The following is a 63,357-nucleotide window of genomic DNA, read 5'->3' as shown; positions in this document are numbered from 1 at the left end:
CCCACAGGGATTGGGTTGGGTTACACCCTGGGATCCATCCAGAGACCCACAGGGATTGGGTTGGGTTACACCCCTGGGATCCATCCAGAGACCCACAAGGATCCCTGGGATTGAGTTGGGTTACACCCCTGGGATCCATCCAGAGACCCACAGGGATTGAGTTGGGTTACACCCCTGGGATCCATCCAGAGACCCACAGGGATCCCTGGGAGGAGTGGTGGCTCGGCAGGGACACCTTGGGGACAGGATAACAGGGCACCAGGGTCAGCAGGATGGCACAATGGGGCAGGACCCCTCTCCCATGGACAAGGAGCTCACTGCTTTGTCCTTGTGAGAAAGGACATGGCCTTCCAAAAGGGCTCCCCGCAAACACGAGCACTTCAGTCTTGCAATGGGAAGACCCCTGACACAGCCACAAGCATTGAGAGACAATACTGCACATCCACCAGGCCTGGGAATGATGGAAACAAGAAGGGGGAGCCCCCCCAGCCCCCCAAGGCCCTGCAGAGGCTCCAGGCTCGGTGAGGCTGCTGGGGCTCAGCTCCCCACCCTTGGCTCTGTGCCCCAGCCAAGCCCCCTCCTGCAGACTGGGAATGCTGGGGGGGAGCCGTGGGACAGCCCTGCTCCCGGGCTGGCCTTTCTCATTGAAATGAGGAGGATTCAGCGGCGGGGGAAGGAGGGAAGCATTGACAATCGCTCCCCAGCTCCCAGGCAGCCGCGCTGGGCGCTGAGCGTGTGAGCGCGCCGTTCCCCCCTCGCCCCTTTCTTCTCTTTGAATCAAACCAGATGTCTCCCATGAAATGAGATTGCCGGAGCTCACACTGGAGAGGGACAATGCAGGAAGGGATGCGAGGCTCCCGCCGAGCCGCACCGCGCCGCGCAGCGCTGGCAACGAACGCGGGGTGGTGGTGGCACCGCTGCCTTGTCACCAGGGCTGGACCTTCCACCCCCTCCACACTGCATCCCGGGCAGATTTGCTCTCTCTGGCTCTGGGATCCTTACGGGAAGGTTTTTTCTTTCCCCCCCCCCCACCTCTCCTTTCTGGGTCTACCAGCAGATCTCAGCTGCGGCTAAACTCGGCAGATGGGGCAGCCAGCGCAAGGAGATGGCTCATCCACTGACTCAGCCGGTAAGGTGCTGCCGGAGCTCTCCCTGTGAGTTTGCCCAGGCACTTTGGGAAGGGGGAATTTTTTGCTTTCAGTTTGTTTTTGGCCATCCAGGTTTGCCTGATGTGCGGTACAAACTCAGGGAGATGCTGGGAGGGGCAGGGCCCCTCTGCGCAGGGGCCGGGCTGTGGGTTGGAGCTTGTGCATAAAAAAAGAGGGAAAAAAGTAAAGTTAAGGGCAGGAGAATCCCTCTACTGATGTGTTTCATGCAGCTCATTTTCGTCAGTGTCCTGAATTGGGGTTTATTTCTTTTTTCACTGTTGTGTGGTGATGGGAGTCCTGAGAGCGGCAGTTTGGGATGTTTTCCTTTGTGGCAATTTGGGATATTCCTTCTTCTAAGAGTTTGTCTGTCTGTACTGGGATGTGTTGGATGGTGGTTCCACAGGGCACACACACATCCCATGGCAAGTTTTAACACAGGCACTTGGCTGGGTGTGCCCCATTAAATGGCCAAAAATGTGCATTTAATGCACATGGACGTTCACACACACACTGCTGGTTCCCTTCACACACCTGCTGGCTGTGGTTCACACTTACAACCAGGTGAAACCCTTGTGTGTGTGTGTCTGTGTAAGCACGTGCCACAGGTGTAACACACAGAATTATGTACACTGAAATATCCCATGAACCACACGTGTTCATGTATGAGGTATTTGTGTGCACACAAGTCTCCATGCAGGGAGGTCCCAGTGTGGGTGAAGATTGTGTGCCTGCCCATGTGCTGCTGGTGGGAATTTAAAGGTGTTCTGCCCTGTAAATTCTGGACTTTTCACTTGTCCAGGTTGGATTTTGTGCATGAGGCTGGTAGCAATGCTTGCTCTGGAGGCAGCACCTCATTTTAGGGACATGGTTTTGCTTCCACCTCCATTTTAAGTTCTGGCATGGAGGTCCTGGGAAAAGAAAGTGCTCCTGGAAATCAGAAAGTGAAAGGAAAAAAGGGAAAAACTGTGGACCTCCAGCTCTGAGCATTCCAGCAGCATGAGCCAGGCCCAGATATGACCAAACTGACTAAAAAGTTTGTGTGACTTAAAAAAAAAAAATTGAAAATTGAGTTTCTTCTCATTTGCCTTCTCCTGGGGCTGTCGGATTTCACTCTGGTTACATCACCTTGCTTTTCTGCACAGCCACAAGGTCTAGAAACTTACTTTAAAAACCAAAAATTCATACTCAGGCAGATTCACATGACTCACAGAGCTGGGAATTTAAGGCAACCAGAAACGCTCCTAGGAAAAAAAAAAAAAATCACAGGAATTGGCAACATGGGCAGTGACTAATCCTGATGGGTCCCTGATAGCAGCATCTCTCAGTTCATACAATATTTTGGGGGCGTAGCTGGGCTACAACCAAGACTTTGATCCTCTTCCCAGTGACAGCAGCTGCTTGGGAATGATCTTAGCTCCCGTCTGGCATCGCTGCCTCTGGGGAAGCTGGATTTCAGGAGTAATTCAGGTTAAAGTTAGCTCTGCCAGGTGGCTTGGAGCTGGAGTAGGTCATAGGGGCTCAGAGGGGGCTGGATCATTCCCAGCTCCATGGATGGAGAGGTAAAATGTTCTTTTTGGGGGGCAGGCAGTGCTGGGTTGCGAGTGAGGATTTCACCGTGGGTGTAGTCTCTGCACAGCTCTATCCACTCAGCGAACACCCTGCCAAGGGTTTGGCAGAAACTCAGTGTTTCTAGTTAAAAAGCGGGTATTTCCAAATGTTTTAAAATCCACATCCCCGAATTGCTGTCAGATGGGGGGAAAAAAAAGTATTAATTGAAGCCAGGGACGGCGGCTCGGAGCGCAGAGGTTGGGATCAGGCAGAGGCATCACGTGCCCCTTGCCGAGGCAGGAGGCTGCAGAACGATCAAAGAAAAGGGAGAAACTGCAAACTGCAGCTGCTGCCCGTGCCAGAGCCATCGGGGAGGGGTGCCCGGGCACCAGGGCTGGTGACAGAAAGTTCTGTGGGAGGCAGGAATAAAGCTGACACTGACTGAGGAGGTGCCAGCAGCCTGTCCTCAGGCAGAACTGAGAGTCACCACCGAGAGCCAACGCAGGGAGAAACTTTCTGGATGAATTTGTGTCCTCGATGTGAAGGCGAATTTGGCGCTTCCCAGCGCTGCATCCCCCTGCCCGCCGACAGGACACAAGCCTGGGGAAAAGGTGGCAGCTCCTAGGAAAGGTTTGATGCTGTGGAGGCATCCCAGGTCCCATGGTCTGAGGTGATGGGGAGGACAGGGGGACCAAACACCTGCTTGGAACCAGGACAGTTTTTTTAGGCTTTTCTTCATTTTCATCTTGCATAGAATCATAGAATATCCCGAGGTAGAAAGCTCAAGCTGGGATACCATCACCACGAGTGCTTTGAGACCTCATCTCCTTGTCCCTGGACAGGTCATTTCAAGAACCGCTCAGGTGCACGTGAAACTGAAGTACCCCAAATGCTGGGAGGCTCTAAGGGCTCCCTCCCACTCTGAGCCCACGTGCTGGCCATTCCCTGTAGGACACAGATCAGGGGGGACTCCATGGTGGCCAATCCACCTGGGATGTCCCTCCATCCCTGTCTGTGTCCATACAACTCATCTGCTGCCCGTTGACATTAAACCTCTCTGCTTTGTCGATGGGACTGGCAGCAAGAGGAGTCTCACTGTCCGTGCAAGGATCCTGAAGTGCTTTGCAAACATTTGTTAATTAAGCTGTTCTATGAGATAAGTAAATTAGCGCAAAGCCTGATCCAAAGCTCCTTGAAGTCCATTGGTTTTGGTGAGCCCAGGTCCGTGGGATCAGGCCCAGGAGAGCAGCTTTTAAAACCCCTCAATTTTGTTAAGAGCTCAGCATATTGGCTGCAGATGGGTGCTAAGCTACAGGGACAATCTGGCGCTGGGATGGCGGTGCCGCACCCTTGGCAGGCTTGGTGTGTTCATAACGTGGAGGGTTTGGATCTCTAGTCACCAGGGGTTGGTTTGTAAAACCTGCACTAAGGTTGCTGAAGAAACTTCTGCTGAAATCTGGGTAATTTTTGGTCTGGGGTCAAAAGGGGGTGCTCAATTTCAAGGTCACACTCTCCCCTTATTCCTGCTGTGTATACATGTAGTTCATTTTCCAAGGAACATGCTTTCCTCCTGTTGGAATCCCATCTCCTGCAAGCAGATAATTCCCAGTTTCAATTTCTAGACCATCAGAATCACCATGAGTTTCCTTGAGTACATCCCTTTTTGAATTTTGTCCAGGGGCAAGTTGGGGTTTTGGCACTCACCTGTGTCTCCAGAACCTCCAGAAATCAGCCCAGGAATGCCACGGATCAGCCCTGTGAGCATCACACCCACCGTGGTGCCAGTGGGGCTGGGTTCCTGCACGTGCTTCCTCTGCCTCTCCCTGCCTGCTGCATCCACCATCACTCAGATGCTTCCTGGACATGTCAAGCCCGAGGCCCATGTGTTGGCCAGATGGTCCATGTGTGCCCAGCAGATCCAACACGTCCAGGATGTGTTCATTGTCAAGCTGTGCAGCGCATGTGCACGTATTTCTGTCCAGGAGATCTTGGAGGGGAACACTTCTCCATCCCAGGGACTTGCCTGTCTCCTGTTATCCTGACAAATGAACCCTCTCTGTAAGGAGCCACATGAGAGAGAGGGATGGGCCGTGTTCTGAGGACAAAGAGAAGTGGTTTCAAACCAAAAAGAGGGGAGATTTATATAAGGCATTAGGAGGAAATTCTTCCCTGTGAGGGAGGTGAAGCCCCATGCCTGGAAGTGTTCAAGGTTGGATAGGGCTTGGGATAGTGGGAGGTGTCCCCACCCATGGCAGGGGGGTGGAACTTGACGAGCTTTAAGGTTGTGTCCAGCACTACTCATCCCAAGATTCTGTGATTCCGTGAATTCCAGTTTCAAGACAGGAATGTGAGTCATGGAGTCAAACCAACTTGCACTAGGTGCAGCAAGACTGGCACTGGCATTTCCGTGAGCTGCACAAGAGCTCCCTCAGCACAGTCACATCTTCCCACTTGGAGGCTCAGTGCACCCACTTTTAATGCTCTTTCTAGTTAGGAGTTATTTTAAATGAAAACAGGGCAAGTTTATAGGAGGGGTGATGCCCAATGACATCCCATTCTTTCAGGAACATGGATGTGGGTGGTGTTGGCTATTTTTAGCCAAAGAAGGCCAACAAAGAGTTTTGAAGCATGGATTTGGTGCTGGAGAAGAGTGACACTGATTATTCACACTCACAACATATACAGTTAAATACATGTAAAAGAGATTTTTTTTTTTTTTACCTTTTATCTGGGTGGTTTTTTGCTGTTTATAAATCTCAGGTGGAGTTGGCATGCACGATCCTCAAGTCTTTTGTGTCTTTCTAAGCAATTTGATTGAAGTCATGCAGCAGGTCCAGGGCACAGCCTTTCAGGTATGATTGTCACACAGGGTGTGGTGTAGCCCAGAGATCCAGCATCCTGTTTTTCCTCCTCTGGACAAGTGCTATCACTCCAATTTTGTGCAGAAGCACTTCCCCTGTCTCACTGCCTCACTTTTCCCCATCATATTCCGCACCGGTCGTTGCACATTTTGACAGAGATGAGGAAAGTCATTACGTTGCAGGTGATGCCTCCTTTCCAGGGAGGCTCTAATCATCCTGTCGTGCTCCAGAGCTCTTCCTGTCGCTGCTAATTTTAGTCTCCTGGTGGAAGTTGCTGCCGGGTGCTCGGGCTGGGATGGAGCCTGAGCCACGCAGGTGTGTTGCAATCCTAATTCTGCTCTGGCATCCTGCACAGCCTGGCAGTCTGGCTGTCAGACCTGGCTGGGAAAAGTCTAAGGAACACATCTCAGCACTTTTTTAGCTGTTTTGCACTTGCTTATGCCAGTCTAAGGATGGTTGATGCCTCTCCAGAAGCACAGCAGAAACAGTGGGGACCTGGTTTTCCAAACAGCTCGGTCTCATGCAGGCACCTAAACTCAGAGCCAGGTTTTCCCAGGTGTTCACATCCTGGCTCTGCCTGTCTGGGCAGGCTCCTGTGGGAATGCTGAGCGATTCTGAGAGAGCAGGTCCCTGCTCTGCCGTGCAGAGGAGACCTTGTCAGCACAGGGGCTTTGGGCACAAACAAGCGGGTGACGCTGTCAGGTCTTTGCATTGATTTTCTCTCTGCAGCTCCAGATCCTTCTGGGAGCATCTCACAGCTTGAGAAGAGGGTGTTTTATCGTGGCTCTGGGCTCAGCCTTGCACTGCTCTGCTCTGGACACTGCTTTTGGAGGTGTAGGTTGATGAGTGGGACACAATGAGAGAGAACAGAGCAGAGGGACGCAGGGAAGCTGTGGCTGCCCCATCCCCTTGGCTGCAATCAAGTTCTAAGGGGACTTAAATCTCATTTTGTCCCAGCCCCTCCCATGGGCAGGGACACCTTCCACTATCCCAGGTTGCTCCAAGTCCTGTCCAACCTGGCCTTGGACGCCTCCAGGGATGGGGCAGCCACAGCTTCTCTGTGCCAGGGCCTCACCTCCCTCACAGGGAACAATTTCCTCCCAATATCCCATCTAACTCTGCCCTCTGGAAATGGGAAGGCATTCCCCCCTGTCCTGTCCCTTCAGGCCCTTGTCCAAAGTCCCTCTCCAGCTCTCTTGGAACCCCTTCAGGCACTGAAAGCAGCTCTAAGGTGTCCCTGGAGCCTTCCCTTCTCCAGGCTGAATTGGAGCACATTAAAAGTTTCTCAGAGTTCTCTTCACCTCTGCCTCCCAGGGGTTAACAGTCCTGGAATTACTCCGATTTCTAGGTTAAAAACTGGGAGGAACCAGGTCTTTGCCTAGCCTGGCACAGACTCCTGCTCTCAACCCACCTCAGTTTTGCCCGGGCATCACCACCACCACCACCACGTGCTGCTGCACCGAGCACACAGCGAGGCAGAATCAGGCCCTGAGCCAATTTACCCCTTCTTCTTATCAGTCTAGACATCCTCATTATCCAGATAAAAGTCTGATCCCTCCCTGAATCCCACTAAGCCCCTGCCTGTGCAGCACTGAAGGCAGAGGGCACTCGCCCTCAGCCAGGACTCCCCTGTGGGTGGGAGATGCCACCCCCAGCCCCAGCTCTGAGCTGGGAGCAGGGCACGGGGTGAGCGTGCATTATTCCCAGTGCTTTCCCAATTACAAGTCATTACTAATGCTTTTATTACCATTATTTAATAGATGGTGTTAATTATTATTATTAATTTGCTTTAAAAGCAGCGTTTCCATAGCGACAGGGAGATGTGTGTGCTGCTTTTCAGGCACATCAAGTGGACACTTTCCCATCTCTTCCCCAACGGGCTGGCAGCCTGCTGCAGGGCTGGGTGATGGAGGGGGCTGTGCTTTGGGCCATCCAGGGGAGATGAGAGCACCATCTCTGTGGCTGGAGAGTCCCTGGTGCCATCACAGAGCTCCTGTGGGACGCAGACTTTGTGCCTAAACGCTGCAGGTGCCCCAAGAGAGCAGAGCAGGTGTGGTGATGTTTGTGCCTCGGTGGGACCCAGGAGTGAAGGTGTCAATTCCCACATTGCTGGTTCCCTGGGCTCCCTCAGAAAGTGCTTTGTCTCCTTTTATGCTTTCCAGTCAGCTGCAGAAGGAGCAGGGCTTGGAAGCCAGGCTGGAGTGCAGCAGATCTGGCTGCAGGAGGGCTGCAGTGACCTGGGGGCTGCTGCTGCTGTGCAGGGAAGCTCTGAGCCTCAGCAGGTGCTGCTGTGGTTCCAGGGGTGATGCAAGAACTATCCAGGATGCCCAGGTGCCCCTTCCCATCCAGGTATCCCTGTGGTCAGAGGGAAACACAGAGGTTGGTGCTGGTTCTCCTGGGGTGTGGTGAAAGCTTTGCCAAGGCTGGGAAGTGCTCTCTGCTTTGAAAATTTACACACTAAAGGGGTTTAAACACTGAACTCATGTTTAAATTTGGCCTCTGACCCTGTGCCTTCACCCCACACTGCCACATCCACTCCTCCCAGGAGGAATGTGCCTCATGCACAGCCTCTGGGGTGTCATTTGATGGGGACGGTGTCCTTGTGAAAGAAGTTTACAGCAGAGGAGCTGCAAGTGCCCAAGGTCAAGCTCAGCCAGGAGAGGTCTGTCAGGGCGTGTTCTGAGCCCCAGCACTGCTCAGGGAGAGCCCAAGCCCAGCGATCCCTCCAAAACAAGCTGGAACACTTAATTGCTGCCAGCCAGAACACAAGGCCCAGCACTGCAGAGCCCACGGGGGGACCACGGCTCCATCTGCCCAACCTAAAGAGTCCCTGGAGGGCTGCAGCCAGACGTGCTGTCACCTTATCCTGGTCCAGGTGGCCCCGAGGGCTGCTCCGGGAGCAGACAAACATCCCCACCCCGGCTGGGTGCCCTGCCTCTGCCTCCTGCTGGCAGCTCGTCTCCATCTAACTCACCCACTGCTTTCTGCCTTGCCAACTCCATCGCGCTCGTGGAGGCTCCAAAAGCCAAATCCTCCACCCAGCAGCTCCTCGGTGCTGTTTGGAAGCTGCAGCCTTGGGGAGGTGACAGTGACGCCAGGACAAGCAGCAGCACTCAGGGCACTTGCATCCTACCCCATTCCAGTTCACCCCGCTCTCCTGGCTCCTGTGGGGCTGGGAGAGGGCATTACCCAGCTCAACCCTGCAGAGCAGCTTTTTTGGGGTCAGAAATGTGGGTGGCAGGTGGCTGGCACAAAGCCTGGTGTCACTGTCGCCCCCCCATGCCAGCCCGCAGGGTTGGGGGGCTCTGGCTGCCCTGATGCGGGTCGGGGGGTGCAGGAATGTGCAGATGGGACTGGTGGCACTGCGGGGACGTCCTGCAGCCAGCTCGGGCTGCACAAAAGCTGCCGAGCGAGCCCGCGCCTCCCCCTGCTCCTGGAGAAGTGAAGAAACACAAAAGAGAGAAGGCAGGAGGGCTGGGAGCGGTGGGAGAGAGGGAGGGAGGGAGAATTCCCCGTGCCCGGAGCTAATCCCGGCTCCTCTAGGAGAGGGATCTCGAATAACAAGCGGCCGTGGTCGAGGCCAGATGGATTTGATTTAATAACAAAGCAGGGGGGCTTGGGATGGTTTCGGAGCCTGGGCAAGCAGCACAGAGCCGGCCCGGCGGTGCAAACCCGAGCGGGGGCTGCTTCCCAAAATGCCGGGATTGCCTCGGCTGTGGGGACAGCCCGGAGCTCCCCCAGTGCTGGCCGTGTGTGGGGCACGGGGGCTCTGGGTTTGGCACATGCACACATCCAGCGGGGAGAGGGGAAGGGGATTGGGAGGCGATTCCCGAGGTTTCCACAGCCCCAGCCTGGGGGGGTGGGTCTCACCACCCAGTGCTGCCCTGGGCTCAGACCCCTCTATGGAGCACAGGTCCTGCTTTGGCAAATCCAGGAGACCCCCAAGTGGCTGAAGCCTCCCACTCTTTAGTTTCAGCATCTTAGAGGCAGGGAGGTGTCTCAGGACAGTGTCACCCTGCTGCCCTGGGCTCAGACCCCTCTGTGGAGCACAGGGCAGCTGTTGGTTCTGTTTTGGCAAACCCAGGAGACCCCCACATGGGCTGAAGCCTCCCACTCCTTCATTTCAGCGTCTCGGGGGCAGGGAGGTGGCTCAGGACAGTGTCACCCTGCCCCTGAGCCGTGCCAAAGGAGGAGAGGGGGGACACCCAGGGCAGCAATGCTGATCCCAGGTGCTCCCCTGCTCCTGCCTCAAATTCCACCTTGGCTTTGCCCTGGAGAGGGTGGGTGAGCACAGGGAGGAGTTTCCAAGAATTCAGCATTTGGGCAAAGACCCTCCCAAGCTGCTGAGGTCCCTCCTGCCCTTTTAAGACACACGAGGCCCTGTTCCTGACCCTGTTGGCAGGAGATGCAGTGGGCACACGGGCCATGCCTTGGAGCAGCACCGAGCCAGCACCAGCAGGTGGGTGCTGGCCACCATCTGGCTGGAGCAACACCAAAATCTCGCTGTTCATTCATTCATTCATTCATTCATTCCTGTCCCTCCCCCTCGGTCCTCTGGGATGCTCCAAAGGCGACAGCCCTGTCACTGGCAGGGCTGTGGTGAGCGGAGCAGCACCTCGCTTGCCACGTCTGCCAGTTGGTGCTGGGGCCAGCAGCTCCCGGCAGATCTGGTTTCTGGAAACCGGAGCAGCCCCGAGCGGCGGGAGGCGCCGCCAGCCCGACACCTGCGGCAGCCCAGCCTGCCCCGCTCCATGCCCAGCGCCTGGCGCCGTGCCGGGGCAGCAACGGGATCCCGGCCGTGGGCAGGGGCAGCAGGGCTGATTGCTGCTCGGGGGATGCCAGGGCTGTGCCCACAGCAGGGCTGATTGCGGCTCGGGGGACGCCAGGGCTGTGCCCACAGCAGGGCTGATTGCTGCTCGGGGGGATGCCAGGGCTGTGCAGGGCTGATTGCTGCTCGAGGGATGCCAGGGCTGTGCCCACAGCAGGGCTGATTGCTGCTCAGGGAGATGCCAGGGCTGTGCCCACAGCAGGGCTGATTGCTGCTCGGGGGACGCCAGGGCTGTGCCCACAGCAGGGCTGATTGCTGCTCGGGGGGATGCCAGGGCTGTGCCCACAGCAGGGCTGATTGCTGCTCAGAGAGATGCCAGGGCTGTGCAGGGCTGATTGCTGCTCGGGGGATGCCAGGGCTGTGCCCATAGGAGGGCTGATTGCTGCTCGGGGAGATGCCAGGGCTGTGCAGGGCTGATTTCTGCTCAGGGGGATGCCAGGGCTGTGCCCACAGCAGGGCTGATTGCTGCTCGGGGGGACGCCAGGGCTGTGCCCACAGCAGGGCTGATTGCTGCTTGGGGAGATGCCAGGGCTGTGCCCACAGCTGGGCTGAATTCTGCTCAGGGAGATGCCAGGGGTGCCCACAGCAGGGCTGAATTCTGCTCAGGGGATGCCAGGGCTGTGCCCACAGCAGGGCTGATTTCTGCTTGGCAGGAGCAGGAGGGCTGAATTCTGCTCAGGGGAAGCCAGGGCTGTGCCTGCAGCAGGGCTGATTGCTGCTCAGGGGGATGCCAGGGCTGTGCAGGGCTGATTTCTGCTCAGGGGACGCCAGGGCTGTGCCCACAGCAGGGCTGATTGCTGCTCAGGGAATGCCAGGGCTGTGCAGGGCTGATTTCTGCTCAGGGGGATGCCAGGGGTGCCCACAGGAGGGCTGAATTCTGCTCAGGGCTGTGCCCACAGCAGGGCTGATTTCTGCTCAGGGGGATGCCAGGGCTGTGCAGGAGCAGGAGGGCTGATTGCTGCTCAGGGGATGCCAGGGCTGTGCCCACAGGAGGGCTGATTTCTGCTCAGGGGATGCCAGGGCTGTGCAGGGCTGATTTCTGCTCGGGGAGATGCCAGGGCTGTGCCCACAGCTGGGCTGATTGCTGCCTGGCAGGAGCAGGAGGACTGAATTCTGCTCGGGGGGATGCTAGGGGGGCCCACAGGAGGGCTGAATTCTGCTCAGGGGATGCCAGGGCTGTGCCCACAGCAGGGCTGATTGCTGCTCAGGGCTGTGCCCACAGCAGGGCTGAATTCTGCTCAGGGGGATGCCAGGGCTGTGCAGGAGCAGGAGGGCTGATTGCTGCTCAGGGGATGCCAGGGCTGTGCCCACAGCAGGGCTGATTGCTGCTCAGGGGGATGCCAGGGCTGTGCAGGGCTGATTGCTGCTCGGGGGGAGATGCCAGGGCTGTGCCTGCAGCAGGGCTGATTGCTGCCTGGCAGGAGCAGGAGGGCTGATTGCTGCTCGGGGGATGCCAGGGCTGCCCACGGGAGGGCTGAATTCTGCTCGGGGGATGCCAGGGCTGTGCCCACAGGAGGGCTGATTTCTGCTCAGGGAGATGCCAGGGGTGCCCACAGCAGGGCTGAATTCTGCTCAGGGGATGCCAGGGCTGTGCCCACAGCAGGGCTGATTTCTGCTCGGGGGATGCCAGGGCTGTGCAGGGCTGATTTCTGCTCTGGGGGATGCCAGGGGTGCCCACAGGAGGGCTGAATTCTGCTCAGGGGATGCCAGGGCTGTGCAGGGCTGATTGCTGCTCAGGGGATGCCAGGGCTGTGCAGGGCTGATTGCTGCTTGGGGAGATGCCAGGACTGTGCCCACAGGAGATATGGTTGTTCATCAAGGGGATGCTCCCCAGATGTTCCCCCCATGTTCCCCCAGTGTTGCCCCCAATATTTCTCCGATGTTCCCCAATGTTCCCGCCATGTTCCCCCCCATGTTCCTCTCATGTTCCCCCAATGTTCCCTCAATGTTCCCTCAATGTTCCCCCGATGTTCCCCCCATGTTCCTCTCATGTTCCCCCAATGTTCCCTCCATGTTCCCCTGATGCTCCCCTGATGTTCCCCCCATGTTCCCCCCATGTTCCTCTCATGTTCCCCCCATGTTCCCCTGATGCTCCCCTGATGTTCCCCCCATGTTCGCCCCATGTTTCTCCCCATGTTCCCTCAATGTTCCCCCGATGTTCCCCCAATGTTCCCCCCATTTTCCCCCAATGTTCCCCCAATGTTCCCCCGTGTTCCCCCAATGTTCCCCCCATTTTCCCCCCAATGTTCCCCCCGTGTTCCCCTGATGCTCCCCTGATGTTCCCCCCATGTTTGCCCCATGTTTCTCCCCATGTTCCCTCAATGTTCCCCCGATGTTCCCTCAATGTTCCCCCGATGTTCCCCCAATGTTCCCCCCATTTTCCCCCGATGTTCCCCCAATGTTTCCCCCCGTGTTCCCCCAATGTTCCCCCCATTTTCCCCCAATGTTCCCCCCGTGTTCCCCTGATGTTCCCCCAACGTTCCCCCCATTTTCCCCCAATGCTCCCCCCGTGTTCCCCCGATGTTCCCCCACTCGGGGTGTTCAGTGCCTCAGGGACAAGGGACAAGTGCAGCTGGCAGTGAGACCCCGATGAGGGATGGCTTCTCCCCTCATCCCCTGGGGAATCCTCCAGCCTACAATGGGAGCTCGGGAGTTTTACTGCCAGCCCTGCTTTTCCCTAGTGAGAAGCATCCCTCGGGCCTGGCCTCGTGCCTGTAAAAATGAAAATGTGCTTGTGCCTTCGGTGCCACGGCCAGAGCTGGGGGTCTGAGCTCAGGGTGGCACGGGACAGCGAGGGGATGGCACAGGACAGAGAGGGGTGGCACGGGACAGTGAGGGGGTGGCATTGGACAGCGAGATGATGGAACGGGACAGCGAGGGGTAGCACGGGATAGCAAGGGGATGGCAAGGGACAGTGAGGGATGGCACTGAACAGCGAGGGGGCGGCACGGGACAGCGAGAGGATGGCATGGTATAGCAAGGAGGTGGCATGGGATGGAGAGGGGGTGGCACAAGACAGCGGGGGGGGGGGCACGGGAGAGAGAGGGATGGCACGGGACAGCGAGGGAGTGGCAAGGGACAGAGAGGAGGTGGCACAGGACAGCGAGGGAGTGGCACAGGACAGCGAGGGAGTGGCACGGGACAGCTCAGGGTGACAGGGGACAGCTCAGGGTGGTACGGGACAGCGAGGGGATGGCACGGGACAGCGAGGAGGTGGCACGGGACAGCGGGGGGTGGCACGGGACAGCGAGGAGGTGGCACGGGACAGCGAGGAGGTGGCACGGGACAGCGAGAGGATGGCACGGGACAGCGGGGGGTGGCACGGGACAGCGAGGGGATGGTACGGGATAGCGAGAGGATGGCACGGGACAGCGAGAGGATGGCACGGGATAGCGAAGGAGTGGCACGGGACAGCGAGGAGGTGGCACAGGACAGCGGGGGGTGGCACGGGACAGCGAGGAGTGGCACCCCCGCACTGCCGGGAGCCTCCAGGCTCTGCCCGGCGGCCGGACGATCGCCTCGCCGCTCCGAGGCTCCAGGCTGGCACTGGGCAGAGCCGAGTGACACCGCTGTCCCCAGTCCCTTCGGGGCACGGCGTGAGGCTGCCCGTGGGTCCCACCCGCCGGGACACCGAGCCGCCGCGGGCAGCGCTGTCCGGGGCCGGGCTCCCCCTCGGTACTGCGGGGATCAGACACGAGATGGAGCTGCCGATCCCTCCTGTGCCCTGCCCGGGATGGGCTCGGCCCAGCCTTGGTCCCTGCCGGGCCACGGGGTGACCTTGGCATCACCTCCGGGGATGGAGGCTCCCCTCGGGGGTGCGGGAAGGGGCATATATTATATTTATTATATTATATTATATTATATTATATTATATTATATTATATTATATTATATTATATTATATTATATTATATTATATTATATTATATTATATTATATTATATTATATTATATTATATTACATTACATTATATTACATTACATTATATTACATTACATTATATTACATTACATTATATTACATTACATTATATTACATTACATTATATTACATTACATTATATTACATTACATTATATTACATTACATTATATTACATTACATTATATTACATTACATTATATTACATTACATTATATTACATTACATTATATTACATTACATTATATTACATTACATTATATTACATTACATTATATTACATTACATTATATTACATTACATTATATTACATTACATTATATTACATTACATTATATTACATTACATTATATTACATTACATTATATTACATTACATTATATTATATTATATTATATTATATTATATTATATTATATTATATTATATAATATTATATTATATTATATTATATTATATTATATTATATTATATTACATTATACTATATTATATTATACTATATTATATTACATTATATTACATTATACGATATTATATTATATTATATTATATTACATTACATTATACTATATTATATTACATTATATTATATTATATTGTTATGTTATATCAAATAATATAATATAATATAATATAATATAATATAATATAATATAATATAATATAATATAATATAATATAATATAATATAATATAATATAATATAATATAATTCTCATATTATATTCATATTATATTTATTATATTTGCTATATTTATTATATTATACTGTATTATATTACATTATAGCATATTTTATTGTACTATGTAATATATCGTATAATATCATATATCATATTATAAGCAATTATATACTAAAACTATACTAAAGAAAGAGAAAAGAGACATTACAAGGCCAGACAAGAATAATAATAAAAGCCCGTGACTGACCAGCTGGACTGGGATTGGTAATTAAGTAAAAAACAATTCACATGGAATTCATCAAAAATGCGCCTGTCGGTAAGCAACTTCTAAACTACATTTTAAGTAATCAGATAATTATTATGATGCTGAATTATCATGAATATATTAATACATATAATTAATAATGCATTGGTTTTTTTTGCATTGTGGTAATTTCCAGCATCCTCATAGGAGAGCAGAGTTTTGCAAGGAGCCACTCATGGAAAACATATAAAGAGGACAGATAAACCATGGGACCTGCTGGTCACCGACACAGGTGAGCCCATCAGCAGCATCAGGATTGGAGGCTGCAGGGACCACACAGCAGTGGAGCTCACAGCCCTGGGGGATGTGGGACGGGCAAAGATTAGGACAGGATTTTGAATTTCAGGGAAGCAAACTGCGAGCTGGTCAATGGGACCCCCTAAGAAACTGCCCTGAGGGACAAGGGGGCAGAACAGAGTTAGCTGCTCTTCAAGGACTCTTTTAATAAAGGGCAAGAACTCTGAATCCACATGAGAAATTAATCAGGAAAGGAAGAGAAGAGGCTGGCATGGCTGGGGGGAGACCTGCTGGTCAACACGAAGGGCAAGAATGAAATGGACAGGCACCGGGAGCAGGGACCATGGAAAGACCACAAATAGCAACAGATTTAAAGTTTAAAAGAGTAGGTTTAGTTTAGATATTCAGAAGAAATTGCTCCCTGTTAGAGTGGTGGCAGCAGCCCAGGGTGCCCAGAGAAGCCCCTGGATCCCTGGAAGTGCTCAGGGCTGGACAGGGCTTGGAGCAGCCTGCTCCAGGGGAAGGTGATGCTGCCCATGGCACAAAGGTGGAAGGAGATGGGATTTAAAGCTCCTTCTACCCCAATCAGTCTGTGATTCTGAGATTCTGCAGGCCTTGAAGAGACCACCTCTATGCAGACAAAGCCCCAGGAGTTAACAGAGTCATGGAAGAATGGAAAAACGGCAGAATGTGCTGAACCCAGAATGGCAAAAAGAGGCATGGAGCTCTGCGTGGTTGACAGATGAGCTCTGAAGACCCCACAGCTCGCTGGAGGGGGCAGGGGATGCTTTAGCACTTGGGCTGGGCACTGCAGAGCAGGCAGATCTGAGCATTCAGTGAGTGGGCCAGGCTGTGCACAGAGAAGGGCAGAAGGTAGAAATGGATGCAGTAGAAAGAGAAACTCACCTCCAGCACGGAACAGGAAGGCAGTTTGGTGCTCTCTGTCTTTGTCATTGGAGCCAAGGGGGTTTTCTGATTGTCCATGAGTCATTCCCAGTGGCATCTGTCCTCCAGCCCTGCTTGCACAGTGGTTCTTGGGGCTGGTGTGTGTCACAGCACACTCTGCTCCTGCTCCCAAAGTTTCCATCCTGTTGCTCCCTGCCGCTCCGGGCTCTGCAGCCAGCACAGCCCCCTTTGCTGCTACCACAGGCTCCATCCTGCCCATTCCATCCCCCACCCTGTGCTCTCAGCTCTGCCCTCAAACCGCAGCAGGGATCCCCGGGTCCCCATCCCAAACCCTCCTGAAAGAGTGGCTGAACCACAGGGCTCAGAGATCCAGCCCACAGCCCACGGGGCCCTTGGCAACAGGCAAACAAACAGCTCTCAGTGCCTTCGTCACAGCCTGGTGATTCACGGTGGGGCTTGGCCACTGGGCCTCTCCTGGCATGGAGAACCTTTTCATCATGCTTTTCCTTTGATGTTAATCTGCTCGCTTCCAGCTTCTGCTGCCTTTTACGTGCAAAACCCCATTGGGAGAATCCTGCTGCTGGCCTGGGGGTGCTGCAGGAGCAGCTCCAAGGGGCAGCACAGCTGAGCTGCTCTGGCTCTGTCCCGTGCTGCCAGCCCTGGGTTCCCCCTGCAAAACACAAATCAGGGTCTCCCTGGGGGCATTTTGGGGCTCCAGAGCCAGCACACAGAGCTTTCTGCACCCTGCTTTGGGAAAAGATTTCTACCTCCTCAGGGAAAAGATTTCTACCTGTGCAGGGCTGGTAGAGAGTCCCACACCCCCTCTGCACCATGCTCTGACTCCAGCTTTGTGCAACCTCCTGCTCTAACCTCTACAACTGAGCCCAGTTTCGTTTTCTCCTTTAATGTGAGGGACTCTCCCACCACTTAGGTTCAGTACTATTTTGAGTACAATTTTTTTTTTTCTTTTTAAATTTGGCTTTCTGGATCACTGAATGTGGTAAAGCCAACCAGTCACACCATGCTGCCCTCCACCCCAGTGGCAGCACTGAGCAGGCCAGGAGGGAGAAGAGAAGCGAAGTGAACAGCAGAGAACAGAAGGCACTGGGGATGGAAAGGAATGGAAGCGGCTGTGGTCACGCCTGGCAGGGTTTGCCCCGTGCAGCTTTTCCTGCTGATGGAATATGGGCAGCAAATCTCCAGGAAATACAAAAAGTGGAGAATGGGAAAGGTGCTCAGCAGCCCCATGGCCATGGCCTTGTGTCCATCGTTGCCCTGGGCTGGTGTCCATCAGTGCCCTGGGCTGGTGTCCGTCCATCCATCCATCCATCCATCCATCCATCATTGCCCTGGGCTGGTGTCCATCATTACCCTGGGCTGGTGTCCATCCATCAGTGCCCTGGTCTGGTGTCCATCCATCATTGCCATGAGCTGGTGTCCATCCATCAGGGCTTGGGCTGGTGTCCATCATTGCCATGGGCTGGTGTCCATCAGGGCCCTGGTTTGGTGACCATCCATCCATCATCCATCCATCCATCATCCATCATCCATCCATCCATCCATCCATCCATCCATCCATCCATCCATCCATCCATCATCCATCCATCCATCCATCCATCCATCATCCATCCATCCATCCATGCCCTGGGCCGGTGTCCTTCCATCAGGGCCTGGGCTGGTGTCCATCATTGCCCTGGATTGGTGTCCATCATTGCCCTGGTTTGGTGGCCATCAGGGCCCTGAGTTGGTGTCCATCAAGGCCTTGGGCTGGTGTCCGTCCATCCATCCATCCATCCATCCATCCATCCATCCATCCATCCATCCATCCATCCATCCATCATCCATCCTTCCTTCCGTCATTGCCCTGAGCTGGTGTCTGTCAGTGCCCTGGGCTGGTGTCCATCCATCAGGACCCTGGGCTGGCATCCATCAGTGCCCTAGCATGGTGTCCATTCATCATTGCCCTAGTTTGGTGTCCATCAGGGCTGGTGTCCGTCCATCATTGCCATGAGCTGGTGTCCATCCGTCAGGGCTTGGGCTGGTGTCCATCAGGGCCCTGGTTTGGTGTCCATCATTGCCCTGAGTTGGTGTCCATCAGGGCCCTGGGCTGGTGCTGGTGTCCATCATTGCCCTGAGTTGGTGTCCATCAAGGCCCAGGGCTGGTGTCCATCCATCAGGGCCTGGATTGGTGTCTATCAGTGCCCTAGGATGGTGTTCATCCATCCATCCATCCATCCATCCATCCATCCATCCATCCATCCATCCATCCATCCATCCATCCATCCATCCATCCATCCATCCATCATTGCCCTGGGCTGGTGTCCATCAGGGCCTGGCCGTGCGGGACCCTCCCCAGAGGCTGCAGCCCCAGTACTCAGATCTGGCTGCCCTGAGCAGCTCTGCTGAGAAGGAGCCAGGGGATGCTCAGCATGCTGAGAGCACAAGGAGCACGTGGGACAGGGGGAGAATTCCCCCAGGGAAGAGCTGGAGCTGTGGCAGGGAGGTTTGGGTTGGATTTCAGGAAAGGTTCTTCCCCCAGAGGGTGCTGGCACTGCCCAGGGAATGGTCACAGATCCAAAGCTGCCAGAGCTCCACGAGGGTTTGGACACTGCTCCCAGGCACAGGGTGGGATTGCTGGGGTGTCTGTGCAGGGCCAGGAGTCCTTGTGGGACTCGTGATCCTTGTGGCTCCCTTCCAGCTCAGGATATTCCATAATTCTGCAGTTTTCCCATGGAATCCTGCTCTCTGAGCTTGTCAATATTGCTCAGAGCTGCCTCCACAGCAGGAAAGGAAAGGAAAGGAAAGGAAAGGAAAGGAAAGGAAAGGAAAGGAAAGGAAAGGAAAGGAAAGGAAAGGAAAGGAAAGGAAAGGAAAGGAAAGGAAAGGAAAGGAAAGGAAAGGAAAGGAAAGGAAAGGAAAGGAAAGGAAAGGAAAGGAAAGGAAAGGAAAGGAAAGGAAAGGAAAGGAAAGGAAAGGAAAGGAAAGGAAAGGAAAGGAAAGGAAAGGAAAGGAAAGGAAAGGAAAGGAAGACTGACCTCCATGTCCCTGTCATTCTGAGCTGAAATGAGCCAACACCACCTTTTAGATGAGAAAACATCTAGGATGTTCCTGGCAGGCTGTGCTGGCACTGAGGTGCTCACTGCTGTCAGCTCCAGGGTGGTCAAAGGACAAACAGGGATAAGATGCTGGATTTGGAGGAGCAGTGAGTTTATAAAACATCTCTGGCACCAGAAGACCTCAGGATGCTGAGAGCTGGGTTTGCTGATAGCTGGATTTGCTGGGGCTTGATTGCCTTCTGTCAGTGTGGAATGCTCCAGGTGCTCTGCTCCCAGCTGTGCACGGACATCTGCAGACAGGGCCCTTTCCTGAGGAGCTGCAGGGACACAGGAGGTGTCTGAGGCACCACCTGAGGAGCTGGGACAGCACGAAGGCTGCTGGGGACACGGGGTGCTGCTTGGAGCATGGAGTGTGTCTGCTCTGTCCCTCTGCACCAAGGATCCCAGCAGGGACATGCCAAGGCCTCTCTCCCCTTTAAAGGCAGTGAAAAGGGATGGGAATGTCTGCACAGCAGTGTGGGGCTCCAGGTGTCCCACGTGCCCTGTCCCTGTCCCCATCCCTTCCCCAGGGCAGCAGGGAGGAGGGAGCCAGGCCTGGGGCTGAAGCTGAGCTTTAATCCCTGGAGCAGAGGGGCAGAGCTGGACATTGTGCACAGGGACAAAGTGTGGAAGAGGAAAAGGTCACTCTAGAGGTGGGAATAGCTCATCCTCAAGCTGTTCCTGGAGATGATTTTTTTCTTGTGGCATCCTTAAAGCCCCAAGCAGTGGAGACCCTTGAGCACAAGGATGTTTCACTGCAGGAGCTCTGGGCTGCAGTTTCTTACATCAGGACCCATCCTGGGCTTCCCCAGGACACAGTGAAGGTTCCAGGAGCCCTGCCAAGCCCTCGGGCCAGGTTTGGGGCTGGGCTGGCATCCTGGAGGGTGCTGGCAAGCTCAGCAGGGCTGTGATGGCTGTTACCCACCTTCAGTGTGGCACTGGGGAGAGCCAGCCCTGCCCCTGGCCTGGGTCCTGCACTGCTCTGTTCTGCACAAACACCCCCTGGGCACCTCCAGTGCCCTGCAAGGAAAGGGGTGAGGGCAGCCTGGGGGTTCCTCTGGCCTGGCACGAGGGTGGGCAGAGCCAAATCCTGCCCGTGGCAATGCCAGCCCTGCTGGGGCTCAGCAGCTCCGGTGCGCCGTGTGCCAGGGGGAGCTGGCACAGCCTGCAGCAGGAAACCTCCAAAAATCACAAGGCACGTGGACTGCAGGAGGAAACCTGCAGAAATCACAAATCCACATCACCTGCAGGAGGAAACATCCAAAAATCATAAATGCACATCACCTGCAGGAGGAAACATCCAAAAATCACAAATCCACATGACCTTCAGGAGGAAATTTCCTCAAATCACAAATCCACATCACCTGCAGGAGGAAATTTCTACAAATCCCAAATCCACATTGACTGCAGGAGCAAACCACCAAAAATCACAAATCCACATCACCTGCAGGAGGAAACTTCTAAAAATCACAAATCCACATTGACTGCAGGAAGAAACCTCCAAAAATCACAAATCTACATCACCTGCAGGAAGAAACCTGCACAAATCACAAATCCATATCACCTGCAGGAGGAAACCTCCAATAATCACAAATCCACACTGACTGCAGCACAAAACCTCCTCAAATCACAAATCCACATGAACTGCAGGAGCAAACCTCCAAAAATCACAAATCCACATCACCTGCAGGAGGAAACCTCCAATAATCACAAATCCACACTGACTGCAGGAGGAAACTTCCACAAATCACATCCCTGTCCTGGTATCCCAACATCCACAAATCACAAATCCACATTGGAGGAGGAAACCTCCAAAAATCACAATTCCCACTGACTGCAGGAGGAAACCTGCACAAATCACAAATCCACATCACCTGCAGGAGGAAATTTCCACAAATCATAAATCCACATGGACTGCAGGAGGAAACCTCCAAAAATCACAAATCCACATCACCTGCAGCAGGAAACCTGCACAAATCATAAATCCACAGGGACTGCAGGAGGAAATTTCCACAAATCACAAATCCACATGGACTGCAGGAATAAATTTCCACAAATCACAAATCCACATCACCTGCAGGAGGAAACGTGCACAAATTACAAATCCACATGGACTGCAGGAGGAAACCTCCACAAATCACATCCCTGTCCTGGCATCCCAAACCTCCACAAATCACAAATCCATATCACCTGCAGGAGGAAACCTCCAAAAATCACAAATCCACACTGACTGCAGCAGAAAACCTCCTCAAATCACAAATCCACATGAACTGCAGGAGCAAACCTCCAAAAATCACAAATCCACATCACCTGCAGGAGGAAACCTCCACAAATCACAAATCCACATCACCTGCAGGAGGAAACCTCCAATAATCACAAATCCACACTGACTGCAGGAGGAAACTTCTAAAAATCACAAATCCACATGAACTGCAGGAAGAAACCTCCAATAATCACAAATCCACATTGACTGCAGGAGGAAACCTGCACAAATTACAAATTCACATCACCTGCAGGAGGAAACTTCCACAAATCACATCCCTGTCCTGGTATCCCAAACATCCACAAATCACAAATCCACATTGGAGGAGGAAACCTCCAAAAATCACAATTCCCACTGACTGCAGGAGGAAACCTGCACAAATCACAAATCCACATCACCTGCAGGAGGAAATTTCCACAAATCATAAATCCACATGGACTGCAGGAGGAAACCTCCAAAAATCACAAATCCACATCACCTGCAGCAGGAAACCTGCACAAGTCATAAATCCACAGGGACTGCAGGAGGAAACCTCCAAAACTCACAATTCCCACTGACTGCAGGAGGAAACCTGCACAAATCCCAAATCCACATTGACTGCAGGAGCAAACCACCAAAAATCACAAATCCACATCACCTGCAGGAGGAAACCTCCACAAATCACACATCCACATCACCTGCAGCAGGAAACCTGCACAAATCACAAATCCACATCACCTGCAGGAGGAAATTTCCACAAATCACAAATCCACATGGACTGCAGGAGGAAACCTCCACAAATTACAAATCCACATGGACTGCAGGAGAAAACCTCCAGAGCACCAGCTGCTGCACCAACCTGCTCTCTCCAAGGCTGAGACAACTCGGCTGCTTCCCTCAAGCAAAGATTCATTTCCAGCTGTGCTGAGAGTCCCCTAATTTACCCCAGATGTCCGGGCAAAGCTCAAAGGGATTTTTAACTCCTTTGAGTCCCCCCCGAGGACTGATCCCATCAGTCCCTGCAGGTTTGGGGGCTGCTCCAAACTGGCATTCCATGGGGCTGGTGCTGTGTGTGTGAGCCTCCATCCCTGTGCCCCACTCTGGCCTGGTCTGGTGCCAGCCCATTGTGTTCTGGCTTTCCCTGCAGGCACCAGCTCAGAGCTTTGGGGGAGCTGGGCATGGGAACGTGAGCCTGACCCAAACCCACGGGGCTGGGGGGATGTGGGAGCAGGAAAATGGGGCTGGGGGAGCAGGAAAATGGGGCTGGGGGATGTGGGAACAGGAAAATGGGGCTGGGGGATGTGGGAGCAGGAAATTGGGGCTGGGGGAGCAGGAAAATGGGGCTGGGGGATGTGGGAGCAGGAAAATGGGGCTGGGAGATGTGGGAGTGGGAAAATGGGGCTGGGGGAGCAGGAAAATGGGGCTGGGAAATGTGGCTAGCGGGAAAATGGAGCTGGGGGATGTGGGGAGTGGGAAAATGGGGCTGGGGGAGCAGGAAACTGGGGCTGGGGGATGTGGGAGGCAGGAAACTGGGGCTGGGGGAGCAGGAAAATGGGGCTGGGGGATGTGGGAGGCAGGAAAATGGGGCTGGGGGCTGAGGTGAGCAGAAAATGAGCTGGGGGCTGTGGGGAGCAGGAAAATGGGGCTGGGGGATGTGGGAGCAGGAAACTGGCTTGTTTGGGACCTTATATTCAAAACCATTTATTTCAGTGAAATGGGATATTTGAGCAGATGTTTGTGTGGTCCAGTGTGGAAACTTCCACAAATCACAAATCTACACGGACTGCAGGAGGAAATTTCCTCAAATCACAAACCCACATGGGCTGCAGGAGCAAACCTCCAAAAATCACAAGTCCACATCACCTGCAGGAGGAAACCTCCTCAAATCACAAAGCGAATCACCAAGTTCCAGCCTCCGTGGAAAAGAGGCTGATGCTGCTTGAGAGGAGGATCAGCAAAGCTGGAAAGGGGCTGGGAGGGCTCAGCACCCCATCCCTGATCCCCCATGAGCTGAAACCACAAAGCAGCGCACAAAACCAGCTTTTCCTTTAAAGGGGAGGGCTCTGGGACGCCGTGAGATGCATTTTCCATTGGGTCACCCCTCGCCGCTTGGCAGTGTGAGCGCAGCAGCCGTGCTCGGGGTTCGGGAGGGTCTGGCAGAGCTGGGAGCAGGCTGCAGAGCCCAGAGTGCCTCCCCTCTGCCTGGCATGGGGCTGGGCACCCATCCTGGCACCCACGGGTCTCTCCTAAAGAGGGATTCAGGGATATGGGCATGGCTTTTCTCCTGAAAGCGAAGCGTGGGCATGAGGGGCATCTCCACAGCCATCTGCGTGTGCAGGCAGAGCTGTTCCCATCTCAGCATCTCCAGCAGAGCAGAGGGGACGTGTTCCAGTGTCCCCAAGGGACGTGGCAGGGACACTGCGAGCCTCATATTCCCCTCTGGCTTGTCTGTCCATCTGCTCTGCCTCGCTGCTGGCCCTGGGGCAGTTTGCTGGTGCTCAGATTGTCCTGGATGGAAGGGCAGGAGAAAATTCAGACAGTTTTGGGGGCTGCTCTGCTTCTCCCTGTTGGGTGTCAGAGCAGAGCCACCAGCACTGCCCTGGCTGCTGCTCGCTGCCAGTCGCAGCTCCTCGATAAATACAACTGGTAAATCTATTAATTTTACAGCTCTAATTGATGTATTGCTGTAATTACCTTTTATAACAAGGCAATTAAACCCTATTAAAGATTATTAGCTAATTAAAACTCCTCCATGCACGCACCCCAAGCCCCTGGTGTGCACAGATTGGTGCATGGGGGGAACTGGGAGCCCTTTGCAGCTGGGTCTCGAGGTCAGGTGTGATGTGATGGGTCAGGATGCTGGGTGGGGAGATCGTGGAATCACAGGCTTGCTTGGATTTAAAGGGACCTTAAAGCTCATCTCATTCCACCCCCTGCCATGGGCAGGGACACCTTCCACTATCCCAGGTTGCTCTAAGCCCTGTCCAGCCTGGCCTTGGACACTTCCCAGGATCCAGGGGCAGCCACATGCTCTGGATAACCTGTGCTGATGTTTCACCACACTCACAGGGAACATTTTCTTCCCACCATCTCCTTCTTTTAAACCTTCTCTTTTCCAGTTTAAACCCATTCACCCTTCCCCATGTCCCACTGCTGCCTGTACCACCCCCTGTCTCTTCATTCTTGGCGTGTCACCCAGCCAGGGCTATCAGGGATCAGGATTGCTGCGTGCATCCAACCCAGGAATTTTCCACATGGACTGCAGGAGGAAACCTCCACAAATCACAAATCCACACGGACTGCAGGAGGAAACCTCCAAAAATCACAAATCTACATTGATCTGGATTTCTGGGATCAGGTGGGAAGAAATGTTGAGGCTGGGATCGTCTCCTCCTGGCAGTGAGGCAGATGGGGGTGTAAGGTTAAGGATGGGCCCTAAGGATGGGTTAGAAGGGGAAAAGCCCCACTTGGAGATGGGATTTGTCTGCCCTGGAAAGGAGAATTTGCCCTGTGCTGGGAGCAGGACAGAGGGGAATGCATTGGCTGGGGAGAGAATTTGGAAGGTGTCTGGGAGACAGGGGTGGCTCAGCCCTGCAAAAGCAGGTGCCAAAAGCTGTGCAGTCTAAAAAGTGAACCCCAAAGAGCCTAAAAGACCTGGAAAGCCATCAGCAAAGCAGCCCCCAGGGATACTGCCTGACCCCACGGCTCATCCCTTCCTGTGCCCCTCCAGTGCAGCAGCCAGGGATGGGGGGGTCCCTGAAGCTCCTCTTGTCCTCCCAGCTTCATCACTGCCCTCACATTGTTTGTATTACAAAATTGTATCAATTACAGGCCCAAAACTGGGCTGGTTTTGGAGGCTAATTTCAACGGAAATGTGTTGAAATTCCAGGGATGTGGCTGCTCTCTGCCTTCTGAGTCATGTGAGACAGATGCAGCCTCTGCTGAGGGCCTCTCCTCACTCCCCAGCTCCTGTCCCCAGTGCCTTGGCCCTCACTGTCCTCACTCTGCTGCATGTTCTGCACCCCGAGTTCCTCAGTGCCCACAGAACCTGGAGAGATCCATGCTGGTGGATCCTGGAGGAATCCATGTTGGTGGATCCTGGAGAGATCCACGGTGGTGGATCCTGGAGGAACCCACACTGGTGGATCCTGGAGAGATCCATGTTGGTGGATAATGGAGAAATCCACATTGGTGGATAATGGAGAAATCCACATTGGTAGATCCTGGAGAGATCCATGTTGGTGGATAATGGAGAAATCCACATTGGTAGATCCTGGAGAAATCTATGTTGGTGGATAATGGAGAAATCCAGATTGGTGGATAATGGAGAAATCCACATTGGTAGATCCTGGAGAAATCTATGTTGGTGGATAACGGAGAAATCCAGATTGGTGGATCCTGGAGAAATCCAGATTGGTGGATCCTGGAGGAATCCACATTGGAGCCCAGCACTGTGCCAGAGCCGTGGAGCACAGCCAGCCCTCCTGGCTCATCTGCTTTGAGTTCAGCCCTCCTGCCTTGCTCGGGAGCCAGTGACCAGCTCAGGGCTGTGCTAACTCCCTGTCCCTGGGGGTTGCTGGGGAAGGGCAGCAGCATCTCCATGGCCAGAAGAAGGGGGTTTGTTGTGACCATGTTCACAGGGGTCCAAGGATGAAGGAAGAGATGAGGATCTGACTCCGTGTTTCAGAAGGCTTGATTTATTATATTATGATATATATTATATTAAAACTATACTAAAAGAATAGAAGAAAGGATTTCATCAGAAGGCTGGCTAAGAATAGAAAAAGAAAGAATGATAACAAATGCTTGTGTCCCAGACAGAGTCCAAGCCAGCTGACTGTGATTGGCCATTAATTAGAAACAACCACATGAGACCAATCCCAGATGCACCTGTTGCATTCCACAGCAGCAGATAACCATTGTTTGCATTTTGTTCCTGAGGCCTCCCAGCTTCTCAGGAGGAAAAACCCTAAGGAAAGGATTTTTCACAAAAGATGTCTGTGGCAGGTTTGCAGAGGAGCAATGTGGGGACAGCACTGTCCCCCCATCCCAGGAGTGAAGTCTGACCCTCCCGGGGGGATTTTCACTCCGGGTTTGCCAAGATCCCCTCGGGCTCTGGAGCCTGCAGGCTCCCCCAGGTGCCCCCTCGGTGCCAGCCCGAGGGACCCCTCAGGTTTGATCCCCGGGCAGGGAAGGGTGGGCTGCTGAGCCGGGGGTCCCATTCACAGCAGAGGCTTTGCAGGGAGCATGAGGAGCCAGATCGGCCACAGGCTGAGCCAGTGACCCTTGGCTGCGATTTCCAGCTGTTGCCCAAGCCGGTCCCTTCCCGCCTTTACCCTGGATGCGCTTCCCACGTTAAGGCAAGGCAGTTGGTGACCCTGGCCACGCTCCAAGGTCTGTGTCCTGGAGCGTGGATGCCCTGGAGGCAGGCGGGCACCTCCTGCCGAGACAGCACCTGGGGCCAAAGCCAAACGGCCTTTGGCTGTCCCTCCTTCCCATCAAGGGTCGGGGTTTGAAGGAAAACAGCGCTGAGCCCGCCCTCCGCTCCGCTCTGCCCGCGGGGCACCATCCACCATCCCTGGGCACCGTCCCTGCTGCGAAAACCGCCAATCCCTTGCTTTTAAAATTTTGAAAGTTTAATGGTAATAAAAATATTATAAAAGTAGTAATTAAAATATATTATTAAAATATACTATAAATATAATATAGAAATTATATTATATTATAAATATATAATGTATAAATAATTATACATATATATAATATATATATGTATATATAATGTATAAATAATTATACATTATAAATATTATTCTATATTATAAATATTATTAAAATATATTATAAATATATTAAAATATATTATACATAAATTCTATAATATTAAAAATATACTTTATATCATAAATAATGATATATTATAAATAATATTATATATTATAGATATTATTCAATATATTATAAATATATTGCAAATATATTATATTATATTATATTATTTATATTATATTATATTATATTATATTATATTATATTATATTATATTATATTATATTATATTATTTATATTATATATATTATATATATTACATTATATTACATTACATTACATTACATTACATTATATTATATTATATATATTACATTATATATTATATATAATATATATTACATTACATTATATTACATTACATTACATTACATTACATTACATTACATTATATTATATATATGATCTTAAAATAAATATATTAAGATATATTTTAAGATAAATATATTATCTTAAAAAATAATATAAAAATAGTAATACAATTAGAGCAATAATAATTGGGACAATTTGAATTAGGACAACATGAGACAATAGAGACAAAGAACATTTTTTTGCAACCTAACACTATATTTAACACGCTACTTAAGAGAATTAATACGGCATTCATTTCTATAATATTCATTTTAATATTTGCGAAAAGCCGACCATAACATACATGCATTTTTCACACCTGCCCCATGGCCCTCTTTGCCTGTGTGACACGCACGGGTGTGTCACACAGGCAAAGGAGGAATTTGTGCGGAACTGAGCAGTGGAATGGCGTGAAGGAGCGCAGAATCCCCCTGGAGAGGCAGGGAGATCAGTGCTGAGTGAAATAAACACTGAGCGGGTGGTGGCACAGCAATGCTGCAGCGCTCGGGGGGCTTCTCCAGGCAGAGAGAGAAGCCAGGGTGGGGAAGGGGCTGTAGCGAAGCCGGGGGAGCGAGAAGGAGGAGGAATTTCGACCCCCAACCCCTCCCCATGGCAGTGCCAGGGGGGCTGTGCCCAGCTGACCCCTTCCCTTTTCCCCTTTTCCCTTCCCGTCTTTGACGTGGCGCTGGGGAACTGTTGCTTTTTCAAAGTTTTGACCCTGGATTATTACCGGCTCCTTTCCCCAGCACGGAACTGTTGCTTTTTCAAAGTTTTCACCCTGGATTATTACCGGCTGCTTTCCCCATCCCTCTCCCCAGCGGCTGCCAGCGGGTTAATCATTGCCGGCCCGCGCACACGCGTGTGTGCCGTGTGTGCCCCGCGTGTTTGCGTGTGTTGCTCCGTTGCTGTGTGAGTCATTCCCAGCCCGCCCGGGGCTCTGCCGCCCTCCCTGAGCCGAAAAAGCAAATTGAGCTCGGGTTGCGGCAGGGACGGGAGGAGCCGCGGCTCCGGGGGCGGCTGGGCTGGCGCTGCCCTTGACCTTGGACCCCTCTGCTCGCAGGGAATGCCTGGGGGAGGTGGTGCTTTGGGGCGCTCCGGTTCTCGCCGGTGTCCCCAGCTTCAAGGTGCAGCTGCCTTCCCATTTTTCCTTGCTGCAGAGCCCGGCTTTCCAAGCAGGAGGAAGCTGGATGCCCCCCAGGACCCCCACTCACCCCTCATTTCTAGGGTAGAAAAGGGTTGATTTTCCATTCCCGTTTCTCACACACGTTGTCTCCACAGCACAACGCACAAGGCAGCTGCCTTCCCATTTTTCCTTACCACAGAGCCCACCTTTCCAAGCAGGAGGAAGCTGGATCCCCCCCAGGACCCCCACCCACCTCCTGTTATTTCTAGGGTTGATTTTCCATTCCCATTTCTCACGTACATTGACTCCACAACGCACAAGGCAGCTGCCTTCCCATTTTTCCTTGCTGCAGAGCCCAAATTTCCAAGCAGGAGGAAGCTGGATCCCCCCCTGGACCCCCATCCACCTCCCCTCATTTCTAGGGTGTAAAAGGGTTGATTTTGATTTTCCATTTCTCACACACGGGAGGGTTTGGCTCCACAGCACAAGGCAGGGAAGGGGATGAAGTCCGAGTCTCTCTGGCAGCACTGGGAGTGCCGGAAGCGTTTGGCAGATGTGGAAATCACGAGTCTCAGCAGAGCTTCGAGGGAGACAGAGCTGGGAATCACCCCTGCCGGGAGCTGGAGATACTGGGAGAGGGGCTGAGTGCGACTGGAGAGGGCTGGGAGGCAGGAAAGCAGGAAACAGGGAATTGGGGTGGGGTGCTCACAAGTTGGGGAGCTACAAACTGGCACAGCTGGCACTGAGGAGAGCTGGGAAATGGGGAATGCCAGTGCTGGGAGAACTGGGCAAAACCAGTGCAGGGAAGTGGCTAAGTGAGTGGGGACATTCTTTGGTGCCCCAGAGCTCTTTGTGTGGGATGCCTCAGGATCAGGGGAACACAGAACAGAGCGTTTTGGGGCTGCATTTGTGTCCCCGGACCCCAGAGTTTTAGGTACCGCAGGGTCCTGAATTCCGGGTGTGCCAGGACTCCCCACACCCTGGGGCCAGCTGCGGAGATGCTGCCTGCCCTGCCCTGTGGGACAGCAACGTCCTGGAGGTGCGCAGCCCAAGGGCAGCCCCTCTCAAGGTGCTCTTAATCTTTCAATCCAGCCTCTGTCGGGGGAATCGCCCCAGAAAAGCGTGCGCAAGGAGGTTTCCCCGAACCGCGTCCCCATATCCGCCCTCCCGAGTCCCCTTTACGCAGGGACATTTTCCCAGCCTCTCCTAAGGAAGGGCTTGGACTGATGGCGAGCTGTCCCCACCCAGGTTTTGGATAACTCCACCCGCCGCCTCTCAGCTCCTCCTCTCGGCGAACAGCCCGGCCGGGATATAAGCGAGTCGCTCGGAGCCGGCGGGCAGCTGCCGCGACAGCTGGCCGGGTGGCGTGGGGACATCGCGCCGCGACCTGAGCCGTGCCCTTCGCCTCCACTCCGCGCCCCGATGGCGACGCCTTCGCAAAAAAGGAGCACCCGCAGCGGGGCTGCGGGGACCCCCCTGTCCCCCACCCGCATCACGCGGCTGCAGGAGAAGGAGGATCTGCAGGAACTCAATGACCGCCTGGCCGTGTACATCGACAAGGTGCGCTCGCTGGAGCTGGAGAACGCCGGCCTGAGGCTCCGCATCACCGAGTCCGAGGAGGTGGTGAGCCGGGAGGTGTCGGGCATCAAGGCTGCCTACGAGTCGGAGCTGGCGGATGCCCGCAAGACCTTGGATTCGGTGGCCAAGGAGAGGGCTCGGCTGCAGCTGGAGCTCAGCAAAGTGCGGGAGGAGCACAAGGAGCTGAAAGCGCGGTGAGTGCCCTGGGGATGGCGGGTGCTGCCGTCACGCTTGGCAGGGAGCCGGGAGGGAGGAAGGAGTGACCCGGAGAGAGGAAAAATGCGTGGCCTGGCCGGGCCTGGGGTGTCTGTGGTAGGGACCAAAAGAGGAGAGAAGCTGTCTCGTCATTCCTGCTCTCCTTCCAAGCGCCATCTTTGGCCGGGATGCCCTTGGAGCGGGGATTTGGGAGCGGAGCTGGGGTGCCTTGGGGCAGGGGCTGGGCAGACGTGTCCTGGGCCCCCGGTAGGGTCTACAAGCGCCGGGCTGGCGGCCCCTGTGCCTTCGTCATGCTGGAGCTATTCCTAAACACGCTCCGGCACAGCCCTGGAAGCGGTGCCAGCCAGCTGGCTCTGTCCTGCCTACGGATTTCTCTTGCTCGTCCCATTTTCCTTTGCTGTCTTTGGCACCGGTTAAAGAACCTGCTCCGGGTTTTTGTTTGCCTTAACCCTCCCTGTGCCAAGCTGCTCCCACTCTGTGGGGTCCCTGGCTTTGGGGGGGAAGAAATACGCGGGCAGCGCTCGTGTCCCCCTCCCAGCAGCTGTCACCGGGCGATGCGCTCCCGTCGAGGCTCGAATTCCTCCGGGCTCGTTTCTTTCCCTCCCTGGGGCAGAAATGCCCCCTCGTGGACCCCTGCCTGCTGCCACCCTGCCCTGCTCGGGGCTGTCCCTGAGGTCCCCTGAGGACGCGGGGCTCCCTGGCCGATGTCGCTGCTGGCCAAGCAGGGGCTGGCACCGGGCTTCCCCCGGGCTCTGCCAGCCCGTGCGGTGTCGGGACATGTCGCTGTGGCGCTCGGTTCCCCGAATGCCGCTCCTTTCCGTCATCACCTTTGGCTCGCAGCCGCGTTCGGGCTGGGCAGTGGCGGGACAGCCCCCTCTCATTCCGTTTGATCTTTTGCCTCTTATTCTGGGCTCCTCGTTTTGAGCCTGTACCGAATGAGGCTAAAATTAACTTCCTTAGCAGATGCCATAAATATTCTACCTGGGAGGGAGGGACTGTGCTGCCCGTTGGAGCTGTGCGCGTTTATATTTAGCTTTCGATTTCCCGTGCGCCGCTGCAGCTTCGTCCTCGGATAAAGGCGGTTTGCAGATCCCTGTTCCCGGATCCCGAGGATCCGGATGCTGCTCAGAGGAGGAGCTGAGCTGTCTGAAGGCTTTTTTTCTGCCTTATGCAAACCCAGAACTATCTTGGCCACGATCTTTCGAGGGCTGGAAAAAATGCCCGGCCCGCAGCCGCGGCTGGAGGGGAGCTGGGAGCTGGAAACGGATGAGGAATTTTTCCCTGCGCTCCTGGAGCTGCTGTGCTTGTTCCTGGGCGCTGATAAATCCTCTGAAAGAGTGCTGTGACTCGAGGGGGTTCCCGGAGAGCGGCTTGTGCTCGAGCAATGGGTTTCGGGGGGCCAGGGGTGTTTCCAGGGGTGTTTCTGTGTTGAGTCATCTCTGAGTCACGGCACAGCGGAGATGCGGGGGAAGCCGCTGCTGTTCATTCCTGCCTCTGCTTTGTCCTGTTCTTAGGGCGCGGTGTGAGGGCTGCTCTGAACCCCAAAACCCTTTCAAAGAGGCTGCAGCTCATTTTGTGTCACTGGGCACCCGCTCAGTGTGCCAGGGCTGCTCTGAACCCCAAAACCTTTACAAGGACGCTGCAGCTCATTTTGTGTCCCTGGGCACCTGCTCGGTGTGCCAGGGCTGCTCTGAACCCCAAAACCCTTTCAAGGAGGCTGCAGCTCCTCCTGTGTCCCTGGGCACCTGCTCGATGTGCCAGGGCTGCTCTGAGCCCCAAAACCTTTACAAGGAGGCTGCAGCTCATTTTGTGTCCCTGGGCACCTGCCCGGTGTGCCAGGGCTGCTCTGAACCCCAAAACCTTTACAAGGACGCTGCAGCTCATTTTGTGTCCCTGGGCACCTGCCCGGTGTGCCAGGGCTGCTCAGAGAGCAGCACAATCGGCTGCCGAGCTGCGATGCTCACTTTGATGGGGTGCCCCGAATTTTTGGGGCACGAGGGAGCGAGCCCAGCCCCGCGGAGGGGTCAGAGTTGTTGGTGGGGTCAGGATGGCCCCGTTCTGACGCCGTTCTCCTCCCTGCCATCCGCTTGGGCAGGGACGTGCCCGCTCTGCCGGCTCTCCCCGCCCATCCCGAGCATTCGTGTCAGCCCTGGGGCCCTTTCGCTGTCCTTGACTTTGGCTAATGAGTAACTGGCGGCCCTCTGCGCCCCTCGGCGTGCCCGTCAGCCCCGGCGAAGCGCGGGTATCTCCGGCAGGGCAGGCGCCCGGGGCTGCCTTATCAGCGGCCGCAGCATCGCCGCTGCCTGCCGCAGGGGTTGTCTCGGCAGCACAGAGGGAGGGTGGGGGGCCGGGGTGCCAGGGCACGATGTGACACGGCCCCGGCTGCTGGGTGCTCTGTCTGGGGTGGGGGAAGAGCTGCTGGCGGCAGGGGGACGGGCTGCGCTAGCACAGACCAGTCCGACCAGTAGCAGTGGGTGGAGGAGGGTCTGAGAGGAGCTGGGCTGCCTCCCCTCTGCTCCTGGCCAGCTGAGCTTCTCTCGGGAAAGTTTCCAGTGGGATCTTCCCGCTGCCAGTGGCGATCCAGGAGGGGTTCCCCAGAGTGCCCGCCTGGCTCTTGGCACAGGGACCCTCAGCAGCCTGGTTCTGCTGGTGCCCCAGGACAAGGGACCCCTCTGGGCACTCCTGCCTGTGAGTGTCCCCAGCTCTGGATGGCCTCTGGCTGTGCTGTAACCACGATTCAGGCGAGGCAGAGGGTGTGGGGAGGGTGCCTGGTGACTCAGGGGTGCTGGCAACGCCGGCATCATCCCCTCCCAGGCCATGGTAAGAGACAGGAATAGTCTGAAATGCCCCATTCCTGATGTCCTCAAGCTTCTGTCCCCTCCTTGGAGGGCCTGGATTCCAGCATGGCACCTCCATGGAGCTGGAGAGATGCTCTGGGAGACCTCCATGGGCACCTCCATGGGGCTGGAGAGCTGCTCCCTGCTGGCTCCTGCCCATTTCTCCCTCTCCTTAAGCTGCCTTCTGACTCACAGGATGAACAGAGCCACAGCCCTTGCCTTGCCCCATGGGAGTTCATCCCATCCCATCCCATCCCATCCCATCCCATCCCATCCCATCCCATCCCATCCCATCCCATCCCATCCCATCCCATCCCATCCCATCCCATCCCATCCCATCCCATCCCATCCCATCCCATCCCATTGATCCCATACCATCCCATCCCATCCCATCTCACCCCACAGTGCAAGCCCCAGCCTGGGGACACAGGGGGTGTAGAATACAGCCCTTGGCACCCTCGATGCCAGGAGAAACCCCTGAGGAATTCAGTGTTCAGGGTGAGGAGTGACCATGTGGTGGGCACACCGTGACCAGCTCCCCTCTGCAGGCAGGAGCCAGCCCTCGTTAGCAGCACCCTGATGAGCAATGCCTTCCTGAATTGCAGCCCCTAACCTGATTAAGGCATTGCCTTGGCAGAGCCTCTTCCTCCTCCCTGGCTCTAATGAGGACAAATCTCCTTTTTCCCAAACGTTGTTGTGGAGGGGGAAGCTCATCCAAGGGCAGAGCCACTGGGGTGCCAGGAGGAGAACCCCACAAACCTTCCCCAGCCCAAGGGGGTTTTGCCCCTTGTTTTGTGACCCTGCAGGCAGGAGCAGGTAAATAAAACCTGTTCAATTGAAAAAAAAAGGGAGGAAAAAGAATTAAAGCTCAGTGCTGCTGGTGGGGGGAGGAGGGGGCCGTGCCCTTCCTTCAGCAGCAGTGAGCCTGTGCTGGAACATTTTGCGTGGGGTGAAACCTCAGGCTCCTGGGTTTCTCCCCCGTCTGCCTCATGGGATCCCTGCCAGGGAGGGAATGCTTTGGCTGGGAGGAGGCTTTGCCCTTTCTGAGCAAACAAAGAGCAGCTTGTGCAGCTGGGGATGCTTTGGGGGGAGTCATCAGCGCAGGGCTTGGCTGATCCAGACCTCCGTGGCCCTCTGGGACCCTCTTGAGCACGCCAGCCCCCCCCGAATCTGCAGCCCTGGGTGTCCCCTGACATGTGCAGCCAGCAGCTGAGGGTGGCTGGGCATGCTGGCCCTCCTGGCACGCTGCAGGGCTCTGTGGCAAAACGTTTCTTCCAGGAGAAGGTTTTCATTAGCTGTTCCCGGTGGAGAGGGATTCTTGCCTGTGCGAACATCCAGCCCCTCTTTTTCCAAGAAAAAAACGTGTGGCAGAGAAACGTGCTCCAGCAGTTTTGGTTCGTGACCTGGCTCCCACTGCTGTTTGCCAGTGTCACAGCTCATCCCCTCACCTTTCCCCGGGGATGAGGGGGGTTAGGGGAAACCCTGTTGTCTCATATGTATTTAGGATGAAAGGGTGCGCTCTGGAAAATTAAGAACCTTTTCTTTGGAGCTGGGGATTAAAGAGAAATGATTGCCAGGAGAGTCAGGGCTGTGTTTGCTGTGGGAAGGGATCCATCCCAGCCTGCCTGGGCTCACATGCTGCCACGAGTGTTTTTTCAGCCTTGCACGTGCCACTTGACTTGTCTGAGTCCCATTAACACTCAAACTCCAGAGAACGGGGAGTTCCCCGTGTGGTGCTCAGGGAGGCAGACAGAGAAGGTGACACAGCCAGGGTGGGACATGTGGGACGGCTGCCAGCTCCTTATTCTGCTGAATTCATGCCCTTTGGGAGGGGTAGCTTCCTTTTGTGCTGCTGGCAGCCAGGAAAGGAGGAAGTCACCAGAGTTCTCCCTCTGCTCCTGGCCAAAATTAGAGCTGCGGTGGAGGATTCCCCAGGAAGCGTCAGCCCACTGGGCTCAGGGAGAGCTGGGAATCACCTCCCACTGCCCTGCCACTGGGCTGCATTACCTGTTTCACCATCCTGCTCCTCTCTGTGAGCTTGTTTGCTGAGCCTGTTCCTTTGTGACCAGCTCAGCACGTTCCCAAACAGCTGAGGCTGTGTTAAACCTGTCCCTGCTGACAGCTGCCATCGCACAGCGTGGTGTCAGGGCTGGGTGCCCACCTGCCCCTGCTGCCTTCCCCTCCCTGCCCAGGGCTGAATGTCCCCAGTGTGAGGCTGAACAACTGTGGTCCCCCAGCCCTGCCTGGTGCAGGGGCAGCTGCAGCCCTGACTGCAGGAGCCTCTCTGTGACAGCCAGAATCTCAGCGATGGGGCAGCCACAGCTTCTCTGAGCAATGCCAGGGCCTCACCACCCTCACAGGGAGGAGTTTCTTCCCAATACCTTGTCTAAATTGTCCTCTCACTTTAAAGCCACTCTGCTTCGCCCAGCCACTCCACAACCTTGATAAGAGTATAATAAAATCCCCACGTTTTTCCTTGTTCCTGTACGTGAAGGATGTCTGAGCATGTCCACGAGCCATGGTGTGAAATCCAGGGCTGTGTGGGTGCTGGGGAAAGCCAAAGGGTGTGGAAGTTGGTTAATGAGGTGCAAGGAGCTCAGCCCACAGAGACACCACAAAACCCAGCTGGGGTTGGGACGCCTCTGCTCCTGGTGAGGCTGAGTCAACATTTCACATTCTCTGTCATAAAGCAATTACCATTTCCAGTGAAGGTGAAGGTGCCCTTGGCTTGGGGTGTCCCCCAGGCTGCAGACAACGCTCAATTCCTGCCTGCCATGGTTGGCAGAGCTGGGAATTGCAGCAACAGCAGGGACAAAGCTCCCCAGCACACAGGGTGGGAGCTGCCCTGCCTGTACTGAACCTGCTTTAATTATGGGGTGGCACCTTGCTGGTGGTGGTGCTGCAGAGAGGCGGCAGAGCCAGGTAGGAACAAACATGGGCTGTCCTGAAGCTCTAGAGTAACAAATATGGGATCTCCTGAAGCTCTAGAGTAACAAATATGGGCTCTCCTGAAGCTCTAGAATAACAAACAGGGGCTGTCCTGAAGCTCTAGAGTAACAAACTTGGGATCTCCTGAGGCTCTAAAATAACAAACATGGGCTGTCCTGAAGCTCTAGAGTAACAAACTTGGGCTCTCCTGAAGCTGCTCAATAGCAAACATGGGCTGTCCTGAAGCTCTAGAATAACAAACTTGGGCTCTCCTGAAGCTGCTCAATAGCAAACATGGGCTGTCCTGAAGCTCTAGAATAACAAACTTGGGCTCTCCTGAAGCTGCTCAATAACAAACATGGGCTCTCCTGAAGCTGCTGAATAACAAACTTGGGCTCTCCTGAAGCTGCTGAATAACAAACATGGGCTCTCCTGAAGGTGCTCAATAGCAAACATGGGCTCTCCTGAAGCTCTAGAGTAACAAACAGGGGCTGTCCTGAAGGTCTAGAATAACAAACATGGGTTCTCCTGAAGCTCTGGAGTAACAAACATGGGCTCTCCTGAAGTTCAAGAATAACAAACACGGGCTCTCCTGAAGCTGCTCAATAGCAAACATGGGCTCTCCTGCTGCATTTTTCTGTCGGGGCTGTGAGTGGCTCAGAAGCACCTCTGTAGGAGCAAGGTTCTGATAGCAGAGGTCTCTCCTCCCTCTTGCACAAAAGCCACCTCCAGGCACTCACTCTGGCTGCTGCTTTGCACACACACACATGTCCTCCTGTCCGTCCTCCTGCCACCCAGTCCAGTGCCACCACCCTGGTCAGGCACAGCTTGGCATCGCCACGCCGTGGTGTTCAACTGGAGCCAAGAACTTTCACTTTCTGGTGGTTATTTATTAACAGCTTACCGACACAGTTTCTCCCTAAAACCCCCTGTGAGTCACACGAGCCCAAACAAACATCAAAGCCGTTGGTGTGGGGGTGCAAAGTGGGCTCCAAAAAGGGCTGGGAGCCCAAAGGAAGCTCCCAAAGGAAGTCATTCCCATGGACACGGAGGGGTGGCCAGCTGGCAGTGCCCTCTTTCCACAGCAGAGCTGCTTGATCCCTGGATCATCTCCCTCCATCCCTGGGATCCTCTCCATCCATCCCTGGGATCCTCTCCATCCATCCATCCATCCGTCCATCCATCCATCCATCCATCCATCCATCCATCCGTCCATCCATCCATCCATCCATCCATCCATCCATCCATCCATCCCTTGGATCCTCTCCATCCATCCCTGGGATCATCTCCAGCCATCCCTTGGATCCTCTCCAGCCATCCCTTGGATCCTCTCCATCCATCCCTGGGACTCCCTCCATCCATCCATCATCCATCCATCCATCCATCCATCCATCCATCCATCCATCCATCCATCCATCCATCCATCCATCCATCCATCCATCCATCCCTTGGATCATCTCCATCCATCCCTGGGATCATTTCCATGCCTTGGATCCTCTCCCTGCTCTGTAGCACCAAACTCTGACCACACACAGCATCCCTCTGCTTTTACCCCTCCCATCTCTTCCTCTCACTGATCCCAATCAACACTAAACGATTTTTAATCACAGCCAAGAGCTCAGGATAAAACCTCAGGCAATGCAAGAATTTTGAGTGAGAAAGAGAAATAAAAAAAAACTGGCTTCCAACTCTGCCTTTTGTAACGACTCTGACTGAGGAAAAGGAGAGAAAATAATTGTACAGCTTCCCCCAGATATCAGAAGCTGCTTCTTGACCTGATGCAAATAATTTTTCAATCCTACAAAGCCCCAGTGACAAACAAAGCTCTGGAGCACACCCTGGTCCCACTGCCCATCTCCCCCTGCAATTAACACTTTTGATTCCACCCAAACAGAGCTGGATGAGAATCGACTCCTCTCAATTCCAGTCTTCACTGATATTCCATTTGTCATGGCCCCTCTGTGAAGAGCTCCATCACAGCCCGTGCCAGATCAGAGCAGGGAGGTGACTCATGCCCAGCCTGTGGCTCTGGGCTGTGCTTTGGGGCCCCCCCTGCCCTGCTCTGCCCCTTCCTTCCTTCCTGGCACCATGGCACACAGCCCAGCAGCACCCTGGGCTGCCAGGATGCTCCTCTGCCAGACACCAGGCTAGACTGGGACAAACTGGGGAGGTTTCCAAGCTGAGTCTCTGTGTTGGGAGCTCTAGGGGGAATGGGAGCACTGAGGAGAGCAGCCTCAGCCCTGGGCATTGTGTTTTGCTCTTTGGGTGGGTACCAGGATCCCCTTTCAAGGCAGAGATGCTGCTTTGTGCCACCCAGCCTCAGCTCTGCAGTTCCAGGGCAAATAAACCAGACTGGGGTGGGTTTGGGTGGTGGGTGTGTATTGGAATACCGGTTCCAATATTCCCAGTTAGATTGTGCCTGGGCCAGTCTGACCCTCGCTGCTGGGCCAAAGGCAGCAACTGCGGTGTGTCACCCCAGAGATACCTTGGCTTGCTGGTGGTTGCAGCTGGGCACTGAACAAGTCCAGGCTTGTTAGGAACCCCGTTTACCTCAGGAGGAATGGCTTCAGGCGATGGTGAAGAGAAAAAGGAGAGGATTCTGCTGGAGGGTTTAATGTCCAGAGGTTTATTCCATGGTTACAGAGGTCTGAACGTGAGGAACTGCTCCAACAGAATCCCGGCTGCATGGTCTGATCACCTTTTTAAGCTCAGGGACAGGGGGAGGGGAGGTACAGGTGAGCCACCAACCAGGTGAGAGGGGCAGGGTCTCAGGGGAAGATGACACCCAGACAGGCCAATGACCCCTGGGCACAGGGGCATCCTTTGAACTTGACCAACCACACGACGCCTTGCTGGAATGTTGAGCCTGATTGACAGGACTCACTCAGCATGGGGGCAAGGGGGAAGGGAGAGAGGTATAGGCACACCTGGGGAAATGACCTGGAAGGCCAAAATGGGACATTACAGCACACCACAACAGGTGTGTGAGGCTGGAGCATCTCATGGTGCTTCTGTTCACAGGCAGCTCTGTGCAAGCACCAGTTGGGGCTGAATTCTGCTTTCTAGGGATGCCACAAGTGCAGCCCTTGCTGTGGGGAAGTGCTGATTTCCTGCCCACGTGCCACGCAGGTCTGGGCTCTGTCCCTGCAGGGAAAGTGGGCAGAGGTGTGCTGGCAGCACGTGGCACAGAGCACCAGGCACCTTGCTCGCTGCCCATCCCTGTGCTAAGCCACATTTTCCTGCTGGAATCCCGTCCCTGTCCATCCCCAGAGCCACCCCAGCAGCAGCTGCAGCTCCCTGTGCCGGCAGTGACTCAACACTGTCACCGCCACATGCAAACAGACCTTGTGGGCAATGTAAACACCTTGTGTGCCTTTATCTGCTGCTGGAGCCAGCCTGGCAAACCCTTTTGCTCCCAGCAGTATGTGTGGCATCTGGAGCCGACAATCCCCTGCTTTGTTTCTTAAGCAAATGTTGCTGGCCAGAAGCTTTGCGTACCCAGTTTATGAAAAACACAGTGAGTTCCTGCTGCTTCTGAGGAGAAAAAGGAGGCCTTGAACTCATCCTCTGTTTTACCTCTCTTGCCTCCTTTCTGCCCTGTCCCACCCTGCACAGGGCCCTGTTTCCATTGCGGCCTGTTTCTGTTGTGGATCAGGATGCAGCAGGCACAGGGTGACATCCTCATCCTTCCCACCCCACTTTGGGCTCAGGAGCTGCAGAGGGAAGAGAGTTACAGCCACATCTGCACAGTGGCAGCATGTTTCCATGCTCCTGGGGCTGTTTTACCTCTCTTGCCTCCCTTCTGCCTTGTCCCAGCTTGCACAGGTTTCCATTGTGGATCAGGATGCAGCAGGCACAGGGTGACATCCTCATCCTTCCCACCCCACTTTGGGCTCAGGAGCTTCACGTGTGAGCAGAGGGAAGGGATTTGTAGCCACATCTGCACAGTGGCAGCATGTTTCCTTGCTGCTGGGTCTCCTTTCTGCCTTGTCCCAGCTTGCTCAGGTTTCCATTGTGGATCAGGATGCAGCAGGCACAGGGTGACATCCTCATCCTTCCCCATCCCTCTGGGCTCAGGAGCTGCACGTGTGAGCAGAGGGAAGGGGATTACAGCCACATTTGCACCAGTGGCAGCATGTTTCCTTGCTCCTGGGGCTGGGATTGCCTCCCTGGCATTGCATCCCTGCTGCACATCCTGGCTGTGTTGCCAGCTCCCAGCTAAACGCGAGTTTAGGGCTGTTTCCCCCCAGTGCTCCTGTCCCGAAGGCATGACTAACACGGTGACTCAGCTCCCTGTTTTTAACTGCCTTTGTGAGGCTCCCACCGTGCCCAATCTCCCAGGGAAACACCGGGAATCTCTGCTTTGTCCTCATCCTTTGAGGTGCTGGTTTATGGGTTTGGGATGTGTTGAAGTGAACGGAATGTTCTGGGGCTGCCATGGAGGGGCAACACTCAGAGCTGCTCTGGGTGATAAAAAACACCAAACCCTCCACTTTCCCATTAAGTTTTAGCCCAATTATTCAAAAGCTGGCTTGGAGTAAGATAGTCAAGGCTGGGCAAAACTCCTTCAATTCCATCCAGTCCAAAACTTAATTGTTAATTTGTTATTATTTAACACGTAATTTAACTATATTTATGGCACAAATCTGACTGGTTAAAATGGTTCAGAGCAGTGGTATAAAGACTTGGAATTTCCTACTTGCCTCCTCTTCCCAAAGGCTTTGGCTTTAGTCAGCAATAGACAGCACTGCAAACTGTTAGCAAATTCTGCATTGGGAAAAACGAGCTGACAACGCCCTCAAGCACATGGTGGGGTTTCTGGGGCTGTCCTGTGCAGGAGTTGAAATCTGTGATCCTTGTGGGTCCCTTCCAACTCAGGATATTCCGTGATCTCAAAGCTTTTTTTCTCCTGTCTCTCCTACTGCAATCTTCCCTTCAGAAGGAGCAAGAATTGAATTGAGCAGCATGGAAGGTGGTGTATTGACATATTTGAGTTGTGTCTAAAAAAAATTCATTTTCCAGCTCAATTCCAAAAATTTTAGCAACTTTCTTCTTCTTGATATGGGGTATTATTGCTTTAATCTATATTTAGGATGATTCAATCCCAGACCATCAAGTGTCATTTAGCTCACCCAATTCAATATTTCATGGGAAGCTGGGAAAAGGCAGGGTGGCATGTTTGGAATGGATGGGTTTGGGTTGTGCTGAGCCTGGGCTGCAGTGGGGTTGGCCAATGTTTGGTCTTCTGAGGAGTTGAGATATTCAGGTTTATAAAGACATAAAATCATATAATAATTAAAAGTAACATAATAATAATAGGTCAGGTTCATAAAGACATAAAATCATATAATAATTTAGTTTGGCTCCAAGACCTTTGAGTTCCTCCAAAGGCCACCACTAAACCGTGTCCCCAGATGCCACATCCACCTGTCTGTTAAATCTCTCCAGGAAGGGGGAAGCTCCACCACTACCCTGTTGAGGTGTTTGGTGACTTTTTTCAGTGGAAAACGCAATTTTTTTTTCCAAGCAGGGAAACACCAGGCTCAGCCCCCTCAGGACGTGCACAGACACTGGCCAGGTTTTCCCAGTGCCGTGTAATCCCCAAGCTCTTCAGGACCAGCCAGGTTTTCCCAGTGCCATGTAATCCCCAAGCTCTTCAGGGATTGCTAACAGAGCTGGGACTGGAGCCAGTTTGCTAAATCAAGTTTCAACTGGTAGCACTTTGCATGTCCCCCCCCCCAGGCTTGGAGGCTGGTTCCAGGTAACCCAGGGCTTGGTGGCAGAATTCCCCCCAGGGAAATCCTGCCCTCCTTTTGCTGGGCTCCCTGTGCTGCCCCCAGACTCCAGGGCTGATCCTCCTTGCGCTTTGCATCCTCTTTGCATCCATCTCCTGGGGTTTGCTGCGCCCTGGAAAAGCCTTTGCCAGGCAGCTGAGAAATGGATTTCCATGGGTAATAGGGGGTCCTGCAGGCAGCAGATGGGGTCCTACAGCTGGCAGGGGCTCTCCCAGGCAGCCAGGCTCTGGCAGGCACAAAACTGGGGTGTTGTGATGTGTACTTGGAGGACAAGTCCTGCCCTTTGTGCACAGATTTACGCCTGACACAAACCTCCCCCAAAAACACAACGTGGGCTGTAGAAAACCAAATCCTTCCCATTCCCCTGATGATTCCCATGTGGCAAAAGGGCAAAACCCCTTTTTCCAGCTCTGGAGCCCCCTCCAAACCCAGGGGCTGTTGCTGTGGGGGACTCGGCCCAAGCAGCAGCGTCGGTTGGTGATTTGGGATTTCCATTCGAGCTGCCGGTGAGTCACCAGCTGGCGTGACAGCCTGGACAGGGAGTGAGCCACTCTGGGGCTCCCCAGCCAGCACTGAGCTGCAGCGTTGTTAATTCTGAACAATTAATTCTCTATTTATTGTCAGAAATGTGCTTGGAGCTCTCGAGCAGAGCGTGGCTGGTGTGGTGCTGCTGAGGCTGAAGGGCTTCTCCTGTGGCAGGAAGGGCGACAGGTCTTTGTTCTGGGGCATCCAGCAGGAGAAAAAGCTTCTCCACACCTTCAGAAGGACGCTTGTGGCTGATTCCTGGGGGTACCAGCATGGTCAGGTGTGCACCCACAGCTCCCTGGTGATGTGTGAGCTGTGGAGGGACAGGAACATCTTGGGGAGTCCTAGACAGGGGGGTCTGTTTGCCTCTCCATGAAAGGTTTGTCCTGGTTCCCAACAAAGAAGCAGTTTTGGTTCATTTTAGGCTCATTTTAAGCTCATTTTAAGCAGCACTTTTGGTTCATTTTAAGAACATCTTGGATTTGAGGAATCCTAGACAGGGGGGTCTGTTTGCCTCCCGATTAAAGTCTTTGTCCTGGTTCTCAATGAAGCAGCAGTTTTGGTTCATTTTAAACTCATTTTAAGCTCATTTCAAGCAGCAGTTTTGGTTCATTTTAAGCCCGTTTTAAGCAGCGCTTTTGGCTCATTTTAAGAACATCTTGGATTTGGGGTGTCCTCGACAGGGGAGCTGGTTTGCCTCCCCATTACAGGCTTTGTCCTGGTTCCCAACGAAGCAGCAGTTTTGGTTCATTTTAAGCTCATTTCAAGCAGAAATTTTGGTTCATTTTAAGCAGCAGTTTTGGTTCATTTTAAGAACACCTTGGATTTGGGGAATCGTAGACAGGGGGTCTGTTTGCCTCCCCATTAAAGGCTTTGTCCTGGTTCCCAATAAAGCAGCAGTTCTGGGTCATTTTAAGCAGCAGTTCTGGTTCATTTTAAGCCCATTTTAAGCAGCAGTTTTGGTTCATTTTAAGCTCATTTTAAGTTTATTTTAAGCAGCAGTTTTGGTTCATTTTAAGAACACCTTGGATTTGGGGAATCGTAGACAGGGGGTCTGTTTGCCTCCCCATGAAAATCTTTGTCCTGGTTCCCAACGAGGCAGCAGTTCTGGTTCATTTTAAGCAGCAGTTTTGGTTCATTTTCAGAACACCTTGGATTTGGGGTGTCCTAGACAGGGGGTCTGTTTGCCTCCCCATGAAAATCTTTGTCCTGGTTCCCAACGAGGCAGCAGTTCTGGTTCATTTTAAGCAGCAGTTCTGGTTCACTTTAAGGGCACAAGGAGAGGCCAGATCCCAGTTCCAGGAGGGGAAGCCCAGCTCCTGGGAGGTGCCACTGAGCTGTTTGTGCTCCAGGTGGAGCTGGACAAGCCCCTCATCCCCATGGCTGAGCATGCCATGAGCGCATCAGGAGGGCCAGCACCGACGCTGGCACGGGGAAGGGTCCTTGGCACCACTGGTGCCAGATGTGGGGGCTGTTTCCATGCACACAGCCGGGGCTGGCATGCCCAGCTGCCTCTGGTGCCCCACAGGATGCTGGCTCCGTGCAGACACTGTCCTTGCAGTGCATCATGCTGGCTATTTCCAGCTCCCCTGCATGGAGACCGGCCCGTGTTTATCCTGGTGATTTGGCAGAGCTGCTGCGGCACAGATGAGTCACAAGCTGGGAGAAGCTGCTTTGCCACATTCCCATTGCCCCACTGCAGAGCTTTTCCAGCTCTGCCTCTCCTCCTCCTCCTGTGGGGCCCCTGCTCCCTGGGATGGGGGAACAAAGCAAGCCCTGGGAGTGGGGAGCAGGGCCTGCAGTGGGGTGACGGTCCCTGGCGTGGGTGGGACACGGTGCCACGGGTGACATGGAAACACACACGGTCTCACTGTGTTTCCAGAAGAAGCCTATAATACAAGAGAGACCCCTCACTCCTTGTTGAGCTGAGAATTGATTATCTGAAGGGGGGTGATGGACTGAGAGTTGGTGATCTGAGAGATAGATGTATTGGAAATTTGGTGAGGAAAGAAGGAATGTATTTTGGAAGGTTTTCATTCTTTCTGTGTGTGTTTTTTGTTTTTTTTTTTTAACAAATAGTTGTAGGTTAATAAGCTCTTCTCTTCTTTATTCCTAAGCTGGAGCCTGCTTTGCTCTATTCCTGGTCACATCTCACAGCACACACCAGGGAGGGAGTGTTTTCATGGGGGCACTGGCATTGCTGCAGTGTCAAACCACGACAGTGTTTGGTGATCCTGGGACAGATCCCTGGCACTGGAGGCAGTGCCATGGAGAGCAAACTGCCCAAGGAGGAGCAAAGCAGATTTCCTGGGTCCTCCCAGCAATCTGGGCACACACTGCCACTCCTTCCTGTGAAAAACGCCAATCGCTTGTTTTTAAAATTTTTAAAGTTTAATAGTAATAAAATGGTTATAAAAATAGTAATACAATTAGAGTAATAATAATTTGGACAATTTTAATTAGGACAATATGAGACAATAAATACAAAGAATTATGGGTGTCCAGGTATCTTTTTCTGGGCAGCAGGAGCCTGAAAAAGGACCCGCGTTAACAGAGGATTAGCCCTTAAAAGCAACAGCCTGTTGCATATTCATACACCTCATACATGATGCATAAATTCCATTCAAACACAGGATTCTGTCTGGTCATCGTCAGCTTCTTCCTCTGAATCCTTACAGCACCTTTGAGGCAGGAAGAAGTTCATTTCTTCTGATAATGGAGCAATAAATTCTTTTTCTCTGAAAGATTCAGGTGTCCTGTGGCTGCTGTCTCGCTGCGAGTCCTTTCTTTTAAAAAGTATCCTACATAGCATCGTTTCTATTTTAACAATTTTTATAACCTAAAACTATATTTAACACAGGACTTAAGAGAATCAATACAGCATTACTTTCTAAAACAACACATATAATATTCATTTTAACATTTGCAAAAAGCCAATCATGCATTTGTCACATTCCCGAGCTGTGAATGTGGTTTTTTTGGGATAGCCAGGAGCAGGCAGCTGTGGGCCTTGGCAGCCAGGTGGGACTGGGACCTGCAGTCTGGGAGGGGGGGATTTGCAGAGCTCCATAAAGATTTATGGATGGGGCAGGAGCCAGCGAGTTCCCTGAGCTGGCAGCTCTTCCAGGGTGGGGCAGCTGCAGTCGGGCAGGCAGGGAGGGAGGGGAACTGTGCCTCTACAAGCTCCATCCCACTCACTGATCAAAGTGCACAATGCTTCAGGAACACTTGTGGGGACTCACAGTGGCGAGGGAAACCAAAGAGCGTTTCCTAAAAATGCACCGAGTGGGCTGTGGCATCTCGGAGAGGGTTGGCATCTCTCCAGCAGCCGGGTGGGCTCATGCCTGGAGCTGCTCCCACAACTCTGTCCTGTCTTGACTTTTCCAGAGGGAGAGCCCAGATTTCCAGGTTTCCTGGCTGGGATTTTGGGGCAGACAAGGGGGGAGCAGCAGCAGATCCCTGAGCCCTCTCTGGCTTCACAGCCTCGTGTCTGCCTGTGCTGAGCGCAGCCAGAGCAGATCCAACTTTCCATTAACATTTGGATTTTCTGGCAGCTCAGCTGCAATTTTCAATCTTTTTTTTTTTTTTTTTCCTTCTTCCTGCTTTTAAAAGCTAAAAATAAAATGCCTTGAGGCCCCTTTTCCCTCCATCTTCTCTCTTGAGACGTTTGTTTCTCGAGGATTTGGTGCCTCTGTTGTTTTTTCTCCTCTTGGGTTCTTTTCACCCTTGGCTCTCGCAGCACAGGGGATCAAATCCTGTGGGATTTGGAGGCACCCAGCCCTCCAGAATGAGGAGGGCCTTCCTTTTCTCTGCTTCCCTTCTCACTGGGGAATTTGGGATCTTGCAGGCTCTAGCAGAGGCCAGTGCAACCCTCTGGGGAGGAGGAGGAAGGTCTGCCTTCGTCCTGCTCTCCAGGGAGGTGGGAGTGACACAGCTGCCATGGAAGTTTTTATTTTTAGCCCAGCGCCAGCTGGAGCCTGTGAGGCTTCCCTGGAATAAAAGCAGGACCTGAGGGCAGGAGAAGGGAAAACTCAAACCGTGGGCTCAGCAGGGCTGGGCTGAACATGGCCAGAGAGGACTCACCTGTGTGCTGGTTCCTCATGCAGGCACTGATGCCACCTTTGGGGCCAGGGTGTGTGTGGAAGGAACCTGGGGGAGATGCTCAGGCCCAGGGAGCCTCACAGGACCCCCAGAACAGGGGACAGGAGAGGATTTGTCTCTCAGCTCAGGCTGGTGAGCTCCAAGCTCCGGGTTCTCCTCCTCACAGTGGAACCCAGAGCTGAGCACAACAGGTTTCTAAGCAAAAGGGATTTGTCTTTGAGTCTGGGATTTGCTATGGGGCTTGATGCACAGAACCCTGGATGCTTCTGGTCCCTGGAGAGGCAAATCTGCTGCAGGCACGAGGGGGACCCTCAGCATTTTCCCCTCTGTTTGTCCGTGGTCAATGGAGCTGCTGTCCCTTGAAAGAGTGACACCATCCAGGTGATGCTGCAGCCCCATCCCAAAGAGCCAGAGTCCTCCAGCTGTACCCAAACAAACAGCAAAACCCTCAGGGATGAGCAGAGAGCAGCCCCAAACCCCAGGGATGAGCAGGGAAGAGCCCCAAACCCCAGGGATGAGCAGGGAAGAGCCCCAAACCCCAGGGATGAAGAGGAGCCCCAAATCCCAGGGATGAGCAGAGAGCAGCAGGAAAACCCCAGGGATGAGGAGCTGCCCCAAACCCCAGGGATGAGGAGGAACCCCAAATCCCAGGGATGAGGAGCTGCCCCAAACCCCAGGGATGAGGATTTGCCCCAAACCCCAGGGATGAGGAGCTGCCCCAAACCCCATGGATGAGGAGGAACCCCAAACCCCAGGGATGAGGAGGAACCCCAAACCCCAGGGATGAGCAGAGAGCTGCCCCAAACCCCAGGGATGAGGATTTGCCCCAAACCCCAGGGATGAGGAGCAGCCCCATCACTCCTCAGGAAGGACAGGGCAGTGCTGGGGTGGCCACGCTGGCCAAAGGGGGCTGAGCCAGGGCCAGATGGGAAAACTCAGCGAGCCTTGGAGCAGCCTGGGACCCACTCCCAGTTGGCATTCCTGTCCTGTGAGTCACTGGCACAAAAAGGAGGGGGTTGGACAGGAAGGATCCAGCAGCAAATGGGACTGTGGTTCCCCTGAAAAAGCAGCATTTCTTGGTCAGTTATTCCTCTGTGGGCAAAATTCCAAGTTCTCCAGACTGCTGAAATGCTGTTTAGACATAAAAGAGGCTGTTTTATGGAATTTATGGGCTATGAAATCATACTCTGTGAGTAGCATTGAGACCCTCTTACCTGAGAGCCTCTAAACACTAAAATATGAAAATCCAACCACAGATACATTCTAGAATTCATTACAAATCCAACATTTTATACTGGGCCCTTTGCACCACAATAAGGAGTGTTCTGGGCTGGGAAAGGAGCTTTCAGAAATTGAAAGGAAGGCAGAAGGCAGATCTTCAGTCACTTCCAAGAAAAAGTCTGCAGATTCCCAGAGGCTCTTGGGCTCTGCTTTTCCTGCCAGCAGCACTTTAGGTGATTCTGAATTTCGTTACTGTACGTGTAGGAATTGTGGGCTTTTTTTTAACTGTCCTTAAGGGGAATTCCTGCTCTTTTTGACATGGAACATCCTGGGATTTGAAGGGAGGTTTGCACTTAAAAACAGTAGCCTGGGATTTTGAAAGCTGGGGTTTTGAAACCCAAAATAACAGAATAGCTTCTGCGTGCTGGCTCGGGTCAGGAAACAGAGAGAAATGCAGGGAAATCTTCTGCTGGCCAATCCAGGAGCTTCCAACATCGCTCATTTGAGAGTCTGGGAGCTCTGTCCTGCTGCTCCCAGGTCCGTGCCTGTTGCTCTGGGTGCTGCCATGGGATGGGCTCTGGATGGGCTCTGGATGCTGCTCTGGATGGGCTCTGGATGCTGCCATGGGATGGGTTCTGGGTGCTGCCATGGGATGAGTTCTGGATGGGCTCTGGATGCTGCCATGGGATGGGCTCTGGATGGGCTCTGGGATGGGCTCTGGGTGCTGCCATGGAATGAGTTCTGGGTGCTGCTCTGGATGGGTTCTGGATGGTCTCTGGGTGCTGCCATGGGATGGGCTCTAGATGGGCTCTGGGTGCTGCTCTGGATGGGTTCTGGATGGGCTCTGGGTGCTGCCATGGGATGGGCTCTAGATGGGCTCTGGGTGCTGCTCTGGATGGGTTCTGGATGGGCTCTGGGTGCTGCCATGGGATGGGCTCTAGATGGGCTCTGGGTGCTGCTCTGGATGGGTTCTGGATGGGCTCTGGATGCTGCCATGGGATGGACTGTGGATGGTGGGCTCTGGATGCTGCCATGGGATGGGCTCTAGATGGGCTCTGGGTGCTGCTCTGGATGGGTTCTGGATGGGCTCTGGATGGGCTCTGGGTGCTGCCATAGGATGAGTTCTGGGTGCTGCCATGGGATGGGCTCTGGGTGCTGCCATGGGATGGGCTCTGGGTCCTGCCATGGGATGGGCTCTGGATGGTGCCATGGGGTGGGCTCTGGATGGGCTCTGGATGCTGCTCTGGATGGGTTCTGGATGGGCTCTGGATGCTGCCATGGACTGTGGATGGTGGGCTCTGGATGCTGCCATGGGATGGGCTCTGGGATGGACTCTGGGTGCTGCCATGGGATGGGCTGTGGATGGGCTCTGGATGGGTTCTGGATGGTGCCATGGGATGGGCTGTGGATGGGCTCTGGATGCTGCTCTGGATGGGTTCTGGATGGGCTCTGGATGGTGCCATGGGGTGGGCTCGGGATGGGCTCTGGATGGGCTCTGGGTGCTGCCATGGGATGGGTTCTGGGTGCTGCCATGGGATGGGCTCTGGATGGGCTCTGGATGGGCTCTGGGTGCTGCCATGGGATGGGCAGACTGCCTCAGCCACTCCCTGTGTTTGTCACCGCCGTGTCCCCGCTCTGGTGCTCCCTCCTGGTCCCCAGCAGGGGTGACAGTCCCAGCTCAGCCTTGGTGGCTGCTGGGGAGCCCCTGGGTGTTTTCTTTTTATAGGAACGACCGAAATAGCTCCAGGCTGTGTTTGGGTGTGCAGTCAGATCAGGTTCCCCGGTCACACGGCGGGGATGAGGAGCGGCTCGGACAGGCTGGAAAAGAGAGGGGGGCCAGGATGGTGGTGGCAGAGGTGGGGCTGGGGGGCTGAGGCACCACAGCTCTGCACCCACGGAGCACCAGCTGAGCTCTGTGGGAACACAGGACATCCCTCTGGCTGTCCAGAGCAGCCAGGACCCCTGACAGGGGGCTCAGAAGCACAAAACACCTCTGTGGTTTTGATTATGAACCCTGGAGCAAATTACCAACCTTATATGAAGATCAGCAAGCCACAGCAGTTTAGGTAGAATAATAGTGAATTTATCACAGGGTGAAAAATAGATTTTGGGGGTTTTAGAATGGGGGTTCAGGGGGCAAGATGGAGGGATCTGAGCATGTGCAGCCTTTCTCCTTCTTCTTCTTCTTGGCCTCCATCTTCTGCTGTGATGGTGGCACTTTTAGATTGGTTTAGAGTGGAAGCTCACTGTCTAACATGGGTGTTGGAAAGTAATTGTAAATATTGTACAGGTAGTTTTTAGTACAAAGACATAATACTGCCCTGGGGGCAGGCAGAGTGCCTGGAACTGTCCTGCTGGATGGACCTCGGCAGGGCAGGAGAAAATTTTTTATAGATAAGACGCAATAAACAACCTTGAGACTGAGAGATGAAGAGCTCCGCTCATTCTTCAACAGCCAGGCTGGGAAAAAGAGACTTTTAACATTTCTCGACCAGCAAAAGATCCTGAGAATGGCGAGGCACAGCCACAGCAGGGCAGTCCCAGCCCCTGGTGCTCCCTGGCTGCTCCAGGACAGTCCCCAAACTCCTGGCACTGGCACGGGTGCCACACACTCCCCTGCCTGGGCACCTGAGTGGGCAGCACTGGCCATGGGGCAGTTCCAGCTCCTCCCCAGCTGCTGCTCCACCATCCAGGCCCACGCCAGAGCTGAACCACGCCGTGCTGAGCCGCGCTAACATATCTGAGTGTCCCATGCCATTGTGGCCTCTGCCACCCCTCAGGGCGCAGATCCGTGCCATGCTGTGTAGCAGCCTGAATAGCTGCTAGTATAGTAAGGAAATTTAAAAAATATATATAGTGTAAAAAATATATAGTATATATATTTATATTTATATTTATATATGTAAAAATATATAATATAATATAATATAATATAATATAATATAATATAATATAATATAATATAATATAATATAATATAATTATATAATATTTAATAACATATAATATATTATATAATATTAATTATATAATATATATAATATCTATTTTATAAATATATATTTTATATATAATTATATTATATCATATTATATCATATTATATCATATTATATTATATTATATTATATTATATTATATTATATTATATTATATTATATTATATTATATTATATTATATTATATTATATTATATTATATTATATTATATTATATTATATTATATTATATTATATTATATTATATATAAATATATAGTAAGGAAACAAAAAGGATCTTTGCATAATATCCACAGGTGTTTTATTCGGCCATGCAGTGAGGTGTTCAAATCTTGACACCCACACACAGAGGGTCTGGCTTACTGTCCTGGTTCAGGGAAAATTTGGGAGAGAACCCCCAAAGGGGCTCCTCTAGGAAAGCAGATTCATTTGGCCTTTCCCCACAACTGGTCCGGGAGAAAACACCTCCTTGGAAAAAAAAAAATTGAATAATAATTATTTATTATTTAAAATAAATTTATTTGTTTATTAAATAATAAAACCTAAATAATATTAAACAATAAAACCCCTTGCTGCTCCAAAAGAGATGACAAACTCAGAAAGTCCCCATCCCCAGGGTGCAGCTCAGCTCACTCAGGCTCTGCTCAGTCCCTCCGGTGCTGGAAATGTCACAGGCCAGGCCTGGTGGCCACAGGTGGAGCTGCAGGTGCTCTGCTGGGTGTTCAGTCCCGAGCAGGTTTAAACAGCTCCAAAGAAAAGGGAAAAAAACCATAATCCAGGGAACTTCTTTGCCTCAGCTGGCTAAACTAACTAAAAGAAAAAGAGAGCTCTGTCCTGTGTCTGCCCATCCGCAGACAACACAGTCAGGAGCAGGAATGTGGAGGAGGAATGCAGTGTCTGAAAATAAACTGTGCTTCTTCTCTCCCCTCCTTCACTCTCTGCAACAAGTCTTAAAGGTGCAAAACTTATCATTCAGCATAAACAGAACAAGACAATTGGGAATAAAAGCATCATAGAGTCAACCAAGGACACTCGCTCTGTGCAGGGGCCTGGGGGCTGACCCTGCTCTCGGGGCAGTGCAAAGGTGAGGGACAGTGTGATGGCATTCAGGGGTCTGAGGATGAGAGAAGAGATGAGGATCTGACTCTGTTTCAGAAGGCTTGATTTATTATTTTATTATAGATATTATATTAAAACTATACTAAAAGAATAGAAGAAAGGGTTTCATCAGAAGGCTGGCTAAGAATAGAAGAAGAAAGGATGAATAACAAAGGCTTGTGGCTCGGACAGAGAGTCTGAGCCAGCTGCACTGGGATGTGCTGGTCCCCTTGTGGGTGGTTCTTAGGGACAGTGGTGCAGCCCTTTTGGGAGTGATCAGAGAGGGGCTGCAGTGACACTCTTTGTGCTTGGGCTTTTCTGAGAACAGCCCTGAAGAGAAGAACTTGGAGGTTTTGATGGACGAGAAGCTTGCTGAGTCCTTGGAGTCCTTTTCAGTACTTAGAGGGATTAGAAAATTTTGAGGGGGATTTCAGACAAGGGTCTGGAGTGACAGGACAAGGGGGAATGTCTTCCCCCTGCCAGAGGGCAGGGTTAGATGGGATATTGGGAAGAAATTTTTCCCTGTGAGGGTGGTGAAGCCCTGGCACAGGTTGCCCAGAAAAGCTGTGACTGGATCCCTGGAGGTGTCCCAGGCCGGGTTGGACGGGGCTTGGAACAACCTGTTCTAGTGGAAGATGTCCCTTCCCATGGCAGGGCGTGGAACAAGATGAGCTTTAAGGTCCCTTTGAACCAAAGCATTTCCTGATGACTGTGATTATTCCTGCCGTGCCACTCACCTGTGCCACCCTTTGCCCTGCAGGAATGCCAAGAAGGAAGGGGACCTGCTGACTGCCCAGGCACGCCTGAAGGACGTGGAGGCTTTGCTTAACTCCAAGGAGGCCGCGCTCTCCACAGCCCTGGGTGAGAAGAGAAACCTGGAAAATGAAGTGCGAGACCTGAGGGGACAAGTGGCCAAGGTGAGCAGTGGCAGAGCTGTCTCCAGCTGACCCAAGGATCCCTTTTATCCCCCTGCCTGGGGCTGCCAGGGGCTGTGGGGCAGATGCAGTTGGGTGGTGGCTCCCCAGCCATGCCCAGAGCCCTCTGTGATGTTCCTTCTCCATCCCCTGGCAGCTGGAAAGCGCCCTGGGCGAAGCCAAGAAGCAGCTGCAGGATGAGATGCTGCGGCGCGTGGATGCCGAGAACCGGCTGCAGACTCTCAAGGAGGAGCTGGAATTCCAGAAGAACATCTACAGCGAGGTGAGCTGGGATGTGCTGCGTGGGATCACCCCCACTGGGTGTGCTGTGTCCCCTCCCTGAGGTGACCCAGTGTGGCTGTGTTCACAGGGGTCTTAGGATGAGGGAAGAGACGAGAATGTTGACTCCATGTTTCAGAAGGCTTGATTTATTATTTTATGATATATATTATATTAAAATTATACTAAAAGAATAGAAGAAATTATTTCATCAGGAGGCTTGCTAAGAATAGAAAAAGAACAATAACAAAGGCTTGTGACTGAGCAGAAAGTCTGAGCCAGCTGACTGTGATTGGCCATTAATTAGAAACAACCACATGAGACCAATCCCAGACGCACCTGTTGCATCCCACAGCAGCAGATAACCATTGTTTACATTTTGTTCCTGAGGCCTCTCAGCTTCTGAGGAGGAAAAAATCCTGAGAAAAGGATTTTTCCTAAAACACGTCTGTGACAAGCCAGTGTCCCCTGGTGTCCGCAGGAGCTGCGTGAGACCAAGCGGCGCCACGAGACGCGGCTGGTGGAGATCGACAACGGGCGGCAGCGCGAGTTTGAGAGCAAACTCTCCGAGGCCCTGCAGGAGCTGCGCAGCCAGCACGAGGCCCAGATCAGGATGTACAAGGAGGAACTGGAGAAAACCTACGGGGCGAAGGTGAGTGGTTCCCCCACGCCGCTCTCCCGCCCCTCCAGCCCCAAAGAGGGCGGGTGGGCTGCGGGTGATGAGGTGCTGATGCCCCTGTCCTGTCCCCCAGCTGGAGAATGCCAAGCAGTCTGCTGAGAGGAACAGCAACATGGTGGGTGCTGCCCACGAGGAGCTGCAGCAGACCCGAATCCGCATTGACAACCTGTCCTCAGAAGTCAGCCAGCTGCAGAAACAGGTGGGTTGAGACCAAAGGGTTCCTTGGGATGGTTCCAGGTGGAGTGGCTCGCCCTCACCTTCCCTCCCTGTAGGAATGTGCCCCCTGTTGACGGAGTGACCAAATTATCCTTTGTCTCCTTAAAAAAAGGAAAAAAGCCCAGAAGTTTCTCTCCTCAGCTGGGTGAAAAGACACCTTGTAGGACCTTGGGGGCTTCACCTCAAATTTAAGGATAGCCAATTGGACAGAAGCCAAAAAGTCTCGCCCAAGTAATTTACTAGAAAAAGAAGGGAACAAAGGAACTAATTGCTTTTGTGAGGTGTTTTACCAGGAGCAAAAGCCTCTTACCCCTGGCTCCGTTTTTCTCTGTAAAGAGCTGTTATTTTGCCTTTATTGAAATTTTTCGGTTTCCAAACCACCACAGAAGCCACCACCCTGCCGATTTGATGCCATCTGAGGTGGCTGAGCTATCTCAGGTGTCATATAGACCTCCAAGAGCTTATGAGACCTGGCTCAAGGAGACCAATCTGTCCCCTGCCCACAGCTGGCTGCCAAGGAGGCGAAGCTGCACGACCTGGAGGACATCCTGGCCAGGGAACGCGAGACCAACCGGCGCCTGCTGTCCGACAAGGAGCGGGAGATGGCCGAGATGAGGGCGCGCATGCAGCAGCAGCTGGATGAGTACCAGGAGCTGCTGGACATCAAGCTGGCCCTGGATATGGAGATCAACGCCTACCGCAAGCTGCTGGAGGGCGAGGAGGAGCGGTGAGCCCAGGGTGCTGCGCCCAGCTCTGGGCCATGAGGGTCTGTCTTGGTTTGGAAAGACAGGAGTCTGCTAAGGAAGGCAGGAGGCTCCCCTGAAATGGAGAATGTGAACCCTCCCCACCTCTTCCAATTGCTATAAATTTTAAATTAAGGGGCTCTCAGGCAAAAATATGGGAGCGGGAAATAACAGTTCTTTAATAGGGAAAAGAAAATAAAAAAGGATAAAATAAACAATGCAGTACACTAGAGCAACACTGACAGAGTCAGAACCCAACCTGACACCCTGTGGGGTGTTGGTGGCAGTCCAATTGGAATTGTGGCTGCAGCCCTCCTGCAGGGTCAGGTGTGGCTCTGTTGGAGCAAGGGGGATCTGTAGGGAAGGATGTATTCTTCCTCTGAAGATCTAGTGGAAGGAGAGGCAGCTGATGTTTCTCTGGGGAATCTCATGGAGGAAGCTGTGCTGGTGTCTCAAAACTCTGGATTATATCTGGGTAGCAATGCTTGGCTCCTCCCTCTGGGCTCACATCTCCCAATGGGATGTTATAGTTCTTATCAGCCATGCAGTGACATTCAAGAGTCTGTTATCAGCAGGTGTCCCCTCCTGAGGGAGGTGTGAATGTGGTCACTCAAAGAGAGAAATAAAGCAAACTGCCCACTTGACAAAGATAATCTGCCATACAGATGGTAATGGAAAACATCTTGCATTGCAATCTTCAACAGGGTCCCAGCCTTTGTGAACTCACTGGTTTAATCTCCTCTTCTCCCCTGACAGGCTGAGGCTGTCCCCCAGCCCTTCATCCCACAAAGGTGCCTCCCGGAGCCACCTGTCCACTTCGAGCTCCTCCAAGAAGAGGAAGCTGGAGGACAGCGAGAGCCGGACCAGCTTCTCCCACCATGCCCGGACCAGCGGCCGTGTTGGCGTGGAGGAGGTGGACCTGGAGGGCAAGTTTGTCCGTCTCAGGAACAAGTCCAACGAGGTGAGCTTGCCTTTGGTGAGATCCCTACTGTTGGGGTCTCTAGCTTGTCAGAGTGACCCCAAGAAAAGTTGGAAAGTCTCTTTTCCCAGCCCGGTGCTAAGTAGGATTCAGGGCTCTTCATTTCATGGCCTCCAAGGTTGTTTATTGTATCTTATCTACAAAATTATTTCTCCTGTCCAGCTGAGGTCCACTCAGCAAGACAGTCCAGGCACTCTGCCCGCTCCCAGGGTGGTGTTATCTTTTTATACTAAAAACTACGTGTACAATGTTTACAATAACTTCCCAATACCTGTCACCTATGTTAGACAGTGAGCTTCTACTCTAAACCAATCTAAAAGTGTCACCATCACAGCAGAAGATAGAGGTCAAGAAGAAGAAGGAGAAAAGCTGGGCACACTCAGATCTTTCCATCTTGCCCCCTGAACCCCCATTCTGAAAACCCTAAAACCTATTTATTCACCCCGTGATAACTTCACTATTATTCTATTAAACTGTTGTGGCTTGCAGATCTTCATCTAAGTTTGGTAATTTGTTCCACAGGCCATAATCAAAGCCACACAGGCATTTTGAGCTCTGTGCCAGGGACCCTGAGAGCCATGGCAGGGATCTTGGCTGCTCAGGACAGACAGAGGGATGTGCTGGGTCCTGGCACCCTAGGGTCCCTGGGGTGAGGTTCAGCCCCGCTTCACCCTAGGGGCAGGAGGTGAATGGGACAAGCTGGAGAGGATTCTGAGGGTCTCTGCTCTCTCTCACAGGACCAGGCCATGGGGAACTGGCAGATCAAGAGGCAGAATGGGGATGATCCCCCCCTCACCTACCGCTTCCCCCCGAAGTTCACCCTCAAGGCTGGCCAGGTGGTCACGGTGAGTCCCTGCCTGGTGGAGGATCCAGGAAAGATCCCAAACCCTGCCAGGCCACTTACACGGAGTGTTTGGTGTGTGGTGATAGACAGACCAGAGAAGTCACTTTTCTCCTGCTTTTCTCCCTAGATCTGGGCCTCGGGAGCTGGAGCAACCCACAGCCCCCCCAGTAACTTGGTGTGGAAAGCCCAGAACAGCTGGGGCTCCGGGGACAGCCTGCGCACCGCCCTCATCAACTCCAACGGGGAGGTGAGAGCCCCTCGCTGGGGCAGCTCTGGCACACAGGGAGGGGGGGTGACAGCCTCTGAACCTCCCAGCTGACCCCCTGTCCTCTGCAGGAGGTGGCCATGAGGAAACTGGTGCGCACTGTGGTCATCAATGACGATGAGGATGAGGATGATGATGAAATGAGCATCCACCACCGCCACCACCATGTGAGTAGGGCCCTGAGTAGGGGATGCTGCTGGTTCCAAGGGGGTGCAGCTCCAGGCAGGGTGGGAGGGAGCTCAGAGCAGGATCAGGCATGCAGGAGAAGGCAGTGGGGAGGAGAAGCCAACAGAGAAGCCAACAGAGCTCTGGCATCTGGAGGAGGTTGCTGCTCACTAAAAAAGCATTGAAAAACCTTGCTAGAAGTTGTCTCCAACCCTAAAGAACCCTGATGTGCCATGAAAAGGGCCAGAAGAGTCAGAGGGAGGCTGAGCATTGCTTGGAGGATAGGATGGTGGGAAGGTGATGGATGACACTTCTTGTCAGCAGCTGCTCTGTCCTCTCTGCTTCATGAGGGCGCTGGAACAAATCCAGAGGTGGCTTTGTCCTTCCTCTCAGCCCATCTTTCCCCGTGTGGAGCTGCAATATGCACGAGGAGGAGCAGCAGGCAGTGGGCAGGGAGCAGGCAGCATGCCAGGGGCAGAGCTGCAGCCTCTTCTCCCAGAGAAACATCCCTGGCTGCTGCCCATCCTGCAGGGTGTGTGTGCCCTGCACACGAGGTGCCCGCAGGAATCACGGGCAGAGAGGTGCCATCGTGGCCAGGCTGTGCCTCAGTGAGGGTGGAAGATCATCTAGATGTCACTTCCAGGAGCAAATTGGGGCATCCATCATCCACTTCCCTCTGAGTTCTGTGGAGCTGAAGAGCTGTGCTGAGACTGACACCAGCACGTTTTGCTGGTGGATTGTCCTCCTCTACTCTGCCCTTGTGGGACCCACCTGCAGTGCAGGGCCCAGTTCTCAGGCCCCCAGCACAAGAAGGACAGGGAATTTTTGCTGGAGCAAATCCAGAAGTAGCCATGAAGATGCTATGAGGGCTGGAGTCTCTCTGCTCTGAGGCAGGCTGGAGGAGCTGGGGGCAGCCTGGAGGAAAGAAGACTTCAGGGAGAGCTTAGAACTCCTTCCAGGGCCTAAAGGGGCTCCTGGAAGCTGGAGAGGGACTTTGGATAAGGGTCTGGAGTGACAGGACATGGGAGAATGGCTTCCCACTGACACTCAGAGGGGATACTGGAAGGAAATTGTTCCCTGTGAGGGTGGTGAGGCCCTGGCACAGGTTACCCAGAGCAGCTGTGGCTGCCCCATCCCTGGAAGTGTTCCAGGCCAGGCTGGACAGGGCTTAGAGCAACCTGGTTTAGTGGAGGATGTCCTGCCCATGGCAGGAGGCTGGAATGAGGTGAGCTTTCAAGTCCATTCCAACCCAAACCATTCCATGATTCTGTGATTCTCCTCTGTATTGACTATCCCTGGGCAGAGGAGCCACGAGCCTGCAGCCACTGCTGCCCATTCCAGGAGGCTGAATCCTTTCCAGGAGCAAACTTCCCATAGGAGAGCTGCCAGCTCACGAGGTAGTGAGGAAGAGGATGTTTTCAGGAGCACAGTTCAGGTGTCTCCCATGTGCTGAGAGCTCAGGGTGCAAGCTCAGGGCAGCAGGGCAAGTTACCCACTGGCCGCATGCTGACCCCAGTTCACTTGGGATTAGAAACACAGTAATTAAATATTATTTATTCTTAATTAAATATTATTTAAGTAAATAATATAATAAATAAAGATAAATTAATATAATATAATATAATATAATATAATATAATATAATATAATATAATATAATATAATATAATATAATATAATATAATATAATATAATATAATATAATATAATATAATGTAATGTAATATAATATGATATAATATAATATAATATAATATAATATAATATAATATAATATAATATTAGATTATATTAGATTAGATTATAATAGATTATATAATAATAGATGATAATATAAAACATTATATTATAATAATATATTATAAAATCATAGATAATAATTTATATCATATTATATAATAATATATAATAATTAATATATAATAATATATTTTATTTTTAAACCCCATGATGGAGAGCACAGGTGAGCCAGGCTCACTTCCAGAGCTCTCCTGGCTCACACCATTCCTGCCACCATTCCCAGGGCAGGCACTCTGTGCAGAGCACGCTCTGGCAGGGCCTTGAGGCCGGTCTGTCTGTCTGTCCCCACCCTGTGCAGGGCTGCAGTGGCTCTGGGGACCCCGGCGAGTACAACCTGCGCTCCCGCACCGTGGTGTGTGGCACGTGTGGCCAGCCGGCCGACAAGTCGGGCTCCCAGAACGCCGGCATCACCTCCATGTCCTCGGGCTCGTCCAGCTCCAGCGTCACCGTCACCCGCAGCTACCGCAGCATGGGCGACTCGGGCATCGGCCTCGGGGACAGCCTGGTGACCAGGAACTACCTCCTGGGCAGCTCCAGCCCCCGCAGGCAGGTCAGTGCCATCTCAGTGCCAGCGACGGTGCCAGGCCTCTGGTCAGTCCCTGGCACCCTGTCCTGCCACTGTCCTTTCCCTGCAATGCTGTCCCCTCCCAACTCTCCTTCTCCCTTCTCTTCTTCTTCCTCTTTGGAAGGCACCCCGTTCCATCTTTCACTCATCCCCCTTGGCACCCCAGAGCATTCCCTGCAATCCTGTCCCCTCCCTGCAATCCTGTCTCCTCCCAGCTCTCCTTCTCCCTGCTCTTCCTCTTCCTCTTTGAGCTCACCCAAGCTTCTTTATAAGGGATAGAGGGTTCTGAGAGGGATTGGAAATGCTTCCCACCCCGTTCCATCTTACGCTCATCCCCCTTGGCACCCCATTCCCATCCTTCACATTGCGACCGTGTTCACAGGGGTCTTAGGAAGAGGGAAGAGATGAGGATCTGACTCTGTTTCAGAAGGCTTGATTTATTATTTTATGATATATATTATATTAAAACTATACTAAAAGGATAAAAGAAATGGTTTCATCAAAAAGCTAGCTAAGAATGGGGAAAAAAAAGAATGATAACAAAGGTTTGTGGCTCAGACAGAGAGTCTGAGCCAGCTGACTGTGATTGGCCATTAATTAAAAACAACTCTATGAGACCAGTCACAGATGCGCCTGTTGCATTCCACAGCAGCAGATAATAATTGTTTACATTTTGTTCTTGAAGCCTCTCAGCTTCTCAAGAAATAAAACCTTAAAAAAAAGGTTTTTCATAAAAGATGTCTGTGACACCACATCACTCATTCCACTGATGCTGCATGTTCATGCTGGTAATGTGAATACTTCAGCACTTTATATCTCTATATTGGATTAATATACAATATATTCTATATTGATACTTTCAGTCAATATTATAATCCTCATATATCACGTGCCACTAATCCTCAAATTTTGGAACTGTGAACATCCCAGCTTGGGAGGATTTATTTATCACACCCCAAGGGCCAGCATGGAGGAGAGCCTGGGGGAATCCAAAAGATCCCACTGGACACTTTGCAGTCAGAGCAAGTGGATGGTGACACTGGTGACTCTGGGGTCTTCTTAACTCTCTTTTTTTCTTTCTCCCTTCCAGGCTCAGGCTGTGCAGAACTGCAGCATCATGTAATTCCATGGCGCATTCCTGTGGTTCCTGCCTGTCTCCAGCTAGGTTTGTTTTTTTTTTCCCAAAGCAAAGAAAATTTTTCCCTTTAAAAAAAACAAGATATCAAAAACCAAGGTTGTTTTTTTTTTTTTTGTTTTCTATAGCAGGAATTTTATATATATATATATATTAAAAGTGCTAAAAGATGCTTTGATTTTTTTTTGTAAAGAAAAAAATCTATTTCTATATAAAGAAAACCAAACCAAAAAATAGCTTTTCAGCTTCAAATATTTTTTAGAACTTCAGCCAAAGACAGCAAAGAACTGTGTTTACAGAGCAGCCATGCAGGAGGAGTTTGTAGCTGAAATGCTCCTTCCATTGTACCTTTTTTGCCAAAGCTTTTTACATAGGACAGGGAGAAGCGCAGCCGTACCCACTGGAGCTGCGTGCCACAGGGCCTGCTGTCCTGTCTCAAGTGGAGCACAGTGCCTTTACAACCCTTTTTTCTCGGGATCTGAAGCCAAAATTCCCCTTTTTTTTGTCGTTTTTGAGTTGTGATTCCCGGCGGTGCCGGCGCGGGGGCTCCCGGCAGCTCGCGGGCGATGCCCACGTCTCTGTGTGGCCATTGCCCCCTCCCCAGCCCCCTGCCCACCTGCCCTCCCTGCTCTGTGTACTGTATCCCCCTGATTCCCCATCCCAGGCACCTCTTGCCCTTTTTCTAAACCAGCCAAGTTGTGCCTTAGCTGAGGGGTTGGGCTGGGAGCCCCACTGGAGCGGAGATGGAGCAGGGCAAGTGGAAACAGCGGAGCTGCGTTTTGGGACCAGGTGGATTTGACAGCTGGGGTGATGGAGCTCAGTCCCACGAGCTCAGCCCCAGCAGGGTTCCCCCAGGACCCCTCTTTGAGAGCCACTGCATCCAGAGGGGTTCATCCCCCCAAGAGGGGTTCATTCCCCAAAGGGATTCATCCCCATCTGCATCCAGAGGGGTTCATCCCTCCAAGAGGGGTTCATCCCCCTTGCATCCAGAGGGGTTCATCCCCCCAAGAGGGGTTCATTCCCCAAAGGGGTTCATTCCCCACTGCATCCAGAGGGGTTCACCCCACAGAGGGGTTCATCCCCCCTGCATCCAGAGGGGTTCATCCCCCAAAGGGGTTCACCCCCATCTGCATCCAGAGGGGTTCATCCCCCAAAGGGGTTCATCCCCACTGCATCCAGAGGGCTCATTCCCCCTGCATTCAGAGGGGTTCAACCCCCCAGAGGGGTTCATCCATCCAGAGGAGTTCATCCCCACTGCATCCAGAGGGGTTCACCCCACAGAGGGGTTCACCCCACACTGATTCAGAGGGTTCATCCCTCTCTGCATCCAGAGGGATTCATACCCCAAAGGGGTTCATCCCCTACTTATCCAGAGGGGTTAATCCCCACTGCATCCAGAGGGGTTCATCCCCCACTAATCCAGAGGGGTTCATACACCAAAGGGGTTCATCCCCACTGCATCCAGAGGGGTTCATCCCATCAGAGGGGTTCATCCCCCCTGCATCCAGAGGGGTTCATCCCCCACTGATCCAGAGGGGTTCATCCCCCCTGCATCCAGAGGGGTTCATCCCATCAGAGGGGTTCATCCCCCTTGCATCTGGAGGGGTTTCCCCACCTTCCCCCAGCTGCAGTCATTCAGGCTCGTCTCTGGTGGCCAGAGCTCAGGAGCTGTTTCAGGGATTAAGAGAAAGATGTTCAGTCCAGGTCAGAGCTGGTTGGCCAGGAAAGCACCCAGGAAGGCTTTTTGTTCGAGTGAGGCGGATTTTGGGGTCTGATAGGTGCGGCTTCCCCCTTGGCAGGAGCCCATCCAGCCTTTGGCAGAGATCTCTTGGCTATTTGCCTGGATTGGGAAACGCCTGCAGCCCCCCCGACCTCAAGTGCAGCAGAGGGGTGGGGCTGGAGAAGGTGCCAGGACAAGCCCCCCACTCCAGTGGGTTTTGGGGTGGTTGTTATGTATCTATGCTTGCAAAGCTTCTGTATTACTGCCTGTACTTCCTTCCAGAGTCAAAATACAGCTGAACCCTTCCCATGCCGTGTGCTGTCATCATTGCTCTCCAGGGGGATTTGGGGGTGCTGTGCTGCCCCCCCAGCAGTAAAGGGACCCCCCCCAGGGATCTCTTTTCACCCCACAGGCAGGGCTGGGGCTCAGCACCCAATGTGGATGGGGGAAATGGGGTGAGCCCCTACACAAGGGTGGGTCACTGACAGCTGGGCCAGGGGCTGGAATTTGAGATAAGGACCCAGAGATTCCTCTTGGGGGTTTTGGGGACCCAACAATCCCCAGGATGGGCTGGGATAGGGGGCTGGAATTTGAGGAAAGGACTCAGAGATTCCTCTTGGGGTTTTTTAGACCCAACAATCCCCAAGCTGGGATGGGATAGGGGAGCTGGAATTTGAG

The 63,357-nt window shown here is 52.9% G+C and overlaps 2 protein-coding genes across 2 annotated transcripts; both read left to right on the top strand.

Annotated features, from left to right (window-relative positions):
- Positions 1-30,430: 30,430 nt before the first annotated feature.
- LMNA (lamin A/C) lies at positions 30,431-62,988 on the top strand. Its single transcript, XM_063176656.1, has 12 exons — positions 30,431-30,850; positions 53,136-53,292; positions 53,447-53,572; positions 54,050-54,220; positions 54,321-54,446; positions 54,970-55,190; positions 55,963-56,167; positions 56,923-57,030; positions 57,157-57,276; positions 57,366-57,461; positions 59,558-59,809; positions 60,915-62,988. Exons 1-12 carry the CDS (start codon positions 30,501-30,503, stop codon positions 60,945-60,947), a joined length of 1,965 nt encoding a protein of 654 aa, XP_063032726.1. The 5' UTR covers positions 30,431-30,500; the 3' UTR covers positions 60,948-62,988.
- On the top strand, positions 61,770-62,988 carry LOC134429477 (splicing factor 3A subunit 2-like). Its single transcript, XM_063176657.1, has 2 exons — positions 61,770-62,457; positions 62,551-62,988. Exons 1-2 carry the CDS (start codon positions 61,770-61,772, stop codon positions 62,976-62,978), a joined length of 1,116 nt encoding a protein of 371 aa, XP_063032727.1. The 3' UTR covers positions 62,979-62,988.
- Positions 62,989-63,357: the final 369 nt, after the last annotated feature.

The sequence above is a fragment of the Melospiza melodia genome, chromosome 25 (assembly GCF_035770615.1).
Source record: "Melospiza melodia melodia isolate bMelMel2 chromosome 25, bMelMel2.pri, whole genome shotgun sequence".
NCBI lineage: Eukaryota > Metazoa > Chordata > Aves > Passeriformes > Passerellidae > Melospiza > Melospiza melodia.
Note: the sequence above shows the minus strand (reverse complement) of the source record. Positions and strands in the feature narration are given on the sequence as shown.

Bases quoted from the DNA above. Each gene is read 5' to 3' on its own strand.
- LMNA (XM_063176656.1), top strand. From the start codon at position 30,501: ATGGCGACGCCTTCGCAAAAAAGGAGCACCCGCAGCGGGGCTGCGGGG. The intron at 57,031-57,156 runs GTGAGTCCCTGC...TTTTCTCCCTAG, and splicing joins AGGCTGGCCAGGTGGTCACG to ATCTGGGCCTCGGGAGCTGG. The intron at 57,462-59,557 runs GTGAGTAGGGCC...CACCCTGTGCAG, and splicing joins TCCACCACCGCCACCACCAT to GGCTGCAGTGGCTCTGGGGA.
- LOC134429477 (XM_063176657.1), top strand. From the start codon at position 61,770: ATGGAGCTCAGTCCCACGAGCTCAGCCCCAGCAGGGTTCCCCCAGGAC. The intron at 62,458-62,550 runs CTGCATCCAGAG...GGTTCATCCCCC, and splicing joins ATCAGAGGGGTTCATCCCCC to TTGCATCTGGAGGGGTTTCC.